The sequence below is a fragment of the Humulus lupulus genome, chromosome 1 (assembly GCF_963169125.1).
Source record: "Humulus lupulus chromosome 1, drHumLupu1.1, whole genome shotgun sequence".
Taxonomy (NCBI): domain Eukaryota; kingdom Viridiplantae; phylum Streptophyta; class Magnoliopsida; order Rosales; family Cannabaceae; genus Humulus; species Humulus lupulus.
In genome coordinates this window covers 5,933,757-6,005,845 of record NC_084793.1, presented here as the reverse complement: position 1 = coordinate 6,005,845, position 72,089 = coordinate 5,933,757, and the positions used below count along the sequence as shown (strand labels likewise).

Genomic DNA, 72,089 nt, shown 5'->3' with positions numbered 1-72,089 from the left:
CCCTGGAAGTCGCCCAGAGGATGGGCGAGGAGAGGACCCAATCCGGAGCAGTCGCGGGTCCTTCTGGCCAAGGTAACCCTTACATGTTTAGGAATCTAGATAGGGCCACTGCAGATCCCTGTTTGGCTAGGTTCAATCCTAGGCAGCTCGTCCATCGTCATCGAAGCGATCCGGACCTGAACACAATCCTGCTCCATTGTGTCGACCGGCTCGTCCTGGATCACCAAGAGAGCCGACCTAGGGGTGCCGTAGTAGTAGATAACACCCTAGCCTTTAGGTCGATCCTATTCGAGGAGTATGGGACCAATCTCCGCACATGGCCATCACTCCAGAGGGGTTTCTTAGCTCCGGGACTTAGGCAGTATGTAGGAGAATCTAGCCCTGATTCAGACCCGGACCCAGAACTTGCGCCAGTTCGGGAAGTAATCGTCTTAGGTTCTTCCAGCTCGGGGGGTAGGGCTCCCTTTGTATTTGCACACTTTTTACCTTTAACCCTTTGCTTTTGTCTCTGTATGGTTGCTAACTAGTACTGACCATGTTTTTGTTTTTGACAGAAGAGATGTCTCAGCCCGAGGATAGCTTGCGAGGCGCAGTCTTCGGGGGAAACCCCTCAGCCGGGCCAAGACTGAAAAGGCTCCGAGCGTCTAAGAGCACCACTGGGGCCTCCACCAAGTCTCCGGCAAAGGAGAAGGAGAAAACCCCAGCAGCCCAGGTCGTGGGAGCGATTCTTCCTGCTGCAGGAGCAGGCCAAATGCCCCCACCACCTCCGCGAGCTCCAGTCGCCACCCAGGACGCAGGAACAGAGCTCGGGACTCCGGCCGTGGCAGCCTCCAATGTACGCATCCCAGTCAACCCCCAGGACCTGGAGAAGATCCCGAGGCCTTCCGGGGAACGGTGTATGAGTCGGCGAACTACGCCGTTAGCCATATATATAAGTTCACAGAGAAGGAACTCCGGGCCATTGAGACCATGAGCCCGGTTGGCGTGATGGAGTCTTCAATGAGCATGACCCTTACGGTAAGCTGCCTTGTTTTCTTTAAAGCTTTTACCGTTACACTTTGCCCTATTTTTCCTCTAAGGCAATTTATCTTTCATTTCTCGCAGGGCATCGTCGCTCTTCACCGGAGCATCATCAGGGCGAAGACTCAGCTCGAGGATATGAGGGCCGAACACCAGGCATCTCTTCAGGAGGCTCAGGCGATTAAAGATGCCCTGGCGACCTCGAAGGCCGAGTTGGAGAAGACCCACTCGAAGGTCCAAGAGCTCGAGACCTCCCTTGCCACCTCGCGGACAGACCTCGAGGCTGCGAAGACTGAGATCCAGGCCGCCCAGGCCGCCCTGGAGGCCGAACGGACCACTTCGGAGCAGTCCATGGAAGATCTGTTCTATCACTGCTGGGCCTACAATCCGGAGGCTGACTTTTCCTTCATGTCGCCGAGTCTTTGGGCGTGCTTGCTGGTGAAGTTCCAAGCTCACATTGAGAAAGAGGCGCCGCCTTCGGAGACTGGGGATGCTTCTGGCATGGCGGAGCAGGGTGAGACAGCGACTTCCCGGGGGCCACCTGGCGGAGCTTAGGGCGTTTTTTCTCTTTTGCCCTTGAACATTATTATTATTATTTCTTTTTTTATGTAACCTTTGCATGAGGTGTTTCCACCTCGAGACAATTTGCTTTGACGTTTTTAATTTACGCTTTTTCATGCCTTTAAGCATTTCGGTTACAATTTATTGAAAAACTGGTTACAAGTTTTTTATGACCCGGTTTAAAACCAGGAACTTAATTTTGAAAACTCAGTTCGTGTTAACTTTAATCCATATCTCGAGCTCTTTAAGAAGAACAACGATCAATAGATTTAAATCAACTTCTAAGTTTTTTATGACCCGGTTTAAAACCAGGAACTTAATTTTGAAAACTCAGTTCGTGTTAACTTTTATCCATATCTCGAGCTCTTTAAGAAGAACAACGATCAATAGATTTAAATCAACTTCTAAGTTTTTTATGACCCGGTTAAAACTAGGAACTTAATTTTGAAAACTTAGTTCGTGTTAACTTTTATCCATATCTCGAGCTCTTTAAGAAGAACAACGATCAATAGATTTAAATCAACTTCTAAGTTTTTTATGACCCAGTTAAAACCAGGAACTTAATTTTGAAAACTTAGTTCGTGTTAACTTTTATCCATATCTCGAGCTCTTTAAGAAGAACAACGATCAATAGATTTAAATCAACTTCTAAGATTTTTATGACCCGGTTAAAACCAGGATAGGACTTAGTTAGTGTTTAACCCTTATCAATATCTCGTGTTTTTAAGAAAACAACAGTCAATCGATAAGAATCAACATCTAAGTCGTTAAGGAAACCTGGTTATATCCAGGTACCATATGCCCCCCAAGTAACTGGGAAAGGATCTTTCGTGGTTACTTTAAGATTACACTTGCAAATACGCGTAAAAAAAAAAAATGATTTTCATTAATACATAAAAAGTGGCCCTCCAGGCCTTACAAGTGGATCATTGATAATATCTCTTTAAGTGGATGGCGTTCCAAGTCCGCGGGACCGCCCCTCCATCAAGTCAAGCTAACTTATAAGTTCCCTCCCTGATGACTTCAACGACCTGGTATGGTCCTTCCCAGTTCGGTCCCAAAACTCCATCTTTGGGATCTTTTTCGGCGAGGAAAACTCTCCTCAGGACCAAGTCGCCCACGCTAAAGGCGCGTTTTTTAACCTTGGTGTTGAAGTAGCGGGTGATTTTCTGCTGATAATGGGCGAGTTGGAGTTGCGAATCCTCTCGCCTTTCCTCGACCAGATCGAGGGAATGGTGCAGGAGCTCGTGGTTTCGATCTTGTTCGTAAGATTGGACTCTATGCGAAAGAACCTTTATCTCCACGGGGAGGACTGCCTCACTCCCAAAGGTTAGGAAAAAGGGAGTATGACCCGTAGGAGTCCGATGCGAGGTCCGGTATGCCCATAGGACCTAGGGGAGCTGTTCTGGCCAGACCCCCTTCGCTTCATCTAATCTTTTCTTGAGGCTCGCCTTTAGGGTTTTGTTGACAGCTTTGACTTGGCCATTGGCCTGAGGATATGCCACGGAGGAGAAACTTTTCACAATCCCGTGTCTCTCACAGAACTCGGTGAATAGATCACTGTCGAACTGGGTGCCGTTATCGGAGACGATCTTCTTGGGCAGGCCGAAGCGACAGATGATGCTTTTAACCACGAAGTCAAGCACCTTTTTGGAGGTTATCGTTGCCAACGGCTCTGCCTCAGCCCACTTAGTAAAGTAGTCGATGGCTACCACGGCGTAACGAACCCCTCCTTTTCCAGTGGGGAGGGCGCCGACCAAGTCTATCCCCCAAACGGCCAACGGCCATGGGGACGAGATCATCTTTAGCTCGACCGGAGGAGCTCGGGCAACGGCAGCGAATTGCTGGCACTTGTCGCACTTCCTCACGTACGAGATCGAGTTTTTGGATAGAGTTGGCCAGTAATACCCTTGCCTGAGAACCTTTAAGGCCAAGCTCTGCCCCCCGGTGTGGTCTCCGCAGAATCCTTCGTGAACTTCCTGCAGGATGGCCTTCGCTTCGCCTGGAAGAACGCACCGGAGGAGAGGTAAGGAATGCCCACGTCGGTACAACACCCCATCGACCAGCGTATATCTCGGAGCTTGATATAGGATTCACCGTGCATCGTTACGTCCCTCAGGCAGTTTGCCCTTGACGAGATATTCAAGAATGGGGGTCATCCAGGTCGGCCTGGCGTCGACCATCTCAACCTCGACCCGTTCTTCTTCTATACTTGGTTTTTCCAAGAATTCTATCAGCACCAATCCCAAGGTCTCCATCTCTCCCGAGATGGCGAGCTTGGCAAGAGCATCTGCATTAGTGTTCTGCTCCCGAGGTATCTATTCGATCGATCCTCGCTCAAATGCGGACAGCTCAGCTTTTACCTTTGCCAAATAGGTGGCCATCTTGGGTCCCCGCGCCTGATATTCGCCCAAGACCTGGTTTACCACGAGCTGGGAGTCACTGAAGCACTGGACGGAGCTCGCCTTTAACTCCCTGGCTATCCTCAGGCCGGCCAGCAAAGCTTCGTTCTCCGCCTCGTTGTTGGAGGCCTTGAACCCGAACCTTAGCGCCGAGTGGAATCTATGACCCTCGGGGGATATCAGAATGATTCCGGCCCCGGAGCCGTTCTCGTTGGATGAACCATCTACAAAGATCTTCCACAACGACTGGGGCGAGGTGACCTGAGATGAGCTCTTTGCTGGATTCTCCTGGAATCCCGTGCATTCTGCCACGAAATCGGCGAGGGCCTGACTTTTTATAGCAGTTCGTGGAGTGTAGAAAATCTCGAACTGACTGAGTTCGACCGCCCTTTTTAACAAACGTCCCGATGCTTTAGGTTTTTGCAAAACCTACCTTAGAGGCTGATCGGTCATGACGTGTACTGAGTGGGATTGGAAGTACGGCCTGAGCTTTCGCGAGGCCGTGATTAGGCAGAACGCCAATTTTTCCATCAGTGGGTATCGTGATTCTGCCCTGAGAAGTCTCTTGCTGATGTAATAGACTGGCTTCTGAACTTGGTCCTTTTCTCGTACCAGTACGGCACTAGCTGCATCCTCAGTGACTGCCAGTTAGAGAAAGAGAGGCTCGCCTGCCTTGGGCTTGGATAGCACGGGCGGTTCAGCCAGATGTGCCTTCAGGTCGAGGAATGCGCTTTCGCACTCTACTGTCCATTCAAACTTCTTGTTTCCTCGGAGCAGGTTGTAGAAGGGCAAACACTTATCGGTTGACTTGGAAATAAACCGGTTCAGTGCTGCCACTCTTCCTGTTAAGCCTTGGACATCTTTCCGCGACCTGGGCGAAGGAAGCTCGAGCAGTGACCTGATCTTGTCGGGGTTTGCCTCGATTCCTCAGGTATTGACTATGAACCCCAAGAATTTTCCTGACGCGACTCCAAAAGTGCATTTCTGGGGATTGAGCCTCATGCCGTATTCTCGTAGTATTTTAAAACATTCTTCCAGGTCGGAAACATGGTTATCGACAGTCTTTGACTTGACTAGCATGTCATCAACGTACACTTCCATGTTTTTTCCGATCTGGTCCGCGAACATTCTGTTTACTAATCTTTGGTAGGTAGCTCCAGCGTTCTTCAGACCGAAAGGCATGACCCTGTAGCAATAGACATTAGTCGGGGTCATGAAGCTGGTGTGTTCCTGGTCCGCCGGATTCATCGCGATCTGATTGTAGCCCGAGTAGGCGTCCATAAAGGACATTAGCTCGTGCCTCGCCGTGGCATCCACCAGCTGGTCGATCCTTGGCAATGGAAAACAATCCTTGGGGCAGGCTTTATTCAGGTCGGAGAAGTCAATGCAGGTTTGCCATTTTCCGTTGGGTTTTGGAACTAGCATGGGGTTGGCGACCCAAATTGGAAACTTGGCTTCACGGATAAAGCCACATTTTTTGAGCCAGGCTACCTCTTCCTCTAGGGGTTCAACCCGGGTTGTCCCTAAACGTCTTTGCATCTGAGACTTGGCAGGAATGCTTTTATCCAGATGGAGCGTATGCATGATGACACTCGGGCTAATCCCCACCATATCCTCGTGGGACCAGGCAAATACGTCTAAGTTAGCCCGCAGAAACGTAGTCAGCTCCGCCCTCCTCTTGTCGCAGAGGTTTTTCCCGAGCCTGACCGTCCATGACGGATTCTATGGATCAAGGTTCACTTCCTCGTGCTCCTCAATAGCCTGGAGCTCGGATTTGTCTTCGCCTACTCGGGGGTCAATATCCTCGCCTAAAGCGACATTTCCCCCCTTGGCGTTTTGAGGTTTTTCAATCTCAGGGCCCGTTGAGGGTTCCTGAGATTCCTCTTCACTCAGAATGGCCATAGCCAGCTGCCCGGGTTTAGATTTTCCCTTCATGGAAATGCTGTAGCATTCCCTGGCAGCGAGCTGATTGCCCTGGATCGTGCAGATTCCCGTTGAAGTGGGGAACTTCATGGCGAGGTGTCGGATGGAAGTGATAACCTCGAAAGCTATGAGCGTAGGTCGGCCAAAAATGGCGTTGTAAGCAGCAGAGCAGTCTATGACCACGAACTCGAGTAATTTGGATACTGTTCGAGATTCTTCTCCTAGGGTGATCACCAGCTCGATCGTCCCTATCGCTGCTGATCCTTCTCCCGAAAAACCATACAGCATCATGGAGGTTGCCTTTAGATCGGCGACACTCAAACCCATCTTCTCTAAGGTGGATCGAAATAGGAGGTTCACCGAACTCCCGTTGTCTATTAGTACCCTTCTCACCCTCCGGTTGGCGAGCTGGACTGCTACAACCAAGGGATCGTTGTGAGGGAACTGGACATGGCCTGCATCTTCCTCCGTAAAGATGATTGGTTGCCTCTCCAATCGCTGCTGTTTTGACTGGTGCTGCTCCGGGACGAACTCCACTCCGTTATGAGCCTTTAGTTCATTCACGTATCTCTTCTGGGCACCTCTGCTTGTGCCAGCCATGTGTGGACCTCCCGAGATGGTGGATATCTCTCCTCCGACCACGGGAGGAGGGACGTCCTGATCTACCCGGGACCCAGGCTGACTGGCTGGGACCTCTGAAGCAGATCGACTCGCTGGGACCCTATTCCGAGAGTATTGAGCCAAGGGGCCGGCTTGGATGAGAGTCTCGATCTCATCTTTTAAATGCCTACAATCGTCGGTATTGTGGCCCACATCGTTATGAAAACGGCAAAAATTTGGAAGTGTCTCTCTTTCCCTTGTGGTGCTGTAATGGCTCCGGCCTCTTCCAGGGGACCCGAGTAGAGTTGGCCAAGAAGATACTCTCTCTGGACTGGGTGAGCTCGGTATATTTCGTGAAAACGGGCTTAAACTTATCTACGGACTTATTCTTCTTTTGGCCGTGCTGACTGTTTTCGCCATTGCCCTTTCTCTTGCCTCCACCGGGCTGGTTGCTCTGCGCGACGTTTGGGGTCGCCGCCACAACCTCTGTCCCTACTCTCGCGGGCTGATCGGGAACTTGGCTGGTTCCCGCAGCTGAGGCCTCGGCTTCTTCCAAGTTTATCCACTCTTGGGCCCTGTTAAGGAATTCGTTGACCGAGCTGACTCCCTTCCTCTGTATATCCTTCCATAGGTCTCCTCCGACAAAGATTCTGGTTCTCATGGCCATGAGCTTAGAGCTATCATCCGCGTCTCTAGCTCGAGCAGCGACGTTCGCGAATCTGCTCAGGTAGGCCTTCAGAGTCTCACCGGGCTGCTGTCTCACGTTGGCCAGGGAGTCAGCCTGAACACGGGCGGCCTGAGAGGCTCGGAATGCCCTTTTGAAGTCGGCTGAGAAGGTCTTCCAGGAGCTGATTGACTGTCTTTTACTTTGCTTGAACCACTGTCTGGCAGGTCCAGTCAGTGTGGAGGGGAAGATCAAGCATCTCAGCTCCGGGCCAATGTTATGGGCCATCATTAGGGTGTTGAACATCCCTAAATGGTCTGATGGGTCTCCGTCCCCGTTGAACTTTGACAAGTGAGGCATACGGAAACCAGACGGGTATGCCGTCGCTGCTATGTTGGGGGCGAAGAGTTCCATCTTGTCTCCCGAATCATATTCGTCTTTTTCTTTCTTAGACAGGAGCTTCCTCATCAGCTCCTCCATCTGGGTCAAGCGATCGAGGGTTTGGTCCTGAGGTCCTTGGTTATTCCGGGGCTGTTCAACAGCACCGGATCCATTGTACATATTAGGTGGGTTATTGCCCCTCCTATCTTGAGATAGGTTATTTGGGACATTCCCTCCGTTACGTACTTCGAACCGGGCCCCCCCTGAGCGAGCCTGGCTACCATCTCTAGCTCGGTCCTCTCTATGAGAGTTGAGGCGATCTTGAAGGTCACCTCCCTGGGTGGTTTGGTGACTTTGTGCCGAACTTAACCGCTGACGCAGGTCTCCCCCAGAGAGATCACTCCGGCGACTGCCGGTCCAGTGGCTCCTACTGGATAGGCTTGGAGTCCGCCTTTGGTGGTGACGACCTGAGCTTTCCCTTGGCGCCCTGCTACGCCGGGAAGGTCCAGTTGATGGCAGGTTTCTCCTACTACTCCCATAGGCTGGGATGTCCCGGACGGGTCGAGGAGGAGACGGATATCTGATCGGAGATGGAGGATGCCTGACTGGGGAGGCGATCCTAGTTCCGTCTGGACGGATCAAGTTTGGTGGGGGCCTTTCGGCCCTGCCAACCTGCTGGTCCTGCGCCGGGTGATCTGGACGAGGCGCAGGACGGTCGTCGGGGACGGGCTGACGTCGCGGGCCTTCCTCGGATCTCCTTCGGGAATTTCCTCGAGCTCCCCTGGGCGTCCTCAAGGATGGCTGAGAGCTAGGAGTTGATGTCCTAACCGAACGACTGTATTGCTGTTGTCCGGTCCTAGGCATTTCCCCGAAGTTTGCCTCTCGATGGTGTGATGAAGGGGTGGAGTTGGCTGCTGGAAGTCTATCCGAACGGCTATGCCTGGACCGGTTACCCCGGCGAGACTTAGGAGCCTCACCTTGCCTCTCTCCAACGTTAACGCCGGTTGTGAGAGGGGGTAATCGGGCCAGGATATCCTGGATCTGCTGGCTGGCTGTTGCTAACTGGCTCCTCAGTTGAGCGTTCTCCATCTCCACTGCAGTATAGTAACATGGGTTCGGATTAGGTGGCCGAGGCGCCGAACTACCGGTATCATCTTGGCCTACCGGCTGTTTTCCTGGCCGCTGCTGGACTTCAGGAACTTGTTCATCAGGGATGGTAGTATGATGAGCCTCCTGCCCATCATGTTGTTCTGTCTCGTTACCATGCCTGGACCGAGTAGTCACCATAGTTGGATGTTTGCAGCAGCACTAATCGAACTTGCTCTCAATGAAAGCACCAAACTGTTGACGCGGTTCTTCGCCAACATGTAATTAAGAGAAGGAGAGAAAGGGATTAGTGCTAAAAGTGAACCGAAATAGATATATGATCTTAGAGGATGAAAGAGGTGACTCAAGACACGGTTTTTAAGTGGTTAGAAGGTTAAAATCCTTCTACTCCACTAGTCAATATTATTGATCTATACTGAGTATTTGATTACAGAGTATTTCTTATAAGAGGTTATTTTTCCAACCCCTATCAACTCCCAGGGTTTCCATATTTATAGGAGAAGGCACTTGGAAGTTGGTAGGGAGGTCATCCCGTGACCTTCTTACTTGTCGTATCAATTCTGTGACATTCATGATTAATTCCTAAACCTGACACATAAGTGTGGTCAAATCAATAGGTAAGGAAGTAATGGGCCGCACGGACCAATCCAATCGTGGGTGTCTGAACACGTACGTTCCTGCTGCGTGTCCGAGAAGTCAGGGGGATATCAGACACGTGATGTCTGATATATGCACGTTTACCTTGCGTGTGTTCACTTCTCAAAGGGTCATAGCTCCATATCCAGCTCGTACCGCGAGCTGTATACTGGACTCAACCTTCGGCCTTCCGGGGGCCTGCTCCAGTCTTGGTCAATGGAGGCGAGCCCTTGGGGCTTCCTCGAGCTAACGACAGAAGCTCCAATCGTAGGGGAGTCCATGAGATAATCATGATTAGTCTGCAGCTCGGCTTGCTAACCAGCCCGTGGGAAAATCAGGACGTACAAAAACAACCTAAAGAATTCGGATGAAGAAGAAATCTAGAAAGTCATAAACTAGAACAAGAAATCTAATTACCTTACTCTTTTCTAGATCTAGGGTTTATACAACTAAAAATTGCTTGCTAAATTCGAAAAATAATGACCCTTAAATAGCTTTCCAATGCTCCCAAATGAAAAGACCGTTTTGTCCTTTTAAAAGTAGCTAAAAATCTCAAAACTGTGTCGATAGCACTGTAGCGCTATTGACAGTGTCAAATTGCCTAAAAAATTGATGTACTAGCGCTCTAGCGCTAGTAATGTAGTGTTGGGGTGCTAATCTTCAGATCCTTCAAGCGCTGGGGCGCTATTGACAGAAACAATAGATTTAAAGTCGCCACTCCAGCGCTGTAGCGCCACTATGATAGCGCTGTAGCGCTATCCACTGAAACAATACTCATACCTAATGCTCCCAAAAGACTCGATTTTCTCCAAAATAACTCTATTTTCTTCTACTTTCACTTTATTCCACTCTTTTCACCATCTTAGCATCAAAAATCTGAAACTTGAACAAACAAGCATAATTCTGCAATAAAATAGCCCTAAACTAATGAAAACCTTCCTAAAAATTAGACCATAAACAAGCCTAAAACTCGTTTATCAGATACCAAGAGTTACACTAGTTTCTTGAGAGTATAATTGTCATATTTTGTACATTGATATTGTATTTCGTTGTCACCTATTGTTTACACATTATCTTCCATTAGTCCATCACCATCAAACTGCGATATTTTATATATATATATACGTTTAAGTTACAAATTATTATTAGTAGATTTTGATATTTATCATTAACTGGCATTGACATTGTCTACACACAATAAATAAACTATCTCAGTTTATACACTATCTATTGCACTATCTATGTGGGATTATTGATCATTGGTATTATGCTCCATCACAACACTACTTGGCTTTCCATACTTTTTTTTAATGTTGATTGGGCAAATAACAAGGAAAATTCCTCATCAATTAGTGCACACCTTTATCATTATCATTATCATTATCTTGGCCACAACTTTATCATTATCACACTCTTCTACTAAACTAATTAGTATCACTTTGTTGCAATACTGTACAGAACTTTGTTGGATATGCTCATTTTCTCACTAAACTTTGAGTTGTTGATAATGTCGGTGCCACCAATTTGTGCTCTAATTTTATTTTTAATTCTTGCACGAAACATGTTGAATTAAATTATCACTTCATTCAAGAATAAGATCGAAATAGTTTGCTTCAAGTTGCCCATGTTTCGTCTATGCACTCACCAAATTACTACCACATTAACAATTTCATCTGTTTACGTACGATTAAGATTGAACATGTAGTTTGGTCGTGTATCTTACGAAGGCATGATAAAAAAAATAAAATATAAGATATTAAAGATTAAAGATTAAAATAGAGAAAATCAAGAAATTTATCATATGTTAGAATTTTTAATTTAATTGTAATTATCCTTTAAAAATTTTATTTATTCTTAGTAGTTTCCATTTTTTTTCTTTTTTACATTTGAGTTGATTCTTTTAGGAAATTTTTTCTACTATATCATATATTGTGTGTTAACAGTATTAGCAATGAGAAAAGCTGATGTCATAATTCTCTCTTTATCATAATTTCTCAATTCCTTTTAATGTAATTTCCATATTCCATAATATTAATTATATATAGTCAAAATGCAATGTATAATTTTTGAACATGCAAGGTGTCAAATTACAAAGTATTAATATGCAATTAATCAAATAAAAAAATACAGATACTTATAATGTTGACGGAACAAATTACAAACACTATATATATATATATATTTATATATATCCCAATAATCTATAATTATAATTAATGTAGTTAATTATCCTATTTTTCTCCTCATAAAAAACAAAACTATAAGAGGACAAAAATTAATGGTCAAAATGCATCTTGGTCTCACAGTCAAAGGCAACAAATTATAGGGTAATTATATAGTTAATTATAAGCTAGAAAGACATAAAATCCTACTTAGTATATGTATAGGAACATTAATATCTTAAATAAAAAATCAAGATTGTAAATGATATGGGTTTAGTATACATTATTATTTCGTAAAATTGAAATAATAATTTTAATTAATCACAACAAAATATAATCCCATTTGACTATGTTGTTGTTGTTAACGGTCTCATGATTAACTATAGTCCTAATATTCCAAATTATGATTAATTAGATATGGGTCAATATCCATGTGGTCTCATGTGTTTCCACATCTCTCTTTGGTTTTTCTTAAATTAGTCAAATTAATTGGATGTGTGACGTAATGGGTTGATAAGCATCTAATCTTTTAGTGATCACGTTCTGCTATTCCTTTGGTAAACTCTTGGTCATGTTCTCAAATTTATTCAATCCCTAGTTGAGAAATAATAATTATAATAATTATAATAATATTAATTCATGTATGTGTACCGATTAATAATGTGTAATAAAATAATATTTGCAGTTATTATAGTTATAAAGTTAGTTAAGCTTAATGGTGAATTATAATCATAAATTATTTATATTTTAGTATTAAATGATAAGAATTAATGTCAATAGATCAAGAGAAAAATTTGTAACATCCCAAATTCCCTAATGTGGCTTATTGCCTTAATTAGGGGGTAGCAGGGCAATAACTGTTTAATTGTGTTAATATGTGATTATATGTATGATTATGTGAATTATATTATTATATGGTTGTATTTGCATGCATGTGAGCTTGTTTCTTATTAAAAGGATATTTTAGTAATTTTGATCCGTTGATGGCAAAATTGTATATATGTATGCATATATATGATATATATGTGAGATCACATTATTATGTGGATATATTTGATATATTCGGCACGAGGCGATCCTAGGAAGCGAGTTATTGGTTTAGTCATGACGGGGTCAAATACCGAGGTGAGCCTAGGGGTAACTTGGTACTTAGTACATTATTGGGATTGAGCGCGTAATAGGAAATTATTTGAGGATATTGGAAGTAACAGGAATTGTGAGACGTTAATTATGATTAACGGGACAAATGGCTAATGACAAGTTTGCCCTTGTGGCATAGGAAGACAAGACAAAGGATAAGGGGCATATATGTCATTTGGGAGGCAAAACCAGGTGATTGGTCACCTTTTTCCCTTGGCTGATGGAATAAAACATAACACTCTAGCCTCATATTTTTCCCTCTCGATTGTTCTCTTTGTCTATCTTTTCTTTTGGTCTGAATTTTTGAAGGAAACCAAAGAATTATTGAGGCTTAGGTTTGGGAATTCAAAACTTGAGCTTTAGGATTGAATTGCAACAGTTAAAAGGATTCAATTCACAGCTGAGGTAAAGACTACAAACTCTATTTTAGTTGGTATTTTACTGTGGTTTTAGTTGCTCTTGAGCTTGTAAGTTCAATGTTTTGGTTTGAGTTTCTGGCAGTGTTTTGTATGTGTTTAAGTTGGGTTTTGCTGTTGAGAATGAGGTGTGATGTTTAGGATTGTTTGGTAATGATTTTTGGTGAGTTTTGGGCTGAGGGGCACAGGGATTTCAGGGTTGGCAGAGTCATGTCGCGGCCCGTGTGAACCCAGGGCACAAAGGTGGTTCTGCCTAGGAGGCATGTTGCGGCCCTTAGGGGCATGGCACGGCCCGTGTCTTGATTTTTCAGACATGGGGCTTTCATTCTGGGAGGCATGCCACGACCCTTAGGGGCATGTTGTAGCCCGCCTGGGCAGCTTTGGCCACTTTAGGTGTTTAATGATGGGAATTTAAACCTAAAGGCTTAGGTTCGATTCCATTACTCGGTTTAGTAGAATTCGAGGTCTCGGAAGCTAGGACTTGGTCCGGAAGCCTTTATTTTCTCATGACATGATTTTATATTTTGTTATGACTAGGATACCACTAGGGGCTCAGGATCAGGATTGTACTCGGGAGTCGTTCTTACTTAACTATATACTCGGACCTGAGGTAAGAAAACTGCACCTATTATGTGACATACATGATTAAGGCTTGGCCCGAATGCTGAATATAGTCTTGATTGGGCATTGGCCCCTGTAAAGGCACGTGATTATGATTATGCCTGTGAACGATTGATTAAAGTATGTTGAATGCTTTGTATATGGATATTTGTTATATGATGAGTGCATGTTAGCATTATATACTTGAGAAAAGTATTGAATTATCAGTCAAGGACGGCAATAGCATTAAGTGATGGTCGTAAAACATTGACTTATAAGTCAAGAGCGGCAATAGAGCGCTGGTCGATATGATTAGACCTAATCAGGGGATCAGGATCGTGTTCGAGGGTCGTTCTTAGTTAACTATACACTCGGACCTGAGGTAAGAAAACTGCACCTATTATGTGACATACATGATTACGACTTGGCCCGAATGCTGAATATAGTCTTGATTGGGCATTGGCCCCTGTAAAGGCGCATGATTATGATTATGCTTGTGAATGATTGATTAAAGTATGTTGAATGCTTTGTATATGGATATTTGTTATATGATGAATGTCTGTTAGCATTATATACTTGAGAAAAGCATTGACTTATCAGTCAAGGACAGCAATAGTGTTGAGCGATGGTCGTAAAGCATTGACTTATGAGTCAAGGGCGGCAATAGCACGCTGAACGCTGGTCGATATGATTAGATCTAATCAGGGGCTCATTATACGCTTGTCCGACCCAATGGTCGTAGAAAACTAAAGTGCCAGGTACGCTGGGCTAGCTCTAAGGCTGGTTATACAGAGGATAGGGCAATGGGCCCCAGGGTGACTTATTAGTCCTAGATCCTAGGGCGCTGAGCCCCAGTATGATTTATTAATCATGTACTTGGGCAATGGGCCCCGATAGGAATCAATTAATCGTTTACTTAGGGCATTTGGTTCCATATGACGCTGCGGTCATTTATAGGAATGGTATGCATGAATGAGTAGGGTTAATATTGTTGGGCATAGTTATTATGATTTGGAAATGTGTTAATCACTGCTTATGAGCATGTTTAAGTTTTCTTGTTGGACCTTAACTCACGGGTGCTACATGGTGCAGGTAAAAGGAAAGAAAAGTTGGACCAGCTATGAGTTGGAGAGCTTAGGTGGTGACGTGTACATATGCGGTTGCTTGACTACCACAGCCAAGGTTTCTCAAAGGAATTAGGGTTTAACCCTACTTTTGATGCTTAGGTCGACGGATTGTAACTTTTGAGTTGTAATGACTATTTTGGAACTGTAAACAACTTTGTAAACGTTATTATGGAATCCCATGTACAGTTTAATTTTTTTAAATGAAATATTCATTCCTTTTAATTGAAATTTTTAACCCTTGACCATTAATCACATTTAGATACATGTTTATGGCCTAATGACTCGTTTAGCGAGTTAAGCACTATTTAAATAAGTAAACAATGTCATATGTTATAAAACAATGACATAAATATATTATAAAAAATTAAGCTAAAATATTATTTATAGCTTAAAAAAATTAGTTGATGTTGTTTATTAGCTTGAAAATTAGTGTTCATAACAATTTAAATTTTGGTATTTTTTATGTTTTATTTTATATATAATATATGGTAATTTTAGTTTCAAAATTAAATATTTTTTTCTATTTTTCGTTATATTAAAAAAATCTAAATTAAAACTAATAAAAAGTTTATTTGATAAAATTTTAATTATTTAATTTAAAAAATTTTAAAGCCAACAAAATATTATATATAAATATATTATTTAATTAATGGATTGAACAATTAAAATAAGCAATTTCTCATTAAAAAAACTAAACAATAAAATAATAAATATGTATATTTATGTATTATATCACTATTATATATATGTTTGAATAAACAAAATAAATAATCAATAAATGAAACAAAAGAATAAATTTAACACATAAATATTTTCGGTTTTAGTTTTGAAACATAATTGATAGAGTAATTTAAATACTTTAATATGAAATGATAAATTATTATGTCTTATTTATTACTTTTTATTATTATTTCTAATTTATTAATCTTATTTAGATGAATTTATTATTATTTTTTAATTTATTTACCTTATTTAAATAATTTTAAAACTAATAGTATTAGAAAACAATAAAAAAATTTAACTTCTTTACCTTATTTAGATAACTTTAAAACTAACATTGATAGAAAACAATAAAAAAAAGTGTTAAATATAACGGAAACTAAGAATTTCTATTAAATTCATATTTATAATATATAAAAATATTATCATAAAAAAAATTGTGGCTAAAAATATCATAATTTATTGTGATTAAATTTATTTTTAGTCATAACAAATTTTATTATTATATATGTGTTAGATTATGATTAAAATTAGGAGTGACAACTTATAATTAAATATTAATTTTTTAGTTTCAGTTTTTTTTTTTTTGGTGAGAGACTAAAAGTAATATTTAATCACACAAAAAGTAGTAATACTGTCACTAAATGATAATTTCTTTTTTAGTATATTTTTATGTCTAAATATACGATAAAAACACTATCAAATTATATATTATTTGGTCTTTTTCTTTCAGCATAAGATGTTAATTTAGTTAAACGGTTGACTATTTGAAAAGCCAATAATATATAACTTAATAATAATAATAATAATAAAAGGCCAAAGTGACTCTCTATCTGATCAGTGAGTCACTGACTCAAGTTTCGGTTTACGTCAACAAAATTTCGACAATGTTGACTTTCTACTTGGGGAAAGTGAGTGACTAAATAATAATAATAATAATAAGAAGAAGAAAAAGGAGGATCTCTAGGCAAAATAGTTTTTTTTTTTTTAAGTTATTTTATATTTTGATCTAGTTTAAATAACTTTTTTGCAAATTGATCTCTAATATTTAGGATAAGTTATTGAAATTTTTCACATAGGTGGTCGAAAAATTCAGACAGCTAATCAAATTTTTAAATAGTTAGTTAAGATTTTAGATGCAAAAATTATTAAAACTAAGTTAAAGTACAAAATGACTCTAAAAAATAATTCATTTTCACACATTATTCTAATAATAATTATAAATTTTGATCACATTCAATTGAAAAAAACATTAAATAAAATAGTTTGATTTGGACGGTTTTGATCCATTTGAAGCAAATATATATAACACCCAAACAACAGTACATCTCACAAAGCTCAAGCTAGGCAGGCCTCGACCGGCCTTAGATAATGCCTGCCATGTGCTCAAAGATTAATACATAGTAAACGCCTTACAAATATATTTATATATATATATATCTTAATAATAATACTAAACCCTAATAAATATTCATCTTATATGTATATTTACTATATACAAATAATGTACAACTTAGTTTTATTTATAGAATTTATTAATTATTTTTATCAAATTTATATTAATGTGATATAAATTAGAAATAAATATCCTATTTTAATTAAATAATTTATTTATTTTTGTTTAAGTTTATGTTTATTCTAGTTTTTGAATTTGGAAGTGACAACAATAGATTATATTATATATTTAATGTAATATTAAATATTATACGTGGATTTTAAATTTAAGTTTCTTGCTAATTTTTTTTAAAAATAATTTGTTGCTAATTCCCAGTAGATTATTTATATGTTTAATATAATATTATTATAATAAGCGAGTTTAAGTTTAATTAGCTTTTATTGAAGTTATAAAATGAATGATTTTATTATTTTTAAATAATTATCATTATAATATATCTAAAAAATATTATTTTTTAATTTATTTAATTATTTATTATTTTAAAATAATTATCATTGTAAAATATCTGAAAAATATCATATTTTAATTTGTTTAATTATATATTATTTTTAAATAATCATTATTGTAAAATATCTCAAAAATATCCCACTTTAATTTTTTTTAATTATTTATTTTATTTTATTTAAGTTTTAAGTGTTTACAAACTATTGTTAAATATAAGAATATTCTGTTAAATATAAAAATATTCAGTTAAAGTTAACCTTTAAAAAATAAAAAAACCGTTAAAACCAATAATTTATGTTATCTACACACTTATTATATATAGAGATATAGGATACGACTATAATAGTGTATGTTTTTATGCACTCTTATGATGAATCATATGATTCCAATTTTTTTACCTGACGATATTTATTGTAATCACAACGAACCTCGTACAAAATTTCTAGAAAATTTGAATAATTTGAAAATCTGCAAATTTTCGGGTTTTAGGATTTTGAGCGCATCGAGTTCAGATTTTTTGGGTTTCAGGTTGGGAAATAGGGTACCGAACTAGCTCAAAAAAATTTCAGTTTTTTTGGGTAATTTCGGGTTTGGTCAGGTAAGATGAGATCGGGTTTCAGGTGGGATTAGGTCGAAAATAGGCCTTGATAATTTTTTTTAAAAGGGTAGGGGATTAGGGTTTTTTTGTCATCAAATTTGAATTAAAATTAAAATATTCTTTTTAAAATTTATTTGGGTTCGGGTTACACTCGAACCCGTGTATAGTATTTACCACACTTGAATCCGACTCGAACATACTCGGGTTCGGGTCTAATCCAGTCCGAAATTAACAGGTTTTGTCAAAAATTAGGTTTTTGAGTTGCGAGTCAGGCGGGTTTTCAGGTTTTGTAAGTCAAATGTTCATCCCTACTTTCAATAGCATCACTCGCACATATATCATTTTAGACTCTATTTTCGGTATTTAATTTTTTTTTTTCATTTTGAAAATTTGTAAGAGATTGGATAGATGTGACTAGAACAAACATTATCATCTAAAAAAATTAGAATTAACATATGTAAAAAATGTACAATTTAGTATTATAGTGTACAAAAACATGCACCATTATATCAGGGCCTATTTATAATATTTATATATATATATATATTTATATAAAAGATAAGAGTTATAATTACTGACTTGGGGAGTTGACGTGGAATTATGCATGTATCTTCTTGCTTCTAAAACACACACGTAGACATTTTTGAAATTCTAACCACGTACCTACTCCTACTACTTCGTCTAATAACTATTTGTACAAAAAAAAAATTATCCAAAATAAATAAATAAGTTGTACAAAAATCTTGAGATCCTAACACAAAATTTAGCCTTAGATCTAATGTTTTCATATTGCATATTGAGTTTATTAAATAATAATCATTTGCAAAATGAATTGATTAAAATTTAAGTGAGAGGTATTTATATTAAATGGAGAATATTATATATCCCAATTTAAGTAGAGCTAAATTAATGTAAATTTGCACATGGTAAAGCATGAAAATTAAGACTAAATATTAATTTGAACAAAAAAAATCCTATTTAACATATACTAATTTTGATATTAAGGAATATAGTGGATACGTAACATCTTAATTAACATTAATCAAATTACAAACCCACATATTAAAATTAACTCTTTCACACACAAAAAAGAATATAATTAATAAGCATTATTATAGTAAGTGATTATAATTAATTAAAGTTAAGATATCTAATATACTTATTATTATATAATTAAGAAAACAAAATATGTGGAGAGTATTTATTTGGATTTAATTAACAATATATATTAATTAAAATTCATGTGGCTATTTTAGGGACACTAGTTTAGATAATCAAGAAAAACTCTATACAAACAAACACATCTCATTAAGTTCTTCCACATGTTCATCTCTAATCTTCATTTCAAGTAATATTTAAATTCTCAACTTGGGAGACTCAAAATGTGTTTATGATATAAAAATATATAATTTTTTTTAATTCTATATATATATATATATATAGGGCGGCACCTAGGATAAAGAGATCTCAAACCCACAAATTAAATTAATTAATAATTTTAAATAAAATAAGAAAAAAATGAGAGAGTGCCACATGCAGGGCTTTGGTTGCGCCAGGTGCAGTGCCTCTAACATGGTATCTGGATTATGACTAATTAATTAATTAGTTCATTGTTGAAAAAAATAAATAATTAGTATTATTAATTAATAATAAATAATTAGATTACTTCAAAATACTTCTTCATTTCGAACTGTTTTACCGACCTAATCAACTGAATATTATAGCCTTGGGAACTGAGAGAACTACTTCTAATAAATGAGGGAATAAGAATAAATTTTTTTTTCATTTTTTTTAAAATAAAAAAAAAAGAAAAGAAAAAATGAAATATATAAATATGCATGAGATGATCATATACAAGGTCACCCACTTTCATTTTTTATATAGAAAAAATTTATAAATGGCCGCTTGCTCAATGATCTTAATTAATTAATTAATTAACACCTTCTCTTAGAAATTAATTTATTATTTAATTAGTTCTATTATTGAAATTAATACATGTTCTCTGCCATGTGACTTAACAAGTTTAAATAAATATATATTGTTTGGGATTCTTAATGTATGGTGTGACCATTTCCATCGAAAATCCATGGTTTTTTTTTATAGGTGATTCCAATTTGTTTTTGAAGTTTTTAATTTCTTTAATTATATAATTATATTTCAATTGTTTTTTAAAGTTAGAGATAGGGCTCAATGGGCAGTATTATTATTATTATTATTATTATTGTTGTTGTTGTTTTTTCCATCTTCCTACTTCCTAGGAGTATTACTTATAAATATAATAATATATGTCAATATTATTTTATCACAGCTTTTTTTTAAAAATATTTATACAAAAAAAAAGAGTATATATATCTACGTCGAAAATTCATCATTGACAATGTCATAAATTAATTTCCATTCTCCAAACTTTTAATCTATAAAATTATTGACATAATTAAGCTTAAGAGTAACTACAATTTAGTAAAATAAATTTGGTACAAGTTGTAATTAATTACTCAAGCATAATCCTAATAAAAAACAAAACACACAAACATAGGTATTAATTGTTGCTATATATATTTATGTACATATATATGCATATGCCCCTTTTATTAGAATTGTGTGCAACAAAAGGCTATAACAATTAACAACCTTATTATTATAATTAAACCTATATGTTTTAATATATATATATATATATATATATATCCAATGTACCTAGATTTTAGATATTTAATATTACTGTTAAAAGTAGAAAAAGCATGTGGGGTTTGTAAAAATTACTTCTCCTATATATGTAGCTCCTTTAATTTTGAATTATTAGGACCTAACTAAGCCATGGTCCATAAGCTAGCAAACCAAATTAATATTATATATATTTTTTATATATTTATATATGTGTATATATAATATTATTTACCAATCCACTAACCCCATTTCCCAATATTCCTCCTCAACCCTCACAAAAATAGAAAAAAAAAAATGTACTCGAATATCTTGATCATCACCATCCAAAGAGATTGATATATAGCTAGCATTGTCATCATATCTTCTCTTGTAGTTTGTGACAAGTTAGTGGGATAATGCCCTACCTTAAGAACTTCACGTACACTATATATATATATATATATACATACATAGGGAATTTTTATGGTACAACTCACAAAAAGAGGTTCATCGGTGTATCTCTTTTTGTTTGCACTCCGTGAACAGTTTTTTTGGTGATTTTATTTTACGACCGTGTATATTATAATTATTTAGAGTATTCTGTAAATTTTCAGAAAATTCCAAATAATTTACAGTACCGAAAATAATGTTCAAACATATTGTTTTCTACTCGCATAAAAAAATTAGTCACGCGTGCAACAACACGTTTGAACTTAGTTTTCGGTACTGTAAACTATTCGAAATTTTCTGAAAATTTGCAGGATGCTCTAAATAACTACAATATACGCGGTCATAAAAAAAAATCGCGCCGAAAACTATTGATGGGTTGAGAACAATAAGAGCCCCACCGGTAAGGCTTAAAGTGAAGCCCCTATAGAAGAATTTCCCCGTATAGATATATTATATATTTTTCCATTTTTGTCCACTCATATCCCAATTTTATGAAACATACACATTAAGAGGACAACTAATGATAACTTTTTGTTAGTGTTACATATATTGCTACGTATCTTTAAATTTGTTGTCTTTGTTTTTTTTGGTATAGCATAATATAATTATGATTGAGTTAACAGAGTAGTAGATTGGTTTGGATGACACAACTAATATAATTTATAAACTAAAAAAAACGAAAATCTCATTTGATTTTGCAAAATTCCCACATTTAATTTGACTTGCCAGCTGCCCCATATGAAAAAAAAAATTAATAAATAATAAAAAAAAAGTTTATCCAAAAAAAAAAACAGGAAGTACTATTTTTCAAAAGAAAAACATATGAATTATTAATTTATTACATTATACTCAAGATTCATGAACACGTTGAAATTAATACAATTCCAACAACTCTTGGTAATTTTTTTTTAAACAAATCGATCGATATCATCAAGTCACATGAGCTGGTTAACATCATTGATTAAACTTGTTAGATCTTATTAATTATTTGATCAACTTTACATCTCCAATCACTTATTAATAGAAAGAAAATAAAAACAAAAAGAAAAAAACAAATCTAAGTACGTAGGCTAGGAAATTAATCAATAATAATAATTAAGATCGAACAGAGTAATTAAGATTGAATAGAGTAATTTGTACTCTGGCTTAGTTTTAATAATTTTTTGCAAAATAGTCCCTGTTTAAAATTTCGACCAGCTGTCTAAATTTTTTGACTAACTGTCTGAAAAATTTCGACTATTTGTATGGAGTGTCGAGAGCAATTTTTCAAAAAATTATCAAAATTATGACAGAGTACAAAATGACACGAAAAGGAATATTAATTTGAGAAAACTCCAAACTAATTAAGTTGTGTACGATGATACTCCATGAAAACCCTTTTATCAATACGACAATTAATGCTCTTACTAGCTTCTTAAGATCTTGACCATAAATAATTAAATGTCGACTAAAATCCCTAAACAGAAAGTAATCATTAATATAAATATATTTATATATATATATGAGCAGTTTAACAACTTCATAAGATTTTTGGGTTCTCATATATCATTACATATCCAAACATATAAATATATAAAAATATATATTGTTAGAAAATATTCCATCCACAATTAATTATAATAATCATAACATTGTTGATTGTGTATTAGTGAAAGATTCATAGTTCCACATGAAAGAAAAGAACAAGTTTTTGGAACGAAGATCTTCTAAAATCTTTCTAAGGTTCTTGTGTTCCTATATTAATAGATTGACTAATAATATTACAAGTTTAAAAAATTTAAATCTTCTAAAAATGTGATAATAATTAATTTAAAATAAAGTTCTCATGGTGCCATGTGATTTCTCTCTCTCTTCCAAAATTCCCATTTTTTTAAGCTATAATTGAGAATATATATAGGTGTATACACATAATAAAAAAAATTTCTATATATATATAAAAAGGTCATATATTAGAGAATCAAACATGGCCCTAGCCGTAATAAAATTCTTGGAGAATCTACATGGCCTGGCTTTGGCCGTAATAAAACTCAAAACAATGGATATGCATTGAGATGAGCTGTGGTTTTTTCTTCTTTCTATGGCTAATAATATTCATCATTTTATTATGTTGTTTAATGATTGGGTGGTGACCAAATGGGGTATTTTTATATAGCTAGAAAACAATTTTCACAATATTAAAATTTTCTAGTTGTGACTGCAATGAGTATATGTATCTATATTCTATATATATAGCCTTTTTTTTTCTTCAAATTTTGAGAGAGAGAGAGAGAGAGATGAATATAACAAAATGAATTATATATATATTTATATAGAAGGTCTTGAAATCTTATGGGACCCTTTTTAATCATGAATTGAACCTAACCCTCATTAAAAAAAATGAATGCTTAATCTCCATTAGGGCCATTAAGTTATTGCATATATTCTCTTTCATTGCCGAAAAGGAAAACAAAAATTATTTATAATTAATAATGTTATAACATTTTCTCCCACTTCTCGTTGACCATGTAGGAATATTGCGTCACACACTACACCAACCTCTTCTAATTTGTGATAATATAAATATATAGATATGCTCATCTAGGTGAATGTTATTTTGCTTCTTCGAACAATCTGTTTTGTTAAAAGCGAATTTGAATCCTGAATTTTGTAAAACGAAACAAAATAATACATTGAGCCTAATTTTGATATAAATAACTTCAAATATAAAATCAATTATTTGATTATTAAGAATACGACGAGTTTAAAGAGGCAGAGAAGGTGACCGATGAACAAAGACGGAAATATTATACTTAAAATTATTTGAACTAAAATCGGCCGGGCTCAGGGTAATATTTTGTTCCATTTTATAAAATCTAGGGTTCAAATTGTCATTTAACAAAACAGAATGTCTAATCGATAATTTTTGCATAACACAAAGGTCAAAATAGTATTTACTCTTCATCTCTCTCTTTATATATATATATATATACACACACTAGGTGCAAGTATTAGTTTTATTCTAATATTATATTTTTTTAAATAAAACTATAATATTTTAGATCACAAACTACCCTATTTAAGTTACAAAACATTCATGATATTATTCAAATCACACCTCAATGATTGGAGAAGAAACTTTCTTTATTCTTGATAGAAGATAAATATTATTATAATTTCTTATTTAGTTACACAATCATATTATTTGTACACACACGACACTTATATATAATGTATTTATTATATTATATATTATCGTAATAATAATATTTTATAACATGTGAATTTATATTAATATAATTATTAAATATCTAGTTTTGTATTAAATATTATTATAATAATAATATAAACGAGAGCGACTACAACACATTCAATTTTTTTACAACACTAATGCATCATTTTTCTATTTTCGGTACCAGGATAGATATAATCCAAAAAAAATTTATATGACGGTGTACATTGTATCTATCTAGAACATCTTACAAATTTTCAAGAAATTCTAAATAAATTATGGTACCGAAAATATGGTTTAAACTGTCAGCTGCATGCATGCTTATTTTATTGTGTATGCGTGTAAAATTTGACAGCTTGAACATTGTTTTCGGCTTCGTAAACCATTTTGAATTTCTTGAAAATTTGCAGAATTTTCTAAATAGCTACAATGTATATTGTCATATAAAAAATTTGGGATTATATCTATCCAGGTGCAGCACCGATGTTGTCAAAAAGTGGACGCGTTGTAATCGTTCCCATATTTTATAATATTTGAATTTATATTAATATAATTACTAAATATTTATTGTAGCAAAATTTTATAAAAATTTGGATTATATATATTATATGTTATATATTATTATAATAATATTTTATAATATTTAAATTTATATGGATATAATTAATAAATATCTAATCTAGTATTAAATATTATTATAATAATAATATTTTATAACTTTTGAATTTATAATTAATATAATTAATAAATATCTAATAATATTTTTATATTAATATAATTAATAATTTTTTATTTTTAATTAATTTTAAAAATATATTCCGTTAAATATTTAGAATATTCTGTTAAACTGTTAAAAACAAAAATTTCAATTATTACACATTTTTTTATATAAAAGTGGTATATATCCAATTGATAAATTAGCCTTGGCAGACAATTTTACTTATATAAATTAGCCAATTGAATTGTGTTTGTTGTAAATTAATAAATGAAAAATGGTACGGATCAGAACCTTCCAAACCCAAACAAATATTAATAATAATATTACTACACTACACTTACTTTTTCTTTCCAATTTTCCTTTTCACATTATTATTATTATTATTATTATTATTATTATTATTGGTGATATGATCAACTCATTCTATCCGGATAACATCACAATATGTATACCACTTCACTATATGTATACCTACGTCACAATATTTAATGCCACTACACATCCAAATATAATATTCTTTTTTTATGTATTTCATATTTAATATATTTTTTCTATATAATAAATACGTAGATAATAAATTTTTTTAGTTTTAACAATATTTTATTTTTTTAATATTAATTTTAACAGAATATTTTTATATTTAATTGTAATTATAAATACTTAAACTTAAACAAAATAAAATTAAAAATTAAAATATGATATTTTTAAGATATTTTACAATAATAATTATTTAAAAATAATAAATAATTAAACAAATTAAAATATGATATTTTTCAGATATTTTACAATAATAACTATTTTAAAATAATAAATAATTAAACAAATTAAAATATAATATTTTTTTAATATTTTACAATGATAATTATTTAAAAATAATAAAATCATACTTTTTACAACTTAAATAAAATTTAATTAAACTTAAATTCACTTATTAAAATAATATCATATTAAATATATAATATAATTTACTGTGAATTAACAATAATTTTTTTTTTAAATAGCAAGAAACTTAAATTCTATAAATTTAATAAAAATAATTAATAAATTCTATAAATAAAAGTAAGTAAATGTGCAATATGCACGTTATTTGTATCTAATATATATAAATATATATGACACATTGACACCAAAAAAAAATTACCTTGTCAAATTTATTATGTTGATATAGATAATTAGGGAATTATACAAGTTTTGTTCTTTCTTTTGTTATAATACAAATTTGAATCTTAAATTATTACCTCACAAATAATTTCTATTCCAATTGAATTTTTCGAAAAAATATTTATTCTAGAAAGAGTTTTTATTTTGTTTTTTGAACTATTATATCATAAATTAAAAAAATATTATAATTAATGATGTGACAACATAAGCATCATTGTACAGAAAATTAGGTAAAGCAATTTTAACAAAAACACCTTTGATATTCTTATATTATATAAAGTTGATATTATAATTACTATATCTACTCAAAACATAGTAACCCTAGCTATATATATAGCTATACATAATAATAAATATCGTTTGAACATAACATATGCTCCTCCACCGACGATTATATAAGACTATATATAGTACTAATGCTCTATCATATTGATTAGAAGATTAATTAGCTTCGAAGCCAAAACCTATATATAAATATAGATATGCTATGATATATATCCTATATATATATTAATACTAATATTTTTATGTGAAAAGCCACCGCCATTCCCACTTCCCATAGCTCATGCATGATCGAGTTAATAGCTTTCTGCTTTGCTGTGTGAAGTTGGCAAACTAAGATATTCTACCAAAAATAATTATATACATAATTAATCATAGTTTATGTTCTTATATAGCTACGCATTATATGTAAAAATATTATTTTATAAATTTATATGAATTTCTTGGAAAGCAAGTGATATTCTCATGATTTCACTTTTCTTGAACTTTGCTTTACGCGTGACCGAAACTCATTATAGATTTTAAGAAAAAAGGGCTCGTTTAAACTTACATATAATTAATTATTATTATAGATATTTATAACCATTATTTATGTACGTACACTTATATATATATATTAAAAAGAATAAATATATATATATATAAAAAAAAAAAGCTATGTGTATAGATATATTGAGCTTCTTAGCAAGTTTCGATAGCCGTCCTATATAGAAAGCTATGTATATTAAATATAACATCGATGAAAGCCCTATATAGGATCTTGCTATAAAAGAAGAGAATAATTTTATTTTATATTTTTGAAAAAAGAAAAGTGTGGAGAAATTAGTGAAAATGACATCTTTTTTAAAGTGATAAAACTACTTCAGTCTAACATTTAATTAGTTGTCTAAATTTTTTGACTAATTGTTTAAATTTTTTTGACTTTTTGTTTGAATTTTTAGACTACTTGTCTAAATTTTCGACTACCTATCTAAATTTAAACAGACTATTTTATAACGAATTATTAAAATTAGGCTGGAGTGTAAATTTTTTTTTAAAAAAATATGTCATTATTTATATATATATATATATATAAAGAAAAAGCTATGTGTATAGATTTATTGAGCTTCTAATTAGCAAGTTTCGATGGACGTCCCATATAGAAAGCTATATGTATATATATTAAATATAACATCGATGAAAGCCCTAGGATCTTGCTATAAAAGAAGAGAATAATTTTTTTTGTTGAAAAAAGAAAGTGTGAGAAAATATAGAAAACAGTCAATCTCATTCTTAAAGTAGAAAGCTATAAATATATATATATATATATATATAATATCCAAGCTGGCAGTGGGATTTGCAAGGCTGGTTGGAATTAAGCTACACGGGGATAACAAAAAAACACTTATATCTATCAAATCATATCATGCATGGGGTATATATATATATATATATATATAACACAATATATATAACTTTTGTTATGTTGCATTTGGAGGGTTTCTTTTATTTTTTTGTTCTTATAAATATTTATATATATATATATATTAAAAATGGCCTTGGCTAGGTATAGTTCGAATGACTAGTAGAGTAATAAAGTGGGAATGATATGATGAATCATGATACTCAACTCATTTCGAAAAAGAAAATATAACAAATTATTATATAAATATATGTATATATATATATAAATATGCAAAACCTTATAAACGCCAAACTCATAGCTCCCAATCTTTTCATGAAAAGCAGAGAAAATTCTATAGAATTATTCAAGGTTTCATGCACTACTGCACATGCCTCCCTCTCTCCTCCCCATGATTTTTTTTTTTTAAAATTTAATTTATTTTAAATTAAATTCAATCGAGATATATAGACCCTCCAAGTGGGTGAGTGGGGCACACCTATATCCATAATTCTATATACATCTATTTCTGTAAATATATATATATATGACTTCTATTGTTAGCTGATGATAAAGTTTAATTAATTAATTAAAATATATATATATATATATACACACACTTTGACAGGCCCTATAGCTAGCTTTGTACATGATCATCAACAAAAGTGCAAACCCTAAACCTAGAAATCCTAATTATTCACGATCATATTTAACAATAATAATAATAATAAAAGCTCGAAATCCACATTGCTTAACCAGAGTGAGGACACGTGGCGAACTGGGATTATTTGTATGACACAACTACAAAAGCTGCATGCATCTTCCACGTAATCTCTGAACCAACCTCTAGGGTTTGCTGATATATCATGTATTAATTATATTTATATATATGTGTATGTATGTATATATGTATATGTATATATATATATAAGATTAAAGTACAAGTTCATCCTCTAAAGCAGAATGATTGTGGTTCATTTTATTTGGAATGCATTACAGTTCCCCAATATTGCTTCGAAAAAGGTATCCACATATAATATATATATATATGTATATATATAACTGCATGCACTGAGCTTTTTGCCTATATAAATTAGGTTTTAAAATATATATCTATATTTCTAGCTCCTATTGTTCAAACCCGAAGTCGTACCCCTCTTTTATATATAATTAATTAATTAATTAATTATAATTATTAGCTATAGTGATATGATCATGAGAGTTGTGTTAATAATTAAAGAATAAACTGAGATGATCAACTTTATAATTAATTCTATTAATTAATATCACACCTTATAATAACAACAACATAATTCCACTAGGCTGAACTGTATTCCAATGCCATTGATTTCCATAAATAACACTTAGATTTTATTACATTATGATATGTTAATGTATATATATGCATTGTATATATATATAAAAAAAATCTATAATGTGTATATAGATATGTGAAATAAATAGATGCATTGTAGTCCCTGGTTGAATAGTTTACGAAGCCGAAAATGGTTCAAACTGTGAAATTTTATAGGTGTTCACAAAAAAATAGACACGTGTGCAACAGACAGTTTGAATCCTATTCTCAGTACCATAATTTATTCGTAATTTCTTGAAAATGTATAGGATGTTCTAGATATCTACAGTGTACACCATCATATAAAAACAATTGTGATTATATCTATTCAGGTGTTAAAAATAGAAAAAAAGATACAATAGTTGCTCCCTATATATATAGGACAATTCTTTTATATGAGCTTCACTTTAAGCCCTATCGGTGGGGCTCTCAGTGTTTCTCGACCCGTGAACAGTTTTCGGCGCGATATTTTTTTGTGACCGTGTATATTGTAGCTATTTAGAACATCCTGCAAATTTTCATAAAATTCCAAATAGTTTACAGCACTGAAAACTAGGTTCAAACAAGTTGCTTCTACGCACATAAAAAAATTAGTCATGCGTGCAATAACATGTTTGAACTTAGTTTTCAGTACTGTAAACTATTCGGAATTTTCTGAAAATGTGCAGGATGCTCTAAATAGCTACAATATATACGGTCATAAAAAAAAATCTCGCTGAAAATTGTTCACGAGTCAATAACACTAAAAGTTTTATCGGTAGGACTTAAAGTAAAGCTCCTATAATAGAATTATCATTTATATATATTGGTATATATATATGTATAGGAAATTTCTTTGGTAGGGCTTTCAAAAAGAGTCATACCGTAGGGCTCTCAGTGTTTCTCGACCAGTGAACAGTTTTCGGCGCGACTTTTTTGTATGACCGTGTATATTGTAGCTATTTAGAGCATCAGTGCGATTTTCAGAAAATTCTGAATAGTTTACAGTACCGAAAACTTGGTTTAAACATATTGTTGCACGCGTGACTAATTTTTTTTATGCGCGTGGAAATCGACATGTTTGAACCTAGTTTTCGGTACTGTAAACTATTCGGAATTTTTTGAAACTTCGCAGGATGCTCTAAATAGCTACAATATATACGGTCATAAAAAAAAATCTCGCTGAAAACTGTTTACGGGTCAAGAACACTAAAAGCCTTATCGGTAGGACTTAAAATAAAGCCCCTGTAATAGAATTCTCATTTATATATATTGGTATATATATATATTTATATATATACGAAGCTTATTTGGTTGGAAGGTAGAAAGCAGTGTAGAGTGGAAATGGAAGGTAGCTAAGAAGAAGTATATGACAAGTGTGCTCTGATGTGGTGGGGTCAGTTATAGTATGGTGTGGAATGAAGGTTGGCGGAATGGGCTTTGTGGGCCGGAACAGCCTTACAAGTCGCAATCCCAATGCTTGTGGGGGCCCAACATGGTGAGTGAGAGAGGTGACGTTATCAGCCCTTAGAGGACCCAATTCCAATTCGGCTAATCCAATTCCACGTGGGCACACTGGTAATATATGTCCTACTCAGCTCACTCCCCTGCCACGTACTCACCATCTAATTATTTAAAAAATAATAATCAAAATAACTCTTTGGGCTTTTCAAATTTTCTGTGGGCCCAATAGAATCAGATGAGGATGGCATGTCATTTTCAATGCTATGCTCTAATTCTCTCTCTCTTTAATCCCATGAAACTATTATTATTAATAATTGAGATATAATTTAGTTACCTCTCAAAAATACCGTTCAATTTAGGTGATGTTTGTATGGAGTAACGGAATAAAATGGAATGGAAAATAATTAATTTTTATTTTATTTTTTTGTTTGGTTGCATTTTAAAGTATTAGAATGTTATTTTAATATAATTGTTTTTTACTATTCTAGTAGAATAACTATTATATTTAAAAATAAAAAGAAAGAACATTCTAATGCAAGATTGAAAATAATTTTTTTACTAATTTTTTTTTTAGGGTTTATATTTTTTTGGACCTTGGTTTTGTCTCATTACCTGTTTGTATCCTGTGTTTTGATAAATTATTTTTTGGACCCTATGTTTTATAAAATTGTTAAAATAGAACCCTAAACCCGATTTTGGTCAATATTTTCTCAACTAAAATCACAAATAATTTACCAAACTAACAATTCAGGACAAAAATAAAATTATTCTGCTTAAAAACTGTGTTGTTATATTATTTTTCTCATTCTTATTCACTCTAATCAAACGTGAGCTTAGTCCGGACAGTGTAGTAGTGGTAATAAATTTCACTATCTTAATTTGTACACAACTTCTTTCTCACCCCAAAATGAAATTAAACAGAATAATCAATGTTTAACATTTAATGAAAAGTATAATAATATAGTAAAGATCTAATAATAATAATAATAATAATAAAATGTTGACATTAAAAAATAATTAATATAAAGAAAAAGGTACCTATAGACTAATGATTTTTGAAGAATAACACTCTACGCGCATTAACTCTTTCCCATGTGTTATCTTTCTCTCTTATTCAACTCCCTATATAAGGACCATCACCACAACCCTTCCTGTTCATTCAAAAACCAAGCTCAAAAATCTCATCATCAAATCAAAAACTCTCTCATTCTCTGAAAATCAAAGCTTCAGAAGAACAGCAAAAGAAAAGTCAACAACACAAGAAGTATGGAGAATCTATTTCGTCTTCTTGATAACCAAGATTTCGTCAACAACCGACGGAACATTTTGATCAACGGTCCGATCATAGTCGGAGCTGGGCCATCGGGACTGGCCACGGCGGCTTGTCTTAAAGAACAAAGCGTACCTTATGTGGTGCTCGAAAGAGCCGATTGTATAGCTTCGTTGTGGCAGAGAAGAACGTACGACAGGCTTAAACTTCATCTTCCAAAACAGTTCTGTCAACTCCCCAAGCGTCCTTTCCCAGAAGAGTTTCCCGAGTACCCTTCTAAGAAACAATTCATTCAATACCTTGAGGATTACGCTAGTCACTTCGAGATCAAACCCCAGTTCAACGAGTGTGTTCAGTCCGCCAGGTACGACGAGACGAGCGGGTTCTGGCGTGTTAAGACATCGACCACTAACGAGGCTGGTCGGTCTGAGGTTGAGTACATTTGCCGGTGGTTGATTGTGGCTACCGGAGAAAATGCCGAGTGTGTCGTCCCTGAAATCGACGGACTCTCTGAGTTCGCCGGTGAAGTTGAGCACGCTTGTGAGTACAAGTCCGGCGAGAAGTACAGGGGAAAGAAAGTTCTCGTCGTGGGTTGTGGGAATTCCGGGATGGAGCTCTCTCTTGATCTCTGCAACCACAATGCCTTACCTTCAATGGTGGTTCGAAGCTCGGTGAGTATTCGATGAAAAGAAAAACAGTTCTCTCTTTGACTGAAATGCTATCTTTTGAGTTTTTGTGTTCTAATCAGATTCTCTCTGTTTATCTTATTCAGGTTCATATCTTGCCCAGAGAAATTTTCAGAAAATCAACATTCGAACTGGCAGTTTTATTAATGGCATGGCTCCCACTCTGGCTCGTAGACAAGCTCCTGTTGTTCTTGTCATGGTTGGTTCTTGGAAACATTGAAAAATATGGTCTAAAAAGACCTTCAACAGGTCCATTAACACTAAAAAACACAGAAGGAAAGACCCCAGTTTTAGACATTGGAACATTAGAAAAGATCAAATCCGGAGATATTACAGTCGTCGCCGGAATCAAGAGATTCACACGTAACCAAGTCGAACTCGTCGATGGCAAAACTCTCGACATTGACTCAGTCATTCTCGCCACTGGTTATCGCAGCAACGTTCCTTCATGGCTTCAGGTGAGAAAACGTTCTGAAAAAAAGTTACTCTGTTTTTAGTTTCAAAAACAGAGGAAAGCCCAAAAAAGCTTTCTTCGATCATAGTCGTTTTTATTCATTTATACTGATTTTATTTTTGTTTTGCTATGAATCAGGAAGGTGAATTTTTCTCCAAAAATGGATTCCCCAAAGCCCCATTTCCACAAGGTTGGAAGGGAAATGCTGGTCTTTACGCAGTTGGGTTCACAAGGAGAGGGCTCTCTGGTGCTTCCTCAGACGCCATTAAAATAGCTCAAGATATTGGCAAGGTCTGGAAACTTGAAACCAGACAACAACCCAAGAGAACCACAGCTTGTCACAGACGTTGCATATCTCAAATGTGAAGAAGAAGAAGGAGAAGAAAAATCCCAAAAAATCAAAATCAAAATCAAAAAATAATAATAACCCAATTCTCACTAATTGTTTAGTTGAGGTGTATAACAACAACGTAAACAAATACTGTATATTACAGAAGAAGAAGATGATGACGAAGAAGAAGAAGAAGAAAATTAACCCCAAAAAAACTGGAACACATAGCACAGTAATAGCCCTCTCCAAAGGCCCAATTATTATTATTATTATTATTATTATTAATTTTTTTTTTAGTAGATTTTTGTTTTGATCGTTTTTAACTCTTAGAGGTGTTCGGGCATTTTGTAATCTGAGGATGACGAGGCTTTTACTTTTATTATTTCTTTCTTTTGTTCTTTCCTTTTACTGTTCTTTGTACTATACTTCAATAAAAGCAATAATCAAGATCAAACATTTCTCTCTCAAAATTTATTTGTGTTGTTAAATTTTCTCATTGATTGGTGATTATAATAATCATTGAAAAAGAATACATATAATAAATAGGTTGAGAATGAAGGGTGATTAGAAGGGGTTGGGATTGTGATTCAATGTTCTAAGATTGTCAAGTTGCCCATAAATCCTCCATGATCAAATGGGTAGGTCCCTTCATAAAACGACAATGGAACCCAATTCTATACTACCTTCCAGGCCGCCACCTTTGCCCTAATCTAACCTAACTCCTTCCGGCAATGGTACGAGCACGATTGTGTTCGACACCACTTGATGCAGATTGATATAATTTAATATCATTTCGATAAAATTTACCATTGTCCTAATCTAACCTCACTCCTTCCAAGAATGGTATGAGTACGATCGTGCTCCACAACACTTGATGCAGATTAATATAATTTAATATCAGTCCAATAAAATTCACCTTTGCCCTAATCTAACCTCACTCCTTCCAACAATGGTACGAATACGATCGTGCTCCACACCATTTGATGCAGATTGATATAATTTAATATTAGTCTTATAAAATTCACCTTTGCCCTAATCTAACATCTTTCCTTCCAACAATGGTACGAGTACGATCGTGTTCCACACCATTTGATGCAGATTGATATAATTTAATATCAGTCTGATAAAATTCACCTTTGCCCTAATCTAACCTCACTCCTTCCAACAATGGTACAAGTACGATCGTGTTCCACACCATTTGATGCATATTGATATAATTTACTATCAGTCTCATAAAATTCACCTTTACCCTATTCTAACCTAACTCCTTCCAACGATGGTACGAGTACAATCGTATTCCACACCACTTGATACAAATTGATATAATTTAATATCAATCTCATAAAATTCAATATTAAATTGCTATACGACATCAAGTATCAAGTAGTGTTAGTACCATTGGTGTCTGATGACAATTCTCAACTCCTTCTAATTGGTATTAATAAGTTATTGACATTATTATTTGAGTGTTATTATTTGACACTTTAAGGTCTTCATTGCTCAGTATCTCACATGAGATGTTACCCAATAATTAGTTAGTAATACCCCATAATATTTATAAAATTCAAATATATAAGACCCAATATTAAATTATACCAATAACGATATAACACATCCTTGTGATATTGATTGGACACCTGTTACCAATTCTCTTATCATTGTTCAAATTATCACAATCATCATTAATGTTATTCTTTTTTATTATTATTATTATGAGGTTGACCAACTCAAATCTTATTTAAAATTAGTTTAATTTACAAGTCCTCTCTATGCACCCCACATGGAGATAGAGAGAGAGCCATTTAAGTGAAGCTCTTAGTCTTCTTCATCAATGTTACAGAAAGATCTTCTCTGGAGATTAGCATTTTTAGTTATCCAAGATTTAAACTTAATTAAAAAAGTTAATCTCAATACTTATATATAAGTATTTATTGAACCAGAAAAAGAAGAAATTAAAAAATCAAATAATGGCGTCGCCCAGGTTCGAACTGGAGACCTTCAGTGTGTTAGACTGACGTGATAACCAACTACACCACGACACCGTTTTGATGTTGTTCTGCTCACTATTATATTAGTTCTAATTAGTTTTAATGATTTGACTATATTTATTTTTATATTAATATTAGGTTCACACGTTGACTTTAATTTTTTATATTTATTTTGACTTTGGGGAGGGGATTCAAATGTTTCTAAAACTGAGTATACACATAAGATTGATGAGATTGAGTTATTAGGTAGCTGGATCTCATACGAGGGTACTTATAGCCATATGTGATATGTGGCTGTGGATATATATGTATGCATATATATATATATATATACAAATATATTTATATATATATATTAGCATTATGAGATATGTTGTACTCTTTTTGGATTGGTACTATTGTACATTGTATGTGTATAATAATAAATAATACATATTATAGTTTGCAATAAGACGTCTCAACTCCCAAAAAAGTACTACATCTAAAATACTACTATTATTGGGAAATTAAGCTAAATTATGTTACGAGTACAATTCAAACTTTAGAGCTTTTGAACTCTCAAATTTAGATATACAAAGTTTAAAAACCATAAAAAGAATAAATAAACAACTTAGAAGAACATTAAAGCTAACAATTAGATTGAGTTAGGCAAATGAAAATCTCATATGAGGGTATTAATTATAAGCCATATGTGATATGTGGCTATGGATATGTCCTTAGCTAAGTAATAAAAAATGAAAATTCTCACACATATATATATATATATATATAGGGAACGACTTCAACCCATCTATTTTTTTGACAATACTGGTGCATCATTTTACTATTTTTGGTACTTGGAGAGATATAATCCCAAATTTTTTTTATATGACGGTGTACATTGTAGCTATTTAGAACATCCTACAATTTTTCAAGAAATTCCGAATAAATTATGGTACCGAAAACAAGGTTCAAACAGCTTGTTGCACGCGTGCTTAATTTTTTTGTATACGCGTGTAAAAGTTAACTATTTGAACCTTGTTCAGAATTTCTTGAAAATTTGTAAGTTATCTTAAATGATTATAATGTGCACTGTCATATAAAAAAAATTGAAAAAAAATTATCGAAGTATAGAAAACATAACCAAGCTGCATCGGTATTGTCAAAAATGTGAATGTGTTGCAGTCGTTCTTTTTATATATATATATTGAGTGGTTGAGATCCCTTAGAGTTGGCATAGAGAGTACTATTGACTAACTCTTCTAATCCAACATTTTGAGTTTAGTCTCCAAAATTGGATATAATAAAGGCCTTTTTTCACAAAGGTAGTCATAATGTTTCCGAAATGTAACACAAAAATAAGAAGAGGAGAAGAATAATAAAGTGTGTATTAATAAGATCCACAAGTGATATATTCAAATTAAAAAAAGAAGCACAAAGATTGGAGAACAATAATCTCAAAGTAGATACTTCCAAGACTAATTAATCAAAATTATTTTGTGTTGTGTACCAAAAACACAAAGAAATGACATTGATATAGACTGTGAGAAGATAAAGGCTTTGTAGTTAATTATATCAGTTTTTTCCTTAATAAAATCAAAGTGTACTAACTCAACTGGCCTAACCTAGCTAGGAAGGACATGATTTCATACAAGTCTAGAAAACACCCCACATGAGTTTCTCCAGTACAAAAAAAAAAAGAAAATGAAATGAAAAAAAGGAAATGATTGGTCCTTTACAAAAATATATATATATATAAAAAAAAAAGAAAAAAAAAGGAAATGAAATGAAAAGGGTTTAGTATTCAACTCAATTGGACAGTCCCATCTCTAAAAATTTCACAACCACAAACCCTTGTATAGAGACATTTCTACTAATAATCTTGATTGCAAGAAAATGAAAAGAAAAGAAAAAAGTGAAGTTCTGTAATTTTCAAAATATCATTTCATATATTTTCCAACTCTTTTTTTTTTCTCCACATTTTAATATGATTAATGAAAAAGTTGAAATAAATAATGTGATTGAGAAAATTTGTAAGATTATGTTTGATGATAACTAGAACGAGGTGTGAATATAATTTGGAAATGTTAAATATAAAATAATTGAGAGGACCAAATATATAAAATTTTAAAGAAAATATTATATAATGTATATTTGTTTAATTTTGGGGGCCAAGGCTCTTTTTAATACACATGATCGACACAGTTCTTTATCACATATCTCTTCTGTATAAAAAGTGTGTACATAACGGAATTTTTTTGTTTTAATGGTTTTTTATTTTTTTAATGTTAATTTTGACAGAATATTCTTATATTTAACAATAGTTTGTAAATATCACTTAAACTTAAATAAAATAAAATAATTAATTAAAAAAGTTAAAATAGGATATTTTTAAGATATTTACCATTATAATTATTTAAAAATAATAAATAATTAAGCAAATTAAAATATAATATTTTTGAGATATTTTACAATGATAATTATTTAAAAATAATAAATGATTAAACAAATTAAAATATGATATTTTTAGATATTTTATAATGATAATTATTTAAAAATAATAAAATCATACGTTTTATAACTTAAATAAAATTTATTTAAACTTAAACTCACTTATTAGAACAATATCATGTTAAACATATAATATAATCTACTATCAATTAGCTAACAAATTGAAACTAGCAACAAACTTAAATTTAAAATCTACGTATAATATTTAATATTACATTAAACATATAATATATAATATATAATCTCTTGAATTCACCTCAAATTCAAAAACTAAAACAAACATAAAACTTAAATAAAAATAAATAAATTATTTAATTAAAACATGATATTTATTTGAAATTTATATGACATTAATATGAATTTAATAAAAATAATTAATAAATTCTATAAATAAAAATAAGGATACATGAATTGTACATTACTTGTATCTAGTAAAATTAAAAATGTGTTAGATTTTTAAAAATATCATATTATAATAATTGGTCACACATAAAAATATTATAACTTTTATTCATATAACAATTAAAAAGACATGTTAAAAATGATTGTGTATTATATATACCACATTAACATAAGTGTCTACATGGTAATTTAATTTTGTAGAGTTAAAAATGTATTAATAATATGTAGTTATAATATTTTATTTTATTATGGTAGAGTTGAGATGTATTAATGAATACTGGGCACTACTGATATGAATGTTCTACTTTATTCTTCAAAATATATTATCAAAATTTCATTTTTTTTCTTTCTATTTTACTTTATTCTGTACAAGAAAAGAGAAAGAATTAAAATGGAGAGTGAAAAAAAAAAGAATAAAATATTTTTGAAGATGAACTAAACACATGTAAAGAAGAATTCATGTGGGACACTATACTCCAATATCTCCCCTCAAAATAGTGGCGATTTTTCGCTCACCAATCTTGAATCATCTAATCACAAGTGACTATTTTTCAGCTCGCTTATTTTTTTAGATTCCAAGTGTTTTTTTGCACTATGCGAATCTCAAACGTTTCTTCGGATTGGATGCCCGCTAGGAAATTGGCTCATGATATACTTCATCTAAAAACTAATTGGTAATTAGTAGAGTTACTCATATTCTTATTAATGACCCAATATTCTTACACTTATGACAAAATATTTTTAAAGATGAACTGAACACATGTAAAGAAGAATTCACGGTGAGGTATAATATGACAAAAATTAGGAGACTCCGTCTAAAAATCAATTGGTAATTAGTGGAGTTACATATGTTCTTATTAATGACTTAATATTGTTACACTTATTTTATGTGGGACATCATACTTTAATATCTCCCCTCAAGATGGTTACGATTTTTCGCTCACCAATCTTGAATCATCTAATCACAGGTGGTCATTTTTCAGCTCACATATTTTTTTAAATTCCAAGTGTTTTTTTGCACTATACGGATCTCAAGCGTTTCTTTAGATTGGATGTCGGCCACTAAAGAATCGACTCATGATACCATGACAAAATTCATAGGGTTTTATCTAAAAACTAATTGATGATTAGTGGAGATACCTATATTCTTATTAAGGGAATATACTCATTTGTTACCCTATGTTTTTGCAAAGTATCATTTTGGTACCCTTTGTTTTCAATAATGCTCATATGGTACCCTATAATTACATATAACTGATGACAGTTTGATCATATTGACAAAATTTTATCTATCAAATCTGAGTTTAGGGTACCAAATATGTACGATTTTAAAATGCAGGGTACCATATGAGCATTATTGAAAACAGAGGGTACCAAAATGATACTTTGCAAAAAATACAGGGTACCAAATAAGTATATTCCCTCTTAATAATGGCTCAACAATCTTACAATTATTCCAATACACTTGGTATGCATTTTAGCTCACCCCATTGGATGGGAGTATCTTTTATTTATTTTTCTTCAAATTTTTTGAAAAAATGAGATATTTTAATTACTCATGGACTGGGAGTGCTCTAATGCTGGACATACTAATGTGTCGTCACAATTGTCCCAAGAAAGATAGTGTTTTACCAATAATTCTCCATGAGTAGTGAACCAACAAAGCGTTTCCAAATACAGTAAAACTAAATCTGATAGATTTCGTTATGGAAAGCTCATCACATCACTTGGCGCACTTAACGACTTAGTTGCTTATTATCAGATCAGATGTTTTGTTTTTTGTCGTTTTTCTTTTGATGGGTTTCGATTTTAAGAGGCTTCCAGTTCCATATCCCATTCAATTTGTAGACAATATTTACTGTTAATAATAGTAAAAAAAAAAACACATGGGATGGTCACCATACTTCCTTGCCAACAATCCCATCACAAGGCCCTACTTTCTCTTCTTCTTTCATCAGCCATTGTATAGTTTTCAACAAAACCAGACTCTGCTCTTTCACATGCTTCTGTCGACTCATGCATCGATATATCATATTCGAACTGGGATTGACCTAGCTATATACCTATATCTATATCTATATCTATATTCATCCCTTTCTATAATGTATGTATACATATTATGTTATTATTATTATTGTTGTCTTGGGAAACAAAACAAGTACGAACACATTAGTCAAATTGGTTTCGAAATGTGATAGTGATTATCTACTAACTTGTATATTATCAACAGATGTCAGATTAGAAGGTCTGAAAGCATTTCAGAGGGAAATTCAATTGCTCCTCTAACCAATCAGGGAATAGATTTAACCGACTAACCCCTAACGTTTCTTACTCTAAATACCATGTTCTCATTCTGATAAGGGGATCAGAATTTAACTTAAGTATTAAACTGTCTTTTTTGGAGGTACTCCTAGACAGTTCGACAATCATTAGAGTCATCTACATTGACGGAGAAGGACCGGAGAACCAAAGTTTGACGCTGAATACTTCCCGATTTAGAAAGACGAAATTGTTGCATCAACCATAAGATTTCTTAAGTATCCTTATGTACTCTTTTTGGTACTTTTTAAGTACATTTTCTAATCTCATTTTCTTCTAATATAGCTAGCAAAGTTATGAACAGACAAGTATTATTACTAGATAAGATTGTAAGTAGTAACAACACTAGTTCGAAGGTAAGACAAACGACAATATTTAAGTTGGTTTTGTCAGTGAGTGAGCTAGTGTTGGAGTGTGTATAGTTGACAGATTATCAAAACCCAACATTATTCTGAGATAAATGTATCAGAGAGATATTGATCATTTACAGCAAGAGACAAATACATTAAATGTCCATGTTATTTAAGATAGACAAATTCTAGGGTTGCAACCTCTAACTTAACAGCCTTAGTTGGCAACCCCATCATCATGTTTTTTCTATACTAACTTTGTCTATATATATAAATTTAGTGTAGTGTGACATTATTATATAGACCAAACATATTGAAATCCACTCACGAGTGAGGTTGCTCAAGTGGACCATGTTGTGATAAAAACACTTCGAGAATGAGACTATACATAGAGATCAGCACTAGTTGAACTACTAGTAGTAGTAGTAGTAGTGCTACTTATTACTTAACAACCCATTATTCAAGTGGACTAGTCTCATATTTTGGGAGTCAAAAATAAGAAAAAAAAGTCTTCTTTGGCATATTCTGATGATGATCAAACAATAACACAATATATTCTGACCAATTCTCTATAATCTCATCATTATTTTTATCATCATATAATGATTAAGAAGTTCCCATGTTCGATTGCCCTTTGATGGCAGTTGATTTATACATGCAGAAATATTAGGGAAAGCAATAAAGAAACGACAATGTTACTTAAAAACGACAGTCGTATGAAAATCGAATATACGAGTAGCATTTTGCTAAATCAATAAGCCAAACGACATGTATCTCTGAAAACGACAACAAAATCTACCAAAACACAAACACTAAGATGATATATATGATGATTTATATACGAGATTATATCTTTTTGGATCTGTCTATTGTCTCATTACTTGTTTGGACCCTGTGTTTTGACTAATTATATTTTGGACTCTATGTTTTGTAAAATAGTTAAAATAAAACTCTAAACTCAATTTTGATGAAGAAAAAATTGAATATAACAACACAGTTTTTAAGCAGAATAATTTTATCTTTGTTTTGAATTATTAGTTTGGTAAATTATTTGTGATTTTAGTTGAGAAAATATTGACCAAAATCGGGTTTAGGGTTCTATTTTATCAATTTTACAAAACATAGGATCCAAAAAATAATTTGTCAAAACACAAGGTCCAAACAGGTAATGGGACAAAACACAGAGTCCAAAAAAGTATAAAACATTTATATATATACATGCAGAAATATTAGGATATATTAGAGAGAGTTCAGGGAAAAGCAATAGGAAACGACAACTTAAAAACGACAGTCGTACGAAAGTCAAACGACATGTATCTCTGAAAACGACAACAAAATCTACCAACACACAAACACAAAGTCACAAAAAAAAAGGGTCCCAATACAATCAGTACACTGATTGCATTATTTGAAAATGCCAGCGTTAAGATATACTATGATTGAATATTTGCTTAACAAATGATAATATATATATATATATATAAAAAAAAAACTATTTTTAAAATAATATATGTCACGCATCATTAAAAAAGACAAAACATTTAATGAATTTACTCTGAAAATTTAATTAATATTAAGCTTTATTTATTTAAATTTGATTTTTTTTTCCTCAATTTGAAAGGGTCAACTATATGTAGAACCATTTAATGCTGTTCCTTCGGGTGACATTTGGAAAATTTTGGCTCATTATTATTATTTTATTATTATCATCAAAACCACATAAAATAGGAAGAAATTTTTTCTCAAACTACACTATGTTTGGTAGTTTGGAAGGAAAATAAGAGAGATGGAAAAATATGGAGAGAAAATATAAAGGAAAAAAAAGAATGTTGTTTGGTAAATAAGAAGAAAAGAAAATTTTGTGTTATGAAAATTACTATTTTATTTATGTAATTTTAATTTTGATAATTGTTAGTAAGGGTGATTTGGTAATTTACTAAGATATTTTTTTGTCTCTTCCATTTTCTCTCCACTTTTGGAAAGATAGATTTTGGTGGATCCCACTGCTATTTTTTTTCCAGTGCACTTTTTTTTTTTCCACTCATTTTTCTTTCCTACCAAACACACTCATTTTAACATTCTCTCCACTTTTCTGTCTTAAATTTTCTTTCCTCTCACTTTTTGGGTAAGTTTTAATATTGGGTTTATATTTTTTTGGACCCTGTATTTTGTCTCATTACCTGTTTAGACCCTGTGTTTTGACAAATTACTTTTTGGACCCTATGTTTTGTAAAATTATTAAAATAGAACCATAAACTCAATTTTAATAAAAAAAAAATTGAATATAATAACACAGTTTTTAAGCAGAATGATTTTATTTTTGTTCTGAATTATTAGTTTGGTAAATAATTTGTGATATTAGTTGAAAAAACATTGACAAAAATCAAGTTTAGGGTTCTATTTTAATCATTTTACAAAACATAGGGTCCAAAAACTAATTTGTCAAAATACAGGGTCCAAACAGGTAATGGAAAAAAATACAGGGTCCAAAAAAGTATAAACCATTTAATATTAGAGCAAGACAATTGTGCAATATTATTTACTTCATAATAAGCATTTATTTTATTTTTATGAAAATACCACAAATAAATATCACTAATAATACTATCAATTTTTTTTAAGTGAAATTGCTTTTAAAAGTAAGAATTATGTATCAGATATTCAGATTCAACTTGTCTTGTAAAAATTATATCTAACATTTATTGGTGTATTATTAAGCACATTCTACTGTCACCAGTTGGAACTGGTGTTTTTTTTCTGGTTGTTTGTTCTTTGTTAGCCTAGTTGGTTGATTTGTATGTCTTTATGTTGTTGTTTGTGTTTGTATTTTTATCTTCATTATTTCCATGATAAAAAAAGTACATACAGCACAAATTTACAGATGAAATAGAAGAATAAATATAATTGGCAATCATTATGATTTATGACTCCTGAAGTTAATTATTGAAGAAAATAGATTTACAGAAAGAACCACATATTTGCTTCACTAGAAGAACCTTTTGATCCCAAATAAACTTTATATATATATATAAAATATAAATAAATTTTATAGGGTACCATTTCAATCACTATCTATTGGTACTTTTAGTATTTTGATGTATAAATTTTATAGGGTTCCATTTCAATCACTATCTATTCGTGTTTCGGGTGTATCGGGTTCGGGTTTTACGGGTTTCGAGTGTAGAAAATTGGTACCAAATCCGGTCCAAAATTTTCGAGTTTTTGTTCAAATTCGGATTTCGGGTTTGGTCGGTTTCGGGTTGGGTTGGGCCAATTGGGCTTTGGACCGAAAATGGGTATTGGTACAAATTTTTCAAAAATACCATTTTTTTTACATTTTTTTAATTTTTAAAGTTTGTTATTAGTTTGGTTCAATTGAGTTTTTTTATAAATTGGGTCTTAGTAAAAATTTTGAAAAAAATATAATAATAAAACATAAGTTTATAGAAAATTATAAATTAGAAAAGAAAAGTGATTTTTTTAGGGTTTCATTTTTTTTAAATACACTCGGTTGGGTTTGGGTTACTTGAACTCGTGTATGTTAAAAATTAGAAACCCAACTCGACACATGTCGGGTTCGGATCGGATTAGGCCCAAAATGAACGGGTTTTCTGAAAAAAGTGGGTTCTCGGTGTTCGGGTCGGGCAAGTTTTCGAGTTTTGCGAGTTTGTTCACCCCTAATGGTGGCTATAGTAGTTACGTGGGACCTCCTACAATTTTTTATAAAATTTTGAATGATTTAGGATATTGAAATCATGATTCAAACAACTTGTTACACATGTGATAAGTTATTTAAATCTTGATTTCGACATCCTAAATTATTCGAAATTTTTAAAAAGAATTGACGAAAGTCTTTTGAAACTACCTTATGTACTATCTTGTAAAAAAATAGAGTTGCAACTTATTCGTGTAGCAAAAATACTTATAATCATTACCTAATAATTTTTCAATTTTATATAAATAAATTAGTAATCAATCAAAACTATTAAATAATTATGACAATCTAATATTCAAAATTAAAGATAATATATATATTTTTTTAAAATATAATCGTTATATCTTTATTCAAATAGCTGTGATGAATCTGGATTTTTTTCTCCTCTTTTTTAACAATTGAAAACTATTTTCCTTACTGTGCAAAAAAGCTGCCCATTCCTGAAAAACGATATGGAGAGATTGGTGTTCTAAGTACAAAAACGACATTGGAACATGTACTTCCTTGAAAGAAAGAAAAAAAGAAGCTTAAGCATCCAATTTCCTTTTCTTATTTTAAAGTTTACAACTGATATTTGTATCTCTAAAAAAATAAATGTTCAATAAATAAAAATACAATATAATGAATGACTAATCAATCTAAACTTAGACTCCCATTTGGCTTGAAGTTGGTCATTTTAAGTTGTGCACTACAATTGGACTTCTAACACTATGAATGCCATCAGACCAAACCAATGATGCAGACACCATAGAATTATCTGATAAACCACTTCCATTAACAATCACATCATAAGACTTCTCCTCATTCAGTGACTGGAAAGAAAGAACTTCAGGCACTACTTTGATACCAGTTAGTGATTTTGAGTAGATTGTGGCCTTGTAAGTGGAGTTTGCTTGACCAACATTCTTAACTCTTCTGCGAAACTGAATACTAAACGATTTTCCTGGCGCAACTTCGGCTGTCATTGAAGGGTAATTGAGATCTTTTGGTGATCCTTTGTCTGAGTTTTGGGGGCAGCTGCTGTTATCTGCTGATATAAGCCTAACTTTCTTATCATCATAGCCAATGCTGCATAGAAAATCTATGTAGTCACCTTCCAAAGCTTCATAAACAAGTCCTGGATTTATAGCTTGTACAGGGTTGACATGTCCTGAACCATAATCAAATTCTCCATTTGGTTGTTCAGTATTATTGCTCATCAACCAAGCTACAACAAAAGAGAAAGAGTTATTTGGTTATATGGGAATGTAAAGAGTGTAAGGGGCCGTTTGGTATGTAGGAATCTGGACACGAGAATGAGAATCTAAACACTTTCTCTGGGTTTGAGTTTTTCAAACCTAGGAATCTGTACTCATGGGTTTTAACTTTTATTGATTCTAGATTCAAGTAAAACCCATCTGACAAGTGGTTTTCAGATACCCAAGAACGTGAAACACTTTAAAATTATTATTATTATTTTTAAAAAAAATTCTTAAATCAATAATTTTTTACTTAATGACTTATTTTATTTTTGAAGCTTATAATATAAAAACAAATATACACATATCAAACTATAAAATGATAAATAATATTTGTTTATTTAAATAAATTGATTTGTAAAACCTTTATATCATTACTTAAGTTTAAAATAACAAATGAAATATTATTAAAAATAAAATAAGGGTATTTTTGTAATTTTAAAAATTATACTTGATTCTAGTATTCAATAGATGTATTTTTTTAAATTTGTTAAAAATTATTTCATGAGTAAAGTTGTTTATAAATTATTTTGATAAAATATATTATCATATTAATTTTATGAAAATATGAAAACTTAACAGATTCCTATGCACAACCAAACACGAAAGTGATATTCTCAGGAATCATATATAAGATTATAGTGCACAACCAAACACAATGATGTAAGTTCCAGACTATTAGATTACCCTCTTCAACTTTCCTAGTAATATGAAAACTATAAACTCCTCGTACCAAACGGCCCCTAAAAGAAGAGAGTTTTGGAGTAGCACATGTGGTCATAAGTGATGATTTAATGGCTGATGGAGACCAGTCAGGGTGGAATGTTTTGACATAGGCTGCAGCCCCTGCAACATGGGGGCAAGCCATAGAGGTTCCTGATAGTATGTTGTAGTTAACACGCCTCTTATCGTCAAAGACTCGTGTAGGTGAACTTTCAGGTGAGTATGCAGCCAATATGTTTACTCCTGGGGCACTAATATCAGGCTGCAATGAGCCATGATAATCTAAGCAACAAAGTGAACTAAAGAGAATGAGAATTGATTGGTTATTGAAAAACATAAAACCTTCATAATATCTGGTGTGATAGTATTAGGCCCCCGCGATGAGAAGGAGGCAACAGTAGGAGCTGCATAGTCCTTTCTGAATTCACTTCTTAATATTGTTGCTTCAGGATTCCTGGAAAGGAAAAATAAGAAAAGGGCTTGCATTGATTGATGAAGATGTCACAATGCACCAATGAAAACGAAGAAAAAAGAAAGAATTTTTCCCTTGTAGCTGTTGTTTGGTTAGTGGGAAAATTTTGATCAAAGTAAAGAGTGGCAAAGAATGCTTACTTTGTGGAATTCAGGTAGGATAAGACCGCGAAGTAATCTGTACTGTTCAAAACTGATGCAGGGAATGGGACAATAGTAGAAAAATCATTGAAATCGTCGATGGTGGTAATGCAGCCAAGTGCACCAGCTTTAAAGGCCTCATTGGCTCCACTATACAAGTCACACATCACAATCTTCCCCTTGATTAAATTAGTGTCTAGGCACCCATTCGTGCAAATGCTAAAAGGCAAGAACAGAAGAAAACACAATTATTTTTCTTCATATTAGTATTCTCAGCTTCAATTGATTGAGGTCAAAATGAATGGTTTGCAGAAGCTACCTTGAAAATAAACCTGAGCACTGACTTGAAGCATCTTCCCCACGTACTAGAGGAAATGTTGTTCCATTGAGTTTAAAAGAATTGATAGATCTCCCCTATTTGTGTAGAATCATTAAAAGAATGACAAAGAAACATCATATCATACCATGTTATAAGAGTTGTTAAGAAGAGAGACATACAATTATGGTCATTCCATTGCCAAGAACAACCTTGTCTATGATTCTTTGATCTGTGGTACTTGCTGCTACTGTCATTAACCATGGCGCAACACTTGACACGGTTCCAATAGAAGGGCCTAAGTTTCCAGCAGAGTGTGTGGTAAGTATCCCTTTCTCCATGGCATGGAAAGCACCAATGGCAATAGGATCTTCTGCAAAACTTACAGCTCCAGTAAAAGAAATCGATATAGAGATAATGTCAACGCCATCAGAAATAGCATCGTCAAAAGCAGCCATCACAGCAGCTGCAGTGCACATCTTAGAGTTGCAAACCTTGTAGGCTGCAATTCTAGCAGAGGGGACTCCTCCTCTAGCTTCACCTTTCTTCAAGTCATAAAAACTCGCATGGTTTACATTGTTTCCAGCAGCTGTGGAAGCTGTATGGCTTCCATGGCCATCATCATCCCTCGTAGAGCTATCTCCTGCCAATGTCGAATAATGCTGAGCTCCAATGATCTTGCTGCAAAACCAGGATTAGTAGTCTCAAAATGTTAAATGTTATCGAGACAAAGAAACATGTTATGGCATTGAATTGCAGTGAAATGAAAAGGAAAATACTTGTTGCAAGTGAAATTTTCTCCTCCATTGCAAGCACCTTTCCATTTCTTGGGAGGAGGACCAAAACCTTCATCACTAAAGCTCTTTGACTCTGGCCAAATTCCAGAGTCAATGACACCAATTATAGTATCACTCTCCACAGTGGGATTTCTCCTCACTGTCTTGTGGAACCCCATGTAGTCCCAAGACCTTGTTGTTTGTTTGTAGAGTATTTTATTGGGGAAGACAGAGATTACTTCCTTCATACCTGCCAAACCATGGTTTGAGACTACATATTATATGTTCTTTCTTCCTTTTTACATGGTTTGAGTGTTATAATATTTATTTATATGGTATGTAAAATCAATTTGTTTGTTACTCGATTTTGCATATCCCAACTGATTGAGAGAATATCTCAATCTGTGGCAGAGACTCTGATGGAATGTCTCACTTTATAAATATAGAGTACCGGTCCCCAAGCTCACAACTCATTATTCTATCTTTTAGTAACTCCATCTATCAGAGTTAGTGAGAGCTTGGAAGCTCGTGTACTCGTTCTAATTTCTCTTCTTTACTTTTGTAGATCTAGAGTTGTAGATCGAGATTATCAATAGCAATGACTGGAGGTACATATATTCGATCATCTCTTCGTATATGTTCATATGCCTATATTTCATTTAATCTAACATTGAGTACTTACCTTCAATCTTCAATCTTTGTTTTTCGGTAAGTTTTGCTGCAAATCCATTGAAACTCCTGCTGTAGCTTCGAACTAAGGCATCTCCAACAGAAGTACTGCCATATGAATCCAGTTATAAACTGATATTATTAAAGAAATGTACCATGAATACACCTAAGATATATAGCTAGAATACCTTCCATCATCAATAACACTTTGTAAAATGCCATGGTGTTGAGACATTGGTGAGTTCAACTTATCTTGAAGTGCTCCCATGTACACAATATAAATCTGTATCATATACTATCCACAGTTAAAGTCAAGGGGGAAAAAGCTTTTTCTAAAGAGTTTAGTAAAATGCAGCTTTCCATGAACTTTCACTCAAATTAAATAGTAATGTTAAAACCAGTAAGAAGAAAAGAAGAGAAATTTCTTGCCTTTTTATCTTCATCACTGGCTCTGCACGAAAAGCTAATGGTGAGAATGAAAATGGAGAAGATATGGTAAAGCTGAGAAACTCCATACTTTCCCATGCTTGAAAACTAATGTTTGAACAGAAGAGTTTACCATATAAAATGATTGATGTATATAAATAATGATTTATAAAGAGATTCAAGATCAAACTACATGATTTATAATGATAATACTACTTGATAAGATACCAAAACAATTTGTCATATGTTTAAGGACCAAAATTGACCGTATATGAACATGATAAATATTACTCTTGTTGAAATCAACATAGTAGTTAGAGATCATTAAAATTATGTTAGTTTTAAGCAACTCATGGTTTTAATGGCACAAATGAGCACAACCCAACTTACTAGCTGGACTTCAACTACAATCACTTCCTTCTTTGAACTGGTGTGAATCTGATTAATCCCTGAAATGAAAACTTCAACAACTTAGCTATATAAATATATATTTATGTATATGTATTGAGAGAGAGAGAGCCCAGAAAAGCTCAAAGAAAAAGCTGTGGAAAAACCAACATTTGCAGTAGTAACTGGTCAAGCACAAACGAAGCAATTAATGATGTTGTTTAGTCCAACCAACACATGATGTTTTCGTGAGTAGCCAATGAAGGGTTCAAGCCCCATAAAACCTGTGTCTTTGTTAAAACCTACGTTACTTTTGGGAAAGCTAAGGCCTACTCACTCAGCTAAAAACGACAAATTTTTGAAAATATGTAAAGAAACATTGCTGTGCTGTGATATCATGTGATTGCAGCCAAAAAAGGCGACTGCATATCGTTATATCGCATAAGCTAAAGATAACTGATTGTCTACGAAAACAAAAACAACAAATCAGTAAAGAAAACGACAGAGAGTTACAAGAACGACAACTTATATGAAACGACATTGTTTCTGAGAAAACGACATTGTTATGCTATTATGTGTTATGTTTCATTACTCTTGATTCAATTATTAATAATTATTGAATAATTTAAGTAAGAGAGGTGTTGAAGATGATCAGGGGGCCGGCCCTAGGTAGAAGCGGGTCAGGTCTATGCTTAGGGCCTCAAATAAAAATACCTTATTTTTTAAAAAATATTATTTTCTATACAAAAATGCCTCATTATTTTACAAAAATATCATTTTATATATAAATATTGTAAAAATACCAACATTTTTTTTATACAAAAAGCCCCATAATTGTCACATCTCTTTTATTGTTGGTCTTCCATGTTGGTTTAGTGTTCAATGATTTCATCCTTTTTCAATCAATAAAAATATAAGAGCAGGGCTAATTTATCAAAAAAAAACAAGGAGTGTTATAATTTATAAATATACCAAAAAAAGGTATTAAATTGCAATTTTTGAAACAACTTAACTATTTCCATCACCAAAGGTCCTCTTTAGTTGAATGTAGCTTTCATTATTATTATTAGCGCCTAACAAAAAATCTTATATAAGGAAAAATGTGAGATACATACTCTTTCAAAAATATAATACATAAATGAACTAAAATTGTGATTATAATTTTTTATGTTAAAAAAAACACACATAGACACTAAAATATAAATAAAAATTTAGTATAAAGGACTATTATTTATTTAAATTACAGTTTCAATCTTCGATGTAAATAAAATTTATATTAAATTTATATTTATATTTTAGTGTCTATGTTAAAAAAAACGCACATAAACACTAAAATGTAAATAAAAATTTAGTATAAAAGATTATTATTTGTTTATATTATAATTTCAATCTTTGATGTAAATGAAATTATACTAAACTTTAGCCACTTGTTGCATAATAGTATATTTTTTATTATAATTTTTTATAAATTAATTTTCTAGATATATACTTAACACTTTGTCAAAATTTCTCGACAACTTGTTTGGAATACCATTTTACGAAGTAACAATTAAAAAAAATGTCTATTTTTTAAAAGTGTATTAGTTTTGGAACGAAACCAAATAAATGGAGACAAATTAAATATAATAATTAAACATATATATAGTGACAAATAAAGAAGAAAAGAAACGAACTATAGAAATCTAAATAATGAAGGAAGATTACACGTAAAATAAAAATTATGGATAGAAATACCGCTGTTGTAATCAAAGCATACTATATTATGCAGTCGCTGGACCACCAAAGATGATAATAAAATATAGTTATTTCAAATGGTGTGAAGAGAGAGAAAGAGAAACTCTCTTTTTATATTATTTAAGGGGACCAACAAAATGATTAGTTGGCAATGTGGGACTCCCACATCCTCTATAATGTTAAAAGAAAAATGGAGGGGAGCTCCCTTTCCATATTGGTGTTCGCTCAAAATTCACATTTCATATGTTCACCACGCCAAATAGAAAAGAAAAAAAACTTTTAACGACACTTTTTAACTATCGTCGTTGACTTTTGACAACAGTTGTGAAACTGTCACTAAAATTCTTGTCGATGTAGATCAAAATTTTAGCAACAATTATTAATTGTTGTTAAAAGCTAATAGTTTATATTTTTTTAAAATGAAAACAAATATTTACAAATAGACTTTGAGTCCTTCATATCAAATATCCAATTATCCAACTTCTAGTATTAAAAGATCAAAAAAAAAATCTAATTATCATCATTATAAGCCTCAAGTACAAGAGGGTATCTTGTTAAATCATTATATGGTTTGAATCTTCTTCCTATAGCATCTCCAAGATGGAAGTAGTTTTGCTATAATCTCTCCCACACTGAAGGGTTCTGGCAATGTTATCTCAAGAGTAGACAACTTATTCACAATAACTTGTGGCTCATGTACTTGGGGAAGTAATGGTTTAGCATCAAAGAATTTAAATTACATGTATAGAGCGATAAAGAATTTTTTTGGTACCTTCTTCTTCAATTTTGTATTTCTCAAGTGCTTCCCATATCTCATATGCCAATGTAGTGTTTGTGTAGAGATAAAAGAGGCGATCCGACAAAGCATTGAGTATGTGGCCTCTACAAATGAGTTCATATTATTCCATATTCTTCCTTTCTTTGATCACTTCTTGAGAATCACCATTATTTGGAGGCTCCAAAGTCTTCAAGTATTTGTCAAGAATGTAGTGAACTTTCAATGTTGTGAGGAGAAACTTGTTCTTGTCTTGCCATCTTGCAAAGTTTGAGCCATCAAATCTATCTAGTCTAACTAGATCTTGAGACATGAACTTGAGGGCTGAGATTGATAAGTGTTCTTCCATGACTTTAACTAGCACAAAAACCTTTAGAAATACACAAACTGTGACACAAAACAAAGGTTTAGAGATAGAGATGTTTGATTGTTGGGGATTAGGCTATAAATAACCTTTGGTTTGTGATACAACTCAAGACAAAAGATACAAGTAAATCAACATTTAAGAATAGTTAAACACAAATTACATAAACACAATGAAATAAGAGTTTAGAGTGGCCTTCGAGCAAACCCTACGAACATAAAATCACAAGCTATGATTTTATGTGAAACACAAAAGTTGCAAGGCTTGACAGAAATGAATATTTATTATCCAAAAATCTCTATTCCTAGCCTTCTTTATAGAAATGCTTGAAGCTACAACAATGGAATGAGATTGGGATACACAGACCTTGATCCTTCATACAAGCCAAGCTTTCTTGATGAAGATCTTAGAGAGAACTAATAATCTTGGAGCTAGAGAGAGAGAGAGTTATTCTTTTAGAAAGAGAGATAGGTAAGTGATCAATTCACCAATTAACTCATATGAACACCTTAAATAGTATAGAACCCTCATTTGACTCAACCAATGAGATTAGAACATTTAAATTTAAGTTTTGGAGCTAAATTATGTCACCGTACGAACACCCTATAATAACCCAGGCGATGCATCGCCTGGTCTGTTTAGTCTAGGATTTCAAAGCTTCGGGCGATGCGTCGCCTCCTAGGGGGTGATGCATTGTCGATGCCTCTGTTTTGGCACTCGAGGACTTGTCTCAAAACACCTTCAAATACTCCCAAACTTCTTAGGTACTCTTTGTTAGATAATATATTTTATTGCTCAATGGAAAAGTGGAAAAACCAAAAATACAACTCTATGCAAAGAATACAATGGACAAGATGATAGATAAATATGTTTATAACTCAATGACCAACAATACAAGTAAATGTAGAAAAGAGAGAAAGAAGAGAATTATTAGAACTAAAACTCTAAAACAAGAGATACCAATAAATATGTAAATAGAAATAGAAGAAGAGGATTACAAACTCAAAACTATAATAATACAAGAAGAACAACTTAATGAAAAGATCAATGAAAAACACAAACTCACACTCAACCAAAGTGTAGAGTAATGGGGATCACCAACTTGAACAATGTTCAAAACCTTTGTTCAAAAGCTTATTTCCTCTATTCTCTAAGCACTAAGGGATCTCTCAAGGAAATAGCTCTCTGGAATAATCAAGCCTCAATGTGTATTTTTCAGCCAAGTGCTTTGTGGATGAAAAATGGTGTGTCTTACAAGTGAGCATTAGGCTCCTATTTATAGAGTTTTGAGACACTCTTTGAATTTCAAATTCCACCAACCCCATGGCTGTTACTAATGATTAATTGGATGTTTTGTGGAATTAAAATAGAGATTTGGGAGTTACTTGGCTGTTGAAAACGTTCAAAATTGGATAAAAACTGAATTTGTATGAAGCTGTCAGCCACTAGGTCATTTTCAGCAACCAATTTTTTAGTTTTTTTTCAAAACGTTCCAATTTATTCCCACTTGATTTTGTAACTTCCATGCACAATATGGGAGTTAAAATCACATCTCTATCAGTCATTTCTCATATGGCTTTATGAAATCCAATCTCAAATGTGTAACATATAATATACACATTATTGGGTAATATTTGGGAGTTACAAATTTGCAACTGATTTTGTAACTCCAAAATATGTCACATTTAGGCACACACATGTGTCCAATTTTGTGACTCTCAATAATATGTTACAAGGTGTGACAAATCACATTTTGTCACATTATTTAATCTAATATTATATTATATGAAATAATATAACACTCTTATATACTCCAAATAAACATTTTGGACCCAAAAAGTTGATTTATAAATGTCTATGTCGAAAGTCAACTTTCAATTGTTGACTTTTGTGAAATCGTATTTGTTTTAACACATCTTCGTACCTAAATAATTTTACCATGTATTTAACCAATATCAACAGTAACTACCCATAATTACAATATTTACCAATAAATTGAAATCTAATACAATAAATAAAATATTAAGGGATTTGCTAGCATGTATCTTATCCTCCGTCTTCCTCGAGCTCCAACTGCACTGTGATAACTCAAATGAATTTGTTGCAATAAACCGAGCTCGTGCTATGAGCATAATAAACCAAGCTACGATCATATTGCAATATTTTGAACTGACTGATCTTTTGCGACGTAGAAAACGCGAACTTGGATAAACGTTCAGCTCGTGTTTGGATAAATCCAAATAGTCCATATTACCATCACTTAATTGGGGATATTAATGACTTAAACGACCTCCCTTCCGGTACCCCGAGTTGAATCTTTTAGCTCGAATTTCAAGGTACAACAAAAAACTTTTGTTGGCGCATTTTGAAGTCCCGGTAAAGATAGGGAATGGCATCGTTTCTCTGAATGGTTTTTAAAGTATTATTAGCGACGCAATGCCAGGTTGTGCCAGCGCGTTGTAAAGTGTTGGCAACAACCTCCACGATTATAGACACAACCAAGATCTTTCTTCTTCCCCTCTCTCTCTCTTTTCTCCCTTTATTCTTTGTAAAAATTAGAAACCCCTTTCTGTTATGATTGGTTAAATATAAAAAGATAAGTGTTAAAATACAAGCTAGGTATAAACACTTAGTGAATTTCACATAGTGAAGATGTGAAATTTAAGTTTCAATTGTAGGCCCCTTAAAAAAGTGTTTTTGGGTCCAAAGTGATGCATGGAGGTATCTAAGGATCCCCAAAAAGTTTGGTAGCATTTGGAGCAATTTTAGGACCTTTGGAGGGGTCCAAAAACAGAGAGGGTGGCGATGCGTTGCCACCCAAGTGGCGTGGCATCGCCTGTAAGTCAATACATCGTCTGCATGAAGGTGACGCGTCGCCTACTAGAGTTCGTACAAGTTATGTAAATTACTTTAAATGACGTATTTTACAAGTCTAATCGTATTGTTTAGACCTAATGACGGTGCCTACTCTATATAAGGGTCAAAATAGAGTTTTGGAAGGTATGATATCACTCTCTCCAATCTCTCTATAACCTTTCTCTCTCTCTAACTCCAAGAATCTCAAGTTTTCTCCAATAACTCACAAAGAAAGTGTTTGAATTTGTGATTTTAAGACTTGTTCAATCTCAGTCATCATTTCCTCTTAGAAATGCCTAAAGCATCAATGATGACTAGGAAATAGATTATAAATCAATTTATATAAATAAATGTATTAACTTTAATAAATTTTTATGCATTAAAAGTTTTGTTTAATTATTTGTATTTAAATCTTAAATGACTATGTGAGATAAACTAATACTTATTAATAAATTAATTTAGTTAAATTAAAATATTTTATATTTGTAATATTTTTATATTTATGCTTCCATATTTGAAAGAGATTGTGAACTGATGATGAATGGATTACGTGATTAGTGCTTTATAAGGTTTAGTGCTTTGATTAGTGTGTCGGGAGAGCATAATTAGATGTATGTGTGATTAACTGATTAGATGTGTGATTATATAACATGCATGATTTATATGATAATATGAATATATATATTTATATGTATATTTATAAGTTTTAAATATGTATGTGTTTGTTCTTGTTTATATCATTACTCTTGATTCAATTATTAATAATTGAATAATTTAAGAGGCGTTGAAGATGATCCTAGTTGATTGTCACATCTCTTTTATATTTCATCTTTTTCAACCAATAAAAAAATAAGAGCAGGGATAATTTATCCTAAAAAAAAAAACAAGAAGTGTTATAAATATATATAAAAATAAAGTATTAAATTGCAATTTTTTAAACAACTTAAATATTTCCACCACCAATACCTAAAAAAAATGATAATTTTTTTTTCTTATAGCTCCTCTTTAATTGAATGTAGCTTAAACTTAGCTTAAATTATAAGATTGAATAATTATATATATTCATTATTATTATTAGCGCCTAACAAAAAATCTTATATAAGGAAATATATAATAAGTGTGTAGATAACGGAAATTATAGGTTTTAACGGTGTACGCCCTGATTTTCCCACGGGCTGATTAACAGGTTGAGCCACGGCCTAATCATGATTAAGCCGTGGACCTCCCCGAATCCGGAGCTTCCGTCATAAGGTCGTACCTCCTTAGCTCGAGGATGCCCGAGGGTTTGCCAAGATTGCCTAAGACTTGAGTCCGGACTCTGAAGGCCGAAGGCCGAGTTAAGTTTCCAGCTCGTGGTACGAGCTAGATATGGAGGCTATGACCCTTCGTAAAGTCAACACACGCAAGGTAAACGTGCATATATCAGACATCACGTGTCGGATATGCCCCTGACTTCTCGGACACGCAGCAGGAACGTGCGTATTCAGACACCCACGACTGGGTTGGGCCGTGTGGCCCATTATCTCCTTACCTATCGATTTGACCACACTTACGTGTCAGGTTTAGGAATTAATCATGAATGTCACAGAGTTGATATGATAGGTAAGAAGGTCACGGGATGACCTTCTTACCAACTCCCAGGTGTCTTCTCCTATAAATATGGAAACCCTGGGAGTTGATAGGGGTTGGATGATCTATTATAAGAAATACCCTGTAATCAAATATCCAGTATATAGCAATAATACTGACTAGTGGAGTAGAATGATTTTAACCTTTGAACCACTTAAAAACCGTGTCTTGAGTTACCTTTCCATTTCATAAGATCATATATCTATTTCGGTTCATTATTAGCACTAATCCCTTCCTCTTCCTTTCTTAAATTACCTGTTGGCGAAGAACCGCGTCAACAGTTTGGTGCTTTCGTTGAGAGCAAGTTCGATTCAGTGCTGTCGCAAACATCCAACTATGGTGACAACTCGATCCAGGCACGATAACGAGGCAGAGCAACATGATGGGCAGGAGGCTCATCATACTGCCACCCCTGGTGAACAAGTTCCTGAAGTCCAGCAGCAGCCAGCAAAACAGCCGGTGGGCCAAGACGACACCAGAAGTTCGGCGCCTCGGCCGTCTAACCCAAACCCATGTTATTACACTGCGATGGAAATGGAGAATGCTCAGCTGAGGAGCCAGCTAACAATAGCAAGTCAGCAGATCAAGGATGTGCTGGCACGACTACCCCCTCTCACAACCGACGTTAACGTCGGAGAGAGGCAAGGCGAGGCTTCTAAGTCTCGCCGGGGTAATCGGTCCAGGCGTAGCCGTTCATACAAACTTCTGACGCCCAACTCCACTCCTTCATCACACCATCGAGAGGCAGACCTCAGAGGAATGCCTAGAGCCGAACAACAGCAATACAGCCGTTCGGTCAGAACGTCGACTCCTAGCTCCCAACCATCCTCGAGCGCGCCCAGGAGAGCTCAAGGAAATTCCCGAAGGAGATTTGGGGAGGGCTCACAGCATCAGCCCATCCCCAACAACCGTCCTGCGCCTCGTCCAGATCGCCAGGCGCGGAACCAGCGGGTTGGCAGGGCCGAAAGGCCCCCACCGAATCTAATCCGACCAGACGGAACCAGGATCGCCTCTCCAGTCAGGCATCCTCCGTCTCCGATCAGGTATCCGTCTCCTCCTTGACCCGTTCGAGATATTCCTGCCTACGATAGTAGCAGGAGAGACCTGCCATCACCTGGACCTTCCTGGCGTAGCAGGGCGCCAGGGGAAAGCCCAGGTCCTCACCACCAAAGGCGGACTCCAAGCCTATCTAGTAGGAGCCACTGGACCGGTAGTCGCCGGAGTGATCTCTTTGGGGGAGACCTGCGCCAGTGTTTGAGTTCGACGCAAAGTCCTCGAGTCACCCAAGGAGGTGACCTTCGAGATCGCCTCAACTCCCGTAGAGAGGAGCAGGTGGGAGGAGATGGACACGCTCGCTCAGGGGGGGCCCTGTCCGAGGTACGTAACGGAGGGAATGCCCCAAATAACCTATCTCAAGACAGGAGGGGCAACAACCCACCAAATATGTACAATGGATCCGGAGCTGTTGAACAGCCCCGGAATAACCAAGGACACCAGGACCAAACCCTCGAACGCCTAACTCAGATGGAGGAGCTGATGAAGAAGCTCCTGACGGAGAAAGAAAAAGATGAGTATGATTCAGGGGACGAGATGGAACTCTTCGCCCCCAGTATAGCAGCAACGGCGTACCCATCTGGTTTCTGTATGCCTCACTTGTTAAAGTTCAATGGGGATGGAGACCCATCGAACCATCTAGGGATGTTCAACACCCTCATGATGGCCCATAACATTGGCCCCGAGCTGAGATGTTTAATCTTCCCTTCCACGCTGATTGGACCTGCCAGGCAGTGGTTCAAACAAGGTAAAAAGCAGTCAATCAACTCTTGGAAGACTTTCTCGGCAGATTTTAAAAGGGCATTCCGGGCCTCCCAGGCCGCCCGCGTTCAGGCCGACTCCCTAGCTAACGTGAGGCAACAGCCCGGTGAGACTTTGAAGGCCTACCTGAGCAGATTTGCGAACGTCGTTGCTCGAGCCAGAGACACGGATGATAGCTCCAAGCTCATGGCCATAAGAACTGGAATCCTCGTCGGAGGAGATCTCTGGAAGGATATACAAAGGAAAGGAGTCAGCTCGGTTAACGAATTCCTTAATAGAGCCCAGGAATGGATCAACTTGGAAGAAGCCGAAGCTTCTGCTGCAAGAACCAGCCAGGTCCCTGAGCAGCCCGCTGGAGTGGGAACGGAGGTCGTGACAGCAACCCAGAACGTCACACAGAACAACCAGCCCAGTGGAGGCAAAAGAAAGGGAAATGGCGAAAACAGTCCGCACGGCCAAAAGAAGAATAAGTCTGTAGACAAGTTTAAGCCTGTCTTCGCGACTTATACCGAGCTCACCCAATCTAGGGAGAATATCTTCCTAGCCAACTCTACTCGAGTCCCCTGGAAGAGGCCGGAGCCATTAAGGCATCACAAGGGGAAGAGAGACACTTCTAAGTTTTGCCGTTTTCATAATGATGTCGGCCACAATACCGACGATTGTAGGCATCTAAAGGATGAGATCGAGACTCTCATCCGAGCAGGCCCCTTGGCTCAATACGCACGGAACAGGGTTCCAGCAAACCGACCTGCTCCGGAAGTCCCGGCCAGTCAGCCCGGGTCTCGGGTAGACCAGGATGTTCCTCCTCCTGTGGTAGGAGGAGAGATATCCACCATCTCTGGAGGTCCGCACATGGCCGGCACGGGCAGAGGCGCCCAGAAGAGATACGTGAACGAACTAAAGGCTCATAACGGAGTGGAGTTCGTCCCGGAGCAGCGTCAATCAAAGCAACAGCGATTGGAGAGGCAACCAATAATTTTTACGGAGGAAGATGCGGGCCATGTCCAGTTCCCTCACAATGATCCTCTGGTCGTAGCAGTTCAGCTCGCCAATCGGAGGGTGAGGAGGGTACTGGTAGACAACGGGAGCTCGGTGAACCTCCTATTCCGATCCACCTTAGAGAAGATGGGTTTGACTGTCGCTGAGCTGAAGGCAACCTCCATGATGTTGTATGATTTTTCGGGAGAAGGATCAGCAGCGACAGGGACGATCGAGCTGGTGATCACCCTAGGTGAAGGATCTCGGACAGTCTCCAAACTCCTCGAGTTCGTGGTCATTGACTGCTCCGCTGCCTACAACGCCATTTTGGGACGACCTACGCTCATAGCTTTCGAGGTCGTCACGTCCATTCGCCACCTCGCGATGGAATTCCCCACTTCGACGGGAATCTGCACTATCCATGGCGATCAGCTCACTGCCAGGGAATTCTACAGCATTTCCATGAAGGGAAAATCTAAACCCGGGCAGCTGGCAATGGCCATTCAAGGTGAAGAGGAATCTCATAAACCCTTAGCGGATCCTGAGATTGAAAAACCTCAAAGCGCCAAGGGGGAAAATGTCGTCTTAAGTGAGGATATTGACCCCCGAATAGGCGAGGACAGATCCGAGCTCCAGGCAATTGAGGAGCTCGAGGAAGTGAACATTGATCCGCAGAATCCATCATGGATAGTCAAGCTCGGGAAAAACCTCTGTAGCAAGAGGAAGGCGGAGCTGACCAAGTTTCTGCAAGATAACCTGGACGTGTTTGCCTGGTCCCATGGGGACATGGTGGGAATCAACCCAAGTGTCATCATGCATACACTTCTGATGGACCCAAAACGGGTATGTTTTAAAAATTTATACTCGCAAGCGCACGAATCGTATTTATAGAATAGTGTTCGTGTAAGCACGAGGTCGAACACAAAGGAGTTGACTTAAATCAAAAGAGAAAACTATTTTTACCAAAGTGAAATAAATTTATAACCTAGTTCCAAAGATTGATGTGTTTTGTTTTAAAATAAAAGAAAATACTAAAAAAAAAGTTAAAATAAATAAACTAAAAAGATTTGTTTTTAATAGTTATTTATAAAATTATTAAGATTTTAGAATCCACAAAATATAAATAATAATATTTATTAATATGTTGACTTCCCAATTTTTAGTGATAATTGAAATTAATCTAATTACCTTTTCCAAAACATTATACTTCCTTTAAGCTCTCTTTAATTCAAAAAATATAGATTTTCCTTCACTTCCATAGTATAACTTCAAACCATTAGTTGTGAATCAATTTAATGAAACTACAAAAAAAATCAAATAATGTTATTTCTAAAGCAAAATATAGTATTTTTGTTCTAAGCATTGGATGTGAACAATTTAATGACACATCTTAATCAAAGAATACTATGTTTTTGCACAATTAAGAACCAAGTAAAATATGTTCTAACAATCTAAAATACATGATATTATAGATGAAAGAAATATTTAGAAGAAGAAAAATCATAAACTTTATTGCTCATTTTGGGAGGTCAACATAAAATAAACACTATATAGTTATATCTTGTGTTATACCCAGATTTCGAGCCATGTTAAATGTGACCTCGAAAGCTAGATTCGCAGCGAATAAACTCGTAAAGTTCGAAGTATGCTCCAGGACTAAATATCGAGCCTGCAAGACTGAGACGACCTCAAATGTGGTGGCCTTGAAATGTTCACGATCTCGAAGGGTAGCTCCCGAGACGCATCTATCCTCAAGAATGACCTCGGGTCAGGGGTTCCGAGCCTGACACACGTACGATCTCGAAGCCATGTGACCTCGGGAGATGTCATTAGCTCGAAAGCTGATGAGAAACCTGGGGGAATAAGGCTGTGGAGATATATGATAATGTCCTTGGATATCTACAAGTGTTGTCTATAAGGGACGTGTTCTGCATTTATTATTGTAAATCCCATAGAATCATGGGATATTATTCGATTAGTTATACGCCCCCTGGTCTTCAGGGGACGTTTCCTTTTATATCGGATTGCAGGCATTTAAAGCCATTTAATTTATTTACATAAAAGAGTAACTACCCAAAAATGTGGGATAGTATTTTGCATCCTTCTCTATAAATAGAGAGGTCATGCACCATTGTAACGATGGAAATTCTGAATCTGGAGAGAAAACTCTGAAGAATTCATGCTTAAGAATTTTCAGAGATAATCTTGAGTTTAATAACAAAGACTCGTGGACTAGGCAGATTTAACTGCTGAACCACGTAAAAAATCGTGTTTTGTATTGTCATATTTTAATCAGCCATTACTAGTTATTGTTTACGTGCTCTTCTTTCACTGTTGACGAAAAGCGGCGTCAACATCTTGGTTCATCCTCCACCTTAATAATTTTAAGTGGATTAGAAACCCATAACTATCAAAAACAAAATAAAAATTACAACATAAATAGGAAAATTTGGAGGAGGAACCTCCAAATTATTCCTCTAAAAATACATAAAAACTAATCTAAGAAAAGAAAAAGATGGAGAGAATAGAGAGATGGAAGAAGTGGTGTAAGAGAAGGTGTGTTTGAAATGGTGAAATGAGACTCCTATTTATAGATAAATTATTGGGTAAAGGAGAACACTCTCATTGGTCTAAAAAAGAAGCTCATGGATTCATGCTCAAAATTGTCATCTTTTCATATAGTTACAAATCCAATGGTGAAGAAAAAAGCACATGGATTGATGACATGGCATTGTCAAGAATTGGATTGGGCTTTTTATTTTGGGCTTGATTTCTCATTTCTTTATACCAACATTTTATCAACATTTCATTTTCTCCCAACAACACACCTACATAAAGAAATTAAACACACATAAATTAGTAACAACATAATTAAACAAAATAAATACCAAAAACACATAAAAATACATAAAATCAAACTAAAACTAATAAATTCAAAATTACTTAAAAACTTGATAAATTAATTAAAAACTCAAGAACTAAGCAACAATTAGCCTACAAAATGTGGTAAAATAAATCTATTTTCTAGAGTTATCAACTTCATCTGGATAAGAGCGTTCCCGCCAAGTCCCAGAAGCAAAGGCGTTTAGGAACAACCCGAGCTGAAGCCCTAGAGGAAGAGATAGCCTGGCTCAAGAAATGTGGTTTTATCCGTGAAGCCAAGTTTCCAATATGGGTTGCCAACCCCGTGCTGGTCCCGAAGCCTAACGGGAAATGGCGGACCTGCATCGACTTCTCCGACCTAAATAAAGGTTGCCCCAAGGATTGCTTTCCATTGCCCAGGATTGATCAGTTGGTAGATGCCACGGCGGGGCATGAGCTTATGTCCTTTATGGACGTGTACTCAGGCTACAATTAGATCGCGATGAATCCTGCGGACCAGGAGCACACCAACTTCATGACCCCGACTAACGTCTATTGTTACAAGGTCATGCCGTTCGGTCTGAAGAACGCCGGAGCTACCTACCAAAGGCTAGTAAATAGAATGTTCGCTGATCAGATCGGAAAAAACATGGAAGTGTACGTTGATGACATGCTAGTCAAGTCAAAGACTGCCGATAACCATGTTTTCGACCTGGAAGAATGTTTTAAGATACTATGGGAATATGGCATGAGGCTCAATCCACAGAAATGCACTTTTGGAGTCGCGTCAGGGAAATTCCTGGGGTTCATAGTCAATACCTGAGGAATCGAAGCAAACCCCGACAAGATCAGATCACTGCTCGAACTTCCTTCTCCCAGGTCGTGAAAAGATGTCCAAGGCCTGACAGGAAGAGTGGTAGCCCTCAACCGGTTTATTTCCAAGTCCAGCGATAAGTGTTTGCCCTTCTACAACCTGCTCCGAGGAAACAAGAAGTTTGAATGGACGGTAGAATGCGAAAGCGCATTCCTCGATCTGAAGGCACATCTGGCTGAGCCGCCCGTGTTATCCAAACCCAAGGCAGGAGAGTCCCTTTTCCTCTACCTTGCTGTCACCACGGACGCAGCTAGTACCGTCTTGGTATGAGAAGAGGACCAAGTTCAGAAGCCAGTCTACTACGTCAGCAAGAGACTTCTCGGGGCTGAATCCCGATACCCGCTGATGGAGAAATTGGCATTCTGCCTTATCACGGCTTCGCGAAAGCTCAAGCCGTACTTCCAGTCTCACTCGATTCACGTCATGACCGATCAACCTTTAAGGCAGGTTTTGCAAAAACCTGAAGCATCGGGACGTTTGTTAAAGTGGGCCATCGAACTCAGCCAGTTCGAGATTCTTTACACTCCGCGAACTGCTATAAAAAGTCAAGCCCTGGCCGATTTCTTGGCAGAGTGCACGGGATTCCAGGAGGATCCCGCAGAGCACTCACCCAAAATCAGCTCGCCCCAAGCTTCGTGGAGGGTCTTTGTAGATGGTTCATCCAACAAGTATGGCTCCGGAGCTGGAATCATTTTGATATCCCCCGAGGGACATAGATTCCACTCGGCGCTGAGATTCGGATTCAAAGCCTCCAACAACGAGGTCGAATACGAAGCTTTGTTGGCAGGCCTGAGGCTAGCCCAGGAGTTGAAGGCGAGCTCCGTCCAGTGCTTCAGTGACTCCCAGCTCGTGGTAAACCAGGTCCTGGGCGAATATCAAGCACGGGGACCCAAGATGACCGCCTATCTGGCGAAGGTAAAAGTTGAGTTGTCCGCGTTTGAGCGAGGCTCGATCGAAAAAATACCTCGGGAGCAGAACACTAACGCATACACTCTTGCCAAGCTCGCCACCTCTGGGGAAACGGAGACCTTGGGGCTAGTACCAGTCGAATTCTTGGAGAAACCAAGCGTAGAAGATGTCAGGACGGAGGTCGAGATGATCGATGCCAGGCCTACCTGGATGACCCCCATCCTTGAATACCTCATCGAGGGCAAGCTACTTGAAGGACGTAACGATGCACGGCGAGTCCTGTACCAATCTCCTAGGTATACGATAGTCGATGGGGTGTTGTACCGACGTGGGCACTCCCTACCTCTCCTCCGATGTGTTCTTCCAGGCGAAGCAAAGTCCATCCTGCAGGAAGTGCACGAAGGATTTTGCGGAGACCACACTGGGGGGCAAAGCTTGGCCTTAAAGGTCCTGAGGCAAGGATATTACTGGCCAACTCTGTACAAAGACTCGATCTCGTACGTGAAGAAGTGCGGCAAGTGCTAGCGATTCGCCGCAGTTGCTCGAGCTCCTCCAGTCGAGCTGAAGATGATCTCGTCCCCATGGCCGTTTTCCGTTTGGGGGATAGACTTGGTTGGCGCCCTCCCCACTGGAAAAGGCAGTGTCCGTTACGCCGTGGTAGCCATCGACTACTTTACAAAGTGGGCTGAGGCAGAACCTTTGGCAACAGTAACGTCCAAAAAAGTGCTTGACTTCGTGGTTAAGAGCATTATCTTCCGGTTCGGCCTGCCTAAAAAGATCGTTTTCGACAACGGCACTTAGTTCAACAGTGACTTGTTCACCGAGTTTTGTGAAAGACACGGAATCGTAAAGAGTTTCTCCTCCATGGCCTATCCTCAGGCTAATGGCCAGGTCGAAGCTGTCAACAAGACCCTGAAGGCGAGCCTCAAGAAGAGATTAGACGAAGCAAAGGGGGTCTGGCCAGAACAGCTCCCCCAGGTCCTATGGGCATACCAGACCTCGCATCGGACTCCTACGGGTCATACTCCTTTTTCCCTAACCTTTGGGAGTGAGGCAGTCCTCCCCGTGGAGATTAAAGTGCTTTCGCATAGAGTCCAGTCTTACGACCAAGATCGAAACCACGAGCTCCTGTGCAATTCCCTCGATCTAGTTGATGAAAGACGAGAGGATTCGCAACTCCAGCTCGCCCATTATCAGCAGAAAATCACTCGCTACTTCAACACCAAAGTCAAAAAGCGCGCCTTTAGCGTTGGCGACTTGGTCCTAAGGAGAGTTTTCCTAGCCGGGAAAGATCCCAAAGATGGAGTTTTTGGACCAAACTGGGAAGGACCATATCAGGTCATCGAAGTCATTAAGGAGGGAACTTATAAGTTAGCTCGACTTGATGGAGGGACAGTCCCGCGGACTTGGAACGCCATCCACTTAAAGAAATATTATCAATGATTCACTTGTAAGGCCTGGAAGGCCATTTCTTATGTATAAATGAGAATCAGCTTTTTGTACATGTTTGCAAGTGTAATCTAAAGTAACCACGAAAGACCCTTTCCCAGTTACTTGGGGGGCATATGGTGCCTGGATATAACCAGGTCTCCTTAATGACTTAGAAGTTGATTCGTATCGATTGACCGTTGTTTTCGTTAAAAAACGCGAGATATTGATAAGGATTAACGCTAACTAAGTCCTATCCTGGTCCTAACCGGGTCATAAAACTTAGAAGTTGATTTAAATCTATTGATCGTTGTTCTTCTTAAAGAGCTCGAGATATGGATAAAAGTTAACACGAACTAAGTTTTCAAATAAGTTCCTGGTCCTAACCGGGTCATAAAACTTAGAAGTTGATTTAAATCTATTGATCGTTGTTCTTCTTAAAGAGCTCGAGATATGGATAAAAATCAACACGAACTAAGTTTTCAAATAAGTTCCTGGTCCTAACCGGGTCATAAAACTTAGAAGTTGATTTAAATCTATCAATCGTTGTTCTTCCTAAAGAGCTCGAGATATGGATACGAGTTAACACGAACTAAGCTTTTAAAAAAAAAAAGTTGTAACCAAAATGCGTAAAGGCAAGAAAGAGGATCCATTAAAAGCATTAAATCAAATTGTCTCGAGGTGAAAGCACCTCATGCAAAGGTTACATAAAAAGTATTTAAAAATATTGAAGAGAGAAGAAGAAGAGAAGTTTTGAGAAATTTCAAATGAAAGGGTGGCCCATGCGTGGGGTGGCCACCCCTTTTTATATACGTGAAGGGTCACGTGTAAAGGGCCGTTGGATGGCCCTGATGAGGGATCCGAGGCCCTCCACTCGAAATACGAAACGACGGCTGGGCATAGGCTAGGCTATTAAATGCAGTTCTCGTAAGACGTACCGTCACCATCCACGATGCTCCACGTATCAGGCACCTGCGTAAGAGGTGGAATGTGAAGAGTTCATGGAGAAGCCTAAAAGCCCCTACTGTGGTCTTATCCGACGTGGTATACCACGAGCAGGGGCTTGGGGGGCAGATGTACGCCCTGATTTTCCCACGGGCTGAGCCGCGGCCTAATCATGATTAAGCCGTGGACCTCCCCGAATTCGGAGCTTCCGTCATAAGGTCGTACCTCCTTAGCTCGAGGATGCCCGAGGGTTCGCTAAGATTGCCTAAGACTTGAGTCCGAACTCTGAAGACCGAAGGCCGAGTTAAGTTTCCAGCTCGTGGTACGAGCTGGATATGGAGGCTATGACCCTTCGTAAAGTCAACACACGCAAGGTAAACGTGCATATATTAGACATCACGTGTCGGATATGCCCCTGACTTCTCGGACACGCAGCAGGAACGTGCGTATTCAGACACCCACGACTGGGTTGGGCCGTGCGGCCCATTATCTCCTTACCTATCGATTTGACCACACTTATGTGTCAGGTTTAGGAATTAATCATGAATGTCAAAGAGTTGATATGATAGGTAAGAAGGTCACGGGATGACCTTCTTACCAACTCTCAGGAGCCTTCTCCTATAAATATGGAAACCCTGGGAGTTGATAGGGGTTGGATGATCTATTGTAAGAAATACCCTGTAATCAAATATCCAGTATATAGCAATAATACTGACTAGTGGAGTAGAAGGATTTTAACCTTTGAACCACTTAAAAACTGTGTCTTGAGTTACCTTTCCATTTCATAAGATCATATATCTATTTCGGTTCATTATTAGCACTAATCTCTTCCTCTTCCTTTCTTAAATTACCTGTTGGCGAATAACCGCGTCAACAAACGATTTTTTATTTTTTTAAGGTTAACTTTAACATAATATTCTTATATTTAACAGAATATTCTTATATTTAACTGTAGTTTGAAAACACTTAAACTTAAATAAAATAAAATTAAAAATTAAAAAGATTAAAATAATATATTTTTGAGATATTTTACAATGATAATTATTTAAAAATAATAAATAATTAAACAAATTAAAATATGATATTTTTGAGATATTTTACCATGATAATTATTTTTAAATAATAAATAATTAAATAAATTAAAATATGATATTTTTGAGATATTTTACATTGATAATTTTTTACAAATAATAAAATCATATTTTTTATAACTTAAATAAAATTTAATTAAACTTAAATTTAATTTAATAATATTATATTAAACATATAATATAATATACTGTGAATTAGCAATAAATTGCTTTTTTTTTTAATAAACTAGCAATAAACTTAAATTTAAAATCCACATATAATATTTAATATTACATTAAACATATAATATATAATCTGTTGTTGTCACTCCCAAATTCAAAAACTAGAATAAACATAAACAAAAATAAATAAATTATTTAATTAAAATATAATATTTATTTCAAAATTTATATGACATTAATATAAATTTAATAAAAATAATTAATAAATTTTATAAATAAAATTAAGCAAGGGAAAATGTGAGATGCATACTCTTACAAAAATATAATACTTAATGGTTATAAATGAACTAAAATTGTGATTATAATTTTTTATGTTAAAAAAACGCACATAGACACTAAAATGTAAATAAAAATTTAGTATAAAAGATTATTATTTATTTGTATTATAATTTCAATCTTTGATGTAAATGAAATTGATACTCAACTTTAGCCACATATTGCAAATAGTCTATTTTGTATTATAATTTTTTATAAAATAATTTTCACTTTATCAAAATTTATGGACAACTTGTTTGGAATACCATTTTACGAAGTAACAATTAAAAAAATGTCTTTTTTTTTAAAGTGTATTAGTTTTGGAAACCAAACCAAATAAATGTAGACAAATTAAATGTAATAATCAAACATATATATTGTGACAAATAAAGAAGAAAATAAACGAACTATAGAATTTTAAATAATGAAGGAAGATTACACGTAAAATAAAAATTATAGATAAAAATACTGCTTTTGTAATCAAAGTACACTATATTATGGAGCCGCTCGACCACCAAAGAGGATAATAAAAGAGAGCTATTTCAAATGGTGTGAGAGAGAGAAAGAGAAGCTCTCCTTTTATATTATTTAAGGGGGGCAACTAAATGATTAGTTGGCAATGTGGGACTCCCACATCCTCTATAATGTTAAAAGGAAAATGGAGGGGTGCTCCCTTTCCATATTACTTTTCACTCACATTCCACATTTCATAGGTGCATTGCGCCAAATAGAAAAAAAAAAACTTTAATGACAGTTTTTAATTATCGTCATTGATTTTTGACAACAGTTGTGAAACTGTCACTAAAAGTCTTGTCGACGTAGATCAAAATTTTAGCAACAATTATTAATTGTTGCTAAAAGATAGTAGTTTATATATTTTTTTTAAAAATAAATAAATGAAAAAAAATATTTACAAATAGACTTCGAGTTCTTCATACCAAATATCCAATTATCCAATTTCTAGTATTAAAAGATAAAAAAAAACAAATATCTAACTCACATCAGTATAACCCTCAATTACAGCAGTGTATCTTGTTAAATCATTAAATGGTTTGAATCTTCTTCCTATAGCCTCTCCAAGACTGAGGTAGTTTGGCTATAATCTCACTCACAAAGAAGGGTTCCGGCAATGTTATCTCAAGAGTAGACAACTTATTCACAATAACTTGTAGCTCATGTACTTAGGAAAGTAAGGGTTTAGCATCAAAGAAATTAAATTCCATCTATAGAGTGATAAGAAATTTTTTGGTACTTTCTTCTTTGGTTTTGTATTTCTTCTCAAGAGCTTCTCATGTCTCATTTTCCGATGTAGTGTTTGTGTAGAGATCATAGAGGCGATCCGACAAAGCATTGAGTATGTGGCATCTACAAATGAGTTCATATTCTTCCATTTTCTTCATTTCTTTGATCACTTCTTGAGAATCATCATTATTTGGAGGCTCCAAAGTCTTCAAGTCTTTGTCAAGAATGTAGTGAACTTTCAATGTTGTGAGGAGAAACTTGATCTTGTCTTGCCATCTTGTAAAGTTTGAGTCATCAAACCTATCTAGTCTAACTAGATCTTGATACATGAACTTCAGGGTTGAGATTGATAAGCTTTCTTCCATGACTTTAACTAGCACAAAAACCTTTAGAAATACACAAACTTTGACACAAAACAAAGGTTTAGAAATAGAGATTTTTTATTGTTGGGGATTAGGCTATAAATAACATTTGGTTTGTGATATAACTCAAGACAAAAGATACAAGTAAATCAACTTTTGATAATAGTTAAACACAAATTACATAAACATAATGAAATAACAGTTGAGAGTGGACCTTCGAGCAAACCCTAGGAACATAAAATCACAAGCTATGATTTTATGTGAAACACAAAAGTTGCAAGGCTCGACACAAATGAAGATTTGTTGTCCAAAAATCTTTATTCCCAGCCTTCTCTATAGAAATGCTTGAAGCTACAACCATGGAATGAGATTGGGATACACAAGTCTTGATCCTTCATACAAGCCAAGCTTTCTTAATGAAGATCTTAGAGAAAACTACTAATCTTGGAGCTAGAGAGAGAGAGTTCTTCCTTTTAAAAAAGAGATAGGTGAGTGATCAATTCACTAATTAACTAATATGGACCCCTTAAATAGTAGAGGACCCTTATTAGACTCAACCAATGAGATTATAACATTTAAATTTAAGTTTTGGAGCTAAATTATGTAACTGTACAGACACCCCATAACGACCCAGGCGACGCATCACCTAGTCCATTTAGTCTAGGGTTTCAAAGCTTCAGGCAACGCGTCGCCTCCTAGGGGGTAGTGCATCGTCGAAGCCTCTGTTTTGGCACTCCAAGACTTTTCTCAAAACACCTCCAAATACTCCCAAACTTCTTAGGTACTCTTATACACTCCAAATAAACATTTTGGACTGAAAAAGTTGATTTATAAATGTCTATGGTGAAAGTCAACTTTCGATTGTTGACTTTTGTGAAATCGTTATTATTTTAGCACATCTTCATGTCTAAACAATTTCACCATGTATTTAACCAATCTCAACAATAAATACCCATAATTACAATATTTACCAATCAATTGAAATCTAATACAATAAATAAAATATTCAAGGATTTGCTAGCGTGTATCTCTTATCGTTTTCCTCGAGCTCCAACTGCACTGTGATAACTCGAACAAACTTATTGCAATAAACCGAGCTCGAGCTATGAACATAATAAACCAAGCTACGATCATATTGCAATATTTTGAAGTGACTGATCTTTGGTGACATAGAAAATGTGAACTTGGATAAATTTTCAGCTCGTGTTTGGATAAATCCAAACAGTCCATATTTCCATCACTTAATTGAGGATATTGATGACTTAATTGACCTACTATCCGGTACCCCGAGCTGAATCTTTCAGCTCGAATTTCAAGGTACAAGAAAAATCTTTTGTTGGCGCATTTTGAAGTGTCAGTAAAGATAGGGAATGACGTCGTTTCTCTGAATGATTTTTGTAACGCCCTACTACCCAGGGACCGTTACGGTGTGCATTTAAACAGTGGTATACTCGCTAATCGAGTCATTTGTCCATAATCATGTAACTAAGTATTATTAATGGTTTAGGGTTAAAATTTTTGGTTAAGATACAATGTTTCACTAAAACGTTTACCATATACATTGGGATCCCAAAAATATAATTTAAAGGTTAATTACAACAAAAGATTTAGAATCAGCTGACCTAAGCGGCAATATAGGGTTTAACCCTAGTTCCTCTTTAAACCATCGGCCATGGCGGTCGACCAGCCGCATATGTACACATCGTCACCTAAGTTCTCCAACTCAATGATGGTCAGATTTCTTTTGCCTCTACCTGCACCACATAGCACCCGTGAGCCGAAGCTCAACAAGAAAACTCAATATGCTCATAAACAGGTAATAACATGTTACTAAATCATAATAGGCATGCCTAGCAGTAATAACCCTACTCATGCATGCAAGCAAGTCCAAATAAATGATTATGGGGTCTTGCGTCTGAGTAGATGACTAATGAATCAATCTCTGGGGACCTTCTTATTAAATAGATGACTAATGAGTCAATCTCTGTGTGGGTGA

General features: G+C 34.8%; 2 protein-coding genes and 1 non-coding gene across 5 annotated transcripts; 1 reads left to right on the top strand and 2 right to left on the bottom strand.

Annotated features, from left to right (window-relative positions):
* The first annotated feature begins 31,779 nt into the window (after positions 1-31,779).
* On the top strand, positions 31,780-33,811 carry LOC133783776 (probable indole-3-pyruvate monooxygenase YUCCA5). Its single transcript, XM_062223411.1, has 3 exons — positions 31,780-32,541; positions 32,643-33,014; positions 33,149-33,811. The coding sequence occupies exons 1-3, from the start codon at positions 31,867-31,869 to the stop codon at positions 33,374-33,376; spliced, it is 1,275 nt and encodes a 424-aa protein (XP_062079395.1). The 5' UTR covers positions 31,780-31,866; the 3' UTR covers positions 33,377-33,811.
* Positions 33,812-35,309: 1,498 nt separating this feature from the next.
* Positions 35,310-35,383, bottom strand: TRNAV-AAC (transfer RNA valine (anticodon AAC)). Its single transcript has one exon. It is a non-coding gene; the product is annotated as a tRNA-Val (tRNA).
* A 9,696-nt stretch (positions 35,384-45,079) lies between these two features.
* On the bottom strand, positions 45,080-50,035 carry LOC133783752 (subtilisin-like protease SBT4.6). 3 transcript variants are annotated; one of them, XM_062223396.1, is made up of 12 exons: positions 49,924-50,035; positions 49,756-49,814; positions 49,369-49,473; positions 49,128-49,222; positions 48,953-49,047; positions 48,274-48,520; positions 47,677-48,175; positions 47,498-47,592; positions 47,179-47,397; positions 46,909-47,020; positions 46,615-46,828; positions 45,080-45,812 (listed from the first exon to the last, which is right to left on the bottom strand). In XM_062223396.1, exons 3-12 carry the CDS (start codon positions 49,462-49,464, stop codon positions 45,277-45,279), a joined length of 2,208 nt encoding a protein of 735 aa, XP_062079380.1. In that variant the 5' UTR covers positions 49,465-49,473; positions 49,756-49,814; positions 49,924-50,035; the 3' UTR covers positions 45,080-45,276. The 3 variants fall into 3 exon arrangements, with proteins under 3 accessions (XP_062079380.1, XP_062079375.1, XP_062079385.1); XM_062223391.1 differs by lacking the exon at positions 49,924-50,035 and having other exon boundaries at positions 49,756-49,917; XM_062223401.1 differs by lacking the exon at positions 49,924-50,035 and having other exon boundaries at positions 49,369-49,390; positions 49,756-49,917.
* Positions 50,036-72,089: the final 22,054 nt, after the last annotated feature.

Bases quoted from the DNA above. Each gene is read 5' to 3' on its own strand.
- LOC133783776 (XM_062223411.1), top strand. From the start codon at position 31,867: ATGGAGAATCTATTTCGTCTTCTTGATAACCAAGATTTCGTCAACAAC. The intron at 32,542-32,642 runs GTGAGTATTCGA...TATCTTATTCAG, and splicing joins CAATGGTGGTTCGAAGCTCG to GTTCATATCTTGCCCAGAGA. The intron at 33,015-33,148 runs GTGAGAAAACGT...GCTATGAATCAG, and splicing joins ACGTTCCTTCATGGCTTCAG to GAAGGTGAATTTTTCTCCAA.
- LOC133783752 (XM_062223396.1), bottom strand. From the start codon at position 49,464: ATGGGAAAGTATGGAGTTTCTCAGCTTTACCATATCTTCTCCATTTTC. The intron at 49,223-49,368 runs GCAAGAAATTTC...TATATGATACAG, and splicing joins CCAGTGATGAAGATAAAAAG to ATTTATATTGTGTACATGGG. The intron at 46,829-46,908 runs GTTTTATGTTTT...GGCTCATTGCAG, and splicing joins TCACACCAGATATTATGAAG to CCTGATATTAGTGCCCCAGG.